The 72,089-nt window shown below is 34.2% G+C and overlaps 4 protein-coding genes across 4 annotated transcripts; 1 reads left to right on the forward strand and 3 right to left on the reverse strand.

The window, feature by feature from the left end:
* The first annotated feature begins 10,490 nt into the window (after positions 1-10,490).
* LOC109185018 lies at positions 10,491-12,487 on the forward strand. Its single transcript, XM_019335017.1, has one exon. It carries the CDS (start codon positions 10,732-10,734, stop codon positions 12,223-12,225), a length of 1,494 nt encoding a protein of 497 aa, XP_019190562.1. The 5' UTR covers positions 10,491-10,731; the 3' UTR covers positions 12,226-12,487.
* A 9,733-nt stretch (positions 12,488-22,220) lies between these two features.
* LOC109185029 (ran-binding protein 1 homolog c-like) lies at positions 22,221-24,634 on the reverse strand. Its single transcript, XM_019335029.1, has 4 exons — positions 24,348-24,634; positions 23,758-23,909; positions 23,526-23,651; positions 22,221-22,670 (listed from the first exon to the last, which is right to left on the reverse strand). Exons 1-4 carry the CDS (start codon positions 24,515-24,517, stop codon positions 22,450-22,452), a joined length of 669 nt encoding a protein of 222 aa, XP_019190574.1. The 5' UTR covers positions 24,518-24,634; the 3' UTR covers positions 22,221-22,449.
* Positions 24,635-35,299: 10,665 nt separating this feature from the next.
* Positions 35,300-41,983, reverse strand: LOC109185019 (aminopeptidase M1). Its single transcript, XM_019335018.1, has 19 exons — positions 41,621-41,983; positions 41,322-41,470; positions 40,763-40,865; positions 40,013-40,199; positions 39,825-39,918; positions 39,097-39,250; positions 38,844-38,948; positions 38,633-38,749; positions 38,430-38,543; positions 37,833-38,015; positions 37,430-37,709; positions 37,229-37,350; positions 37,045-37,142; positions 36,551-36,728; positions 36,346-36,460; positions 36,189-36,256; positions 35,999-36,073; positions 35,847-35,924; positions 35,300-35,648 (listed from the first exon to the last, which is right to left on the reverse strand). The coding sequence occupies exons 1-19, from the start codon at positions 41,849-41,851 to the stop codon at positions 35,463-35,465; spliced, it is 2,637 nt and encodes an 878-aa protein (XP_019190563.1). The 5' UTR covers positions 41,852-41,983; the 3' UTR covers positions 35,300-35,462.
* A 26,758-nt stretch (positions 41,984-68,741) lies between these two features.
* LOC109185007 lies at positions 68,742-70,179 on the reverse strand. Its single transcript, XM_019335004.1, has 4 exons — positions 70,143-70,179; positions 69,978-70,065; positions 69,471-69,899; positions 68,742-69,374 (listed from the first exon to the last, which is right to left on the reverse strand). The coding sequence occupies exons 3-4, from the start codon at positions 69,552-69,554 to the stop codon at positions 68,793-68,795; spliced, it is 666 nt and encodes a 221-aa protein (XP_019190549.1). The 5' UTR covers positions 69,555-69,899; positions 69,978-70,065; positions 70,143-70,179; the 3' UTR covers positions 68,742-68,792.
* Positions 70,180-72,089: the final 1,910 nt, after the last annotated feature.

Here is a 72,089-nt window from a genome sequence, read left to right on the forward strand (position 1 = left end):
AGTGGATTACAAGTCGTCTATATTAATATATTGGATAAAAATTTGTGTGAAATCGCGTGAGACGGGTTTGGTCAAGATGAAAATGTAATACTTATAAAAAATAAAGTGTTTGTTACTTATAAGGGAATGTGTAATACTTTTGAGTGAAAATGTAATACTTTTACATTTTGATTTAAAAATATTACATTTTTTCCTCAAAAGTATTATATTTTCTCTTATAAATAACAAACACTTATTAGTATTACATTTTTCAATATAAGTATCACATTTTTATATTGTTCCGACTCGTCTCAGATATAAGAATATGTGAGTCGGTTATACAAAAGAGTAACTTTTTTTTTTTGAAAACTACAAAAGAGTAACTTAATATATAGAGTTAAATCTAATTTTGTATCTCGACTATAGTGTTCTTATTTTTCTTCTTAAATTTTTAATAATTGAGAAATCGAATCTAATTAATTATATGTAAGTATTTTCCCTAAATACAATATATTATAATATATTGTATTATTGGGTGGTTGTGGTGCAAGTAGGAGATTGAATCAATTAGTGACTTAATCTGTTATGCAACTCAGGATATTCAGTTAAGCTTTAACTGAATATCTGCCTATGTTGATGGCATGTAGGCTTCTAAGCAAAATAGTCCTCCCACAGCTCCCGGGTTCAGGACACGTACCATCACGTATTTGGGAGAGAAGTGGTAGACAAAACGACACTAACCTTTATTCTGCAGGTTTACCATCTCGTGGCAATACCAACGACTATGGCTGGGGATATTTGGGCAATCCTAAAGCTTCCGCTGTAACGAGGCAGGTTACTCGTTTACTACAGTTTGTGTTAGTCTTAACATTATTATCTAACATTTGGTATCAAAGCCTTAATAATCCCTGTCTGGTTATTTGTACTGCGCTGAAAAATTATTAATTCTTCGTAGTATGTATTCTTGGTTTTTGGCATTAAGCACAATTTAATTCCTGTTTTGTTTTTGGAATTATTTGTTGTGTTTTTCTGAGTACTGGAATACGAGTGATGGCGTTGAACATTAATTTGTTGATTTCGGCCGTTGCGGAGGGTGGCTACAACCAACACCATTGGGCAACGACAACAAGGTATCCGAGGTACTGGTTCTCGGAGCTGCTTCTGGTTTTTTTTTGTTGCTGTCTTTTCCGGCGACGCTCGGCGGCCGACGGCGGCGGTGGCGGCCTTGCTCTTGTCTTGCAAGTTGAAGAAGGCGTCGCGAGTATTGCAGGCGGCGGTTGTCGGCGGGTCGCGGGCTGCAACGGCAGGCGGTGTCTCTTTTCTCCCGTCGGCCCCGCATCAGAGGGACAACAGATTCTCTCCAGTCGCCGGTTGCCATGCACAACGACGGTGAGCTCTACGTGGGCGACGGCGTGACGTCGGCGGTGGCCTGCTGTTTCCCTTCACGCGATGAAACGACAGCGGCCTGCTTCTCTGTCGGTAGTGGCGCTGGTTTTCCGGCTACATTGGTATGTTGGATGGTGCGCTGTTGGAAGAAGACGGACGGCCGATTGCGGCTCGTCACTGCTCCTCAAATTTCGGACGGCGTCTTCATCCATGGAAATCGACGGTTTCCTCTTCCTGGTAGGCCTTTATTTAAGGAGCAATTGCTTTTATTTACCATATATTAATATTTGGGGAAAATGACACTTTTTCCCCCTGAGTTATATACCTATAGCATTTTTTCCCCCTAAATTATTGAAGTGGCTGTTTTTCCCCCTAAAATGTTAAATGGACATATTTACCCTTAAACTAAATATTTAATTTATTTTTTTTCTCCAACAAATTATGACCATGGTTCAAACCAAACAAACACCATAGCAACCAAACTAAAATATTCCAATTACAATTTAGAATCGAAATTCGATATTTAGAGTTTATTAAAATCGTGAACCGGAACGGACGGTTCATGTTTCGAATTGAAAAAATAAAATACATTTATTGTTGAATTTAGACTTTTTTAAAATGAAAAATAAAATTTTAAAATAAAGACGGTTCAAAATCGCGAATCGGATCCGGAACCGCCGGTTCACGGTTCAAGATTCAATTTTTTTGATACATAATTTTAATAAATTGACATTTAAATATTGGATTCTAGATCTGAATTATAACCGGAAACTATTAATTCGATTGCTTTAGTATCCGGTTCAATTCAAACCGAACCGTGGTCATCCCTATGTATACGCAATAATTTGTTGGAGTAGTAAAATAAATAAAATGTTTACTTTAAGGGTATAAATGTCAATTTAATATATCATGGGGAAAAAGCACCACTTTTAGAATAATTGAGGGGACTAATGTGCTTACCTAAATAATTGGGGGGGAAAAAGTGCTATAAGTATATAACTCAGGGGTAAAAAGTGCCATTTTCCCTAATATTTGCTTTATCTTTAATAATTATGTTTATATATATTAATTTTGGTAAATGGTGATTATTAGGATTTATATTACCATATTAATATTATCTTAATTAATATTGTGAATTATATTGTTTAAGCAAATGGTAAATATTAGTAATTGTTTAATTTTGAAATAATAATGTCCTTTAGTTATTCTTTAATTTTGGCATTAAAAATTTCAAATTGAGTTCAAATTGTGACATTATTTGCGATTGAATTATTGCCATTATAGAAATTCTTGTCACAATTAAATTATTATTCATTTGAGCAAAACATTAAGTTTTGACTTGCTATTTGAATTCTAATTTAATATTGAGAGTTGTATTAATGCCTTTTAGTTTTCTCTCAATTTTGGCATTATATTCACAATTAAATTATTATTCAATTTTGAGCAAATATTAAGTATTAAATTTGCTACTTGAATCTTAATTTAATATTGATGTGCATATTAAATTGCTTGAATTATTGCAATTTATTTAGTATTTATGAGTTAATAATATATTAATTTGCAAAAATCCAATCATGCTTTGTATATTCATAAATTATTTCATTATAATTGTACATTTAGAAAAGCATATATTAAGATTGGATATAGCATATTATTAATTCGTAGTCGTTATATTAAATGTCATTCAATTTTTGGATCCTTAGGTTAATTTTGGACAATATAGCCTATTAAGACAGCTTGTTCGTTTCTCATTTAATTTGAGCATATTTTAGTCCTATTTTTCACTTGGGACTTTTAAAACCTATTTTGAACAAGCTATTTAGGACCTATATGGGTCGTTTAAGTATGGATTCCACCTCTTTGATTGATATGTTAATAATAATTGTAGCACATTTTTATTTTTTATTTTTCTTATAACATGTTTATTAAGTTTTAATTATTACTAACTACCGTATTTTGTTAACGGTATTTATCGTTGGTGATAATATAATGTTTGGATCTATTTCCATATTAGAGCATTTATCATTCATGTTATAATTAACTTGGGACATTAAGGTTCATGGGCCTGACTTAAGCAATTTTGTGCTATAATTATTATCATTGCGTGATTTTGAGTCATTAAGGGTTTAAGGATTACAATTACCATTTGAAGCTATTAAGAATTATAATTATTGTCTTGGCCATTAAGAATTATAACTGTTATTTAAGCTGATTATGTTTGAATCTATTAATAGTTTTAAGGGCCTTAACAATAATATTCTGTTTTCTTAATGGTAAGCAATGTACATAGTTATGTTGCCTTTACATTTTTTTGGGTAATTTGGTTATACCTTAATTTTAATCTCCGACTCATTACTGTATTGATTAATTATTATGTGGTAAATTGAGATTAGTATTTAGCATCCCTTAATTACAGTTTTACATTTATTGTGGTTATTGTTAATTTACATTAATGATTACTGTTATATTAAGTTGAGGGGCTAATCTCATTTATTACCTTTCATAATAATTATTAATTCATGGTAATCTACTATATTTGGTACATTGGTAAGATTACCCATGTCACTTCATTTTTCCATTATTATTAATAATGGTAATTAAGTGTTACCATTAAACTGTTGCGTACCATTGGGCGATTCAACTAAACTCTCCGTGAATATGGGAGATTTTGGTGGTTTTTCTTCGCTATCGCTGTTAGTGCTATTGATAGATGCAGTTTGCATCATTAAGGTACGCAAATCATTAATTATAGTTTATTATTATTGGTAACTACTGTTATAGCTGTTAACCATTTTGAACTAGTCACATTTTATCCTTAAGAATATGAAAACATTAAGATATGTATTACCATGTTTGTCATTATTAAAATGTTCATAGTGATTATAATGCTCCTTATTACTATTAATATTTTAATTAATGATAACATTATTTTTATGGTATTAAGTCATGAATTGTTTCCAAATTGATTTATGTGACATTTATTTTCGGACTTAAGTTTTATTACATTTTAAAGTTATATCCAAAAATGTTTTAAAGTTTAACAGTTTTAACTATTGTTTTTTCATATTTAGCCTCCAAATTAACATAATACTATTATTATGGCTATTTATTCCTTTTTTGGTTTATTTACGATTTTTTGCCATTAATAATATTATTAATTGAGTTTTGGAGAGTGATTTTTTTTTAATCAATTCAGATTTTGGAAAAACATGTTTTCTTGGCAATTTATTTAGTATTTGAATTATGATTTTAGATGCCATTGCCCACATTTAGTTAAGTATGAATAATTGAATACACATTTAGTGTTTTTCATACTCTTTAAATTGTTTTATGCTTTTAATCACATTAAGTGCATAATATTAAGTTTAATTATGCAGTTGAGATTTGTGAGATTTTTTTATTTACGAATAAAACATATACTATGGCTTGATATTTGTGAATTTAGCCTATTTCTCACAAATTTGATTTTATGCAATTAAAACTTTTTCACGTGGGCTTATAGTTTTTAACCTTTCAAAGTATACATCTATTATATTATTATTCAAATTTTGAATTTCTTTTGGTTAGAAATCATACTAGTTTTGAATATTAATTGTATACTTTGAGGTTATTGCTCATATTTAAAATTGTTTTGGTTTATGCAATTTATTTAGAATATATGAGTTTAATGTTTGATTTTATGCATACTTGTCCACTGCATAATATTCTGTTTTTTTTAAATTATGCAATTTTATTATGCCTTTAGAAATGCATACTTTAGGATGGAATTATATTAGTTCCTTATTAAGTTGGACCTATGCATAAAACTTTAGTTGCGGTAGTGCCTGAATTTATGCACGTTTAGTCTGTCAATTAGTTCATCAATTTAAAGCCTTATCCATAGGTGAATCTACCATCTTATAGATCTCCCAAACGCTTTTACTTCAAACATGAGAACACATGACTTAGGGAAGTTTCTTGGGGAGGAATACTAGTTCTATGGCCCTGGCTTAAAAGCCTTGTTGCTACTAGTCCCCTTGCGACGCTACTCTGTCTAAGGAGTTGGTATTTAACCGAGCTTCGTCTCGACCAACTTTCCTGGGAGTATACCTAATAATTGTATATCATGTGTTGGTTTAATTTGTTTGTTAGGCTTTAAATTCCCCTTTTTCCAAGTGATTACAATTTCTAGATTAATTAAAGAGTAGTCACAGCATCTTTAATTTACTAAGAATTGTCTAAAGTTCAAATCACATAAAGATGGCAATGATAAATGCCTAGTGATCCTATAATTTTAATTAGTTAGGGAGTAGCCACAGCATCCTTAATCAGTTAAAATTATATATTGAGTTGTTGGGTCACATAAAATTTGATGAATGTCTAGTGATCTTATAATTCTAATTAGTTGGGGAGTAGCCACAGCATCCTTAATCAGTTAAAATTATATATTGAGTTGTTAGGGTCACATAAAGTTTTAGACATATCAATTGTGATTAATTTTATGTAATATGATGGAATTTAGCCCACAGGCAATTTCGTTATATTTGTATGATTAATTAGGATGAAATACTGAACTATGATCATAATTTAGCCCACAGGCAATTATGTATCGGAATGTAGTTTAGTAGTTTTATCAGTAATGATAGGAATAAAGAATTTTACTTACTTTATGAGTAATTTTCACCTCTGTCATGAAGCTTAATTTTATGATGTAAACTTTAGGTCATATATCTTAATTTGCCCACAGGGATTAAGATAAGGAGCATGATCTCTTAAGTGTTTTCTTGGTCATAATGGTTGTAATGAATTTAATTGAATTAAAACTTTAGCCCACATGCAAGTTTTATGTCACTTGATTCTTCAACCCATTTGATAATTGTATAGTTGTAATGAATCTAATTGAATTAAAACTTTAGCCCACAGGCAAGTTTTATGTCACTTGATTCTTCAACTCATTTGCTAATTGTTTCATCATAAAATTTCAGTTGGATCTTATTGAGTAAAACTTTAGCCCACAGGCAAGTTTTATGTCACTAGATTCTTCTGGCCATTTAGTAATTGAGATAAAATACTATCATAAGTGTTTAATTGAATTTAATAGAATTAAAACTTTAGCTCACAGGCAAGTTTTATGTCAAATAAATTCATCAACCCATTAGATAATAACTTTATCCCAATTTCTTAGAATTTATAAATTTAGTTCAATTATAATTCTAAGTTTCATGGTTTGCATTGGCAAAACATGTATTTAGTCACTTCCCAAAATTTAGATACACCTTTTATTAATTATTTTTCACGAAGCTTACTTGGTTATTTGGACTAACTATAGTAAGTTACGTGGTATGATATACTTCTTTTGGATTCCAATAATAAAATATATCTTCTGAGCCGAATTCCAACTTGGTTTTGGAAGGCGTATTTTATTATTTTAGTATGTCCAACTATGGTGGAGAATCATGTCCTCATTAATCATTCATTTAGTTGGACTATAATTGGAACCAAATATTGATTATTTAGTGTGCCCAACTAATGGTGGAGAATTATATCTTCATTATTTAGTTGGTCAAATCAATTATGAGTGTTATATCATTAATTTGGCTAAAGAATATCTTAATCAGTGGGAGTGATCATTTAGAAAAAGATCATTAAAATACTCCATTAAAGCTGATGGATTTAGTTGTTTTCATACATTACAAATTGGATTGTGCGTCTAGCAATAAGTCCAAAAGTTTCCACAAGTATTAATTTAGTCTTTTGTTCTTATAATTCATAAGTTCATTTCATTGAACGTTTGGTTGTACAACATATTTATGAAAATGTTGTAACAATATTAATGAATTTATTAGAACGAAAACATTTAACTTGTGGTGCACTGCCAATTAATAAATTCTTTAGCAATTAACAGAGTCTTTAGTTTCTTCAAAATTGATCCTGGGCCATTTTTTGTTTTGTAAGGCTCAAAACAATTTTATAAGACATAATAAGACTCGTAATGTTCAATTAATTTCGAGGTGAACCTTGAGATTATTTGGGAAGTTGGTGTCTGTTTAAGATTCCAAATTATTGACTTAGACCTTATGGTTTATGTTATTGGAATGTTTCTGTGACTTGACTATCTTTTGGCTATCTTAATGAGTGGGAGTGACAGACGTGTCAACTCCAAGCTCTTAGCCGTTAGAGGTAGTGTTTATGTTAACTTATAAACAAGTCATAGAATATAGTTAGCATTATGCTAACATTAAGAGATCTCTACTTAAGGCATGCTTCTAAGATTTTGGAGATCATACAGTGAATTTGGATGGTTTCTTCCTTCAGTTGTGCACATAATATATTTTGAGAAACATCCATTAAGGGACTAAGAATAAACGTAGTTTGTTCATAAAGAACCTAAGTTAGAGAATTTAAATGCATGTGATCATAGTAGTTACTACTCACTTGATTAGTAGATGACGTATTACTATGGTTCTTGTATTTTGTTCTTTAATGAAGGTTGTGCCAGTACTTGCACCAAGTGGGAGAATGTAAGTATTTTCCCTAAATACAATATATTATAATATATTGTATTATTGGGTGGTTGTGGTGCAAGTAGGAGGTTGAGTCAATTAGTGACTTAATCTGTTATGCAACTCAGGATATTCAGTTAAGCTTTAACTGAATATCTGCCTATGTTGATGGCATGTAGGCTTCTAAGCAAAATAGTCCTCCCACAGCTCCCGGGTTCAGGACACGTACCATCACGTATTCGGGAGAGAAGTGGTAGACAAAACGACACTAACCTTTATTCTGTAGGTTTACCATCTCGTGGCAATACCAACGACTATGGCTGGGGATATTTGGGCGATCCTAAAGCTTCCGCTGTAACGAGGCAGGTTACTTGTTTACTACAGTTTGTGTTAGTCTTAACATTATTATCTAACATTATAAACTTGATGGCCAAAAATTATTAACAAAAAAAAAAAAAAAAACACACACACACAATAGCCGACGGACTGATACTAGTATAGAATTAACCCCCAACACTTGCTGCAATTCACATAACAAAGTCTAGTAAAATAAGATGGAGGGTTTTCAAAAAAATAAATAAATCAATGAAATGGAGGGAATAGTAGAATCATTTATCTAAAAACATAATAAATGTGAATGAAGGTTATACCCTTCATTTATGTTCATTTTTTCCGTTAAGTTTTTTGATATATTATGCTATAAAAGTTGTACTATACAATATTTTGGACAAACATACCCCTACCGTTATAACTTCCGTTATCTTTTCCACTATTGTTTCTATGCACATACATCCACCATATATTTTCTAATATGTTTCAATAATAATAATAATAATAATAATAATAATAATAATAATAATAATAATAATAATAATAATAATAATAATAATAATAATAATAATAATATACACTTTATAATAATAATAATATATACACATTATATATTGAGGTTATATGTTAGTTATTTCTTAAAATATAAATATCAAATTTATAAAAATGTTTTACATTATTATTATTATTATTATTATTATTATTATTATTATTATTATTATTATTATTATTATTATTATTATTATTATTTACAATAATTTAAATATCTAAAATCTAAATAAATTTAAAATTTTACTATAAAGTACTAATGTTGGACACCTATTTCTTGCGCATCGCGCATAAAAATACTAATTAATTTATACAAGTCAATATCAATTAATGGGGATCACATAATTTGATACTGGTTCAGGTTCCCGTTTTGACAGTACTTTTTATGTGGCTGTGCTGTCACTTACCTATAGGTAAATGCATCACAAAATGTTCAAAAATGTATCATTAGATGTGGTGCGATATGATGTGTATTTTGTGATGTATTGATGCATTTTATTGTGATGTATTTCTGAACACTATATGATACATTTTTACATATGGTGAATCCGCACCAACTATACAGAAAACATTGTACGTATTTGAACCAATATCATTTGGTACTAATACACTATTTCTCGTCCATAATTTTGATATTGGTAAGAAAAGAAATGATATGGAGTATATTCTTCTATTTTGTCTTTATTTCTGCATTGCATTTAACAATATCAAATTATCAATCAATCCACTCATTTTGGTAGGCGTATGATGCAAACTTCCACTCCTAAAAATCCCATTTGCCCCACTTTCAACACATTCAAACCTATTCCAATTCAGGATATGTAATATTCATCAAATTTAGTCAAATCAATGTTTTTAATTATATTTTTGTTTTTAATTATATTTTTCCTTAATTTACTGAAAAGAAAAAATATAATACTTTTAATAAAAAAATAAATATTTTATACTAAAATGTAAAAGTATCACATTTTTCCTTATAAACAACAAATATTTTATTCATACTTAATATTACATTTCCTAATATAAGCATTACATTTGCATATGACATGATTCGACCTATCTCACGAATAAAGAACTTTGAGACAGTCTCAGACAAGTATGACTCTAAATATTTAGATTATCCTCAAAAATAATTTAATTTTTATATTTTTTTTTTAAATACATTTAATTTTTATATTTAGTTATTACATAAACATTTTAGATTTTAGATAAATCTCATCATTTGATCAACGCGTAATTTGAGAAGTGCTACCAAACCAGCCCTTAGGTTTGGATTCTACATTTCTATTTTCTACCTACTCACGAATATTTTATTAGTTAAAATTTTAAATTATTTTTATATATTCACTCTATCTTATTTTATGTGTCTGGCTCGATTAACGAGACTTGTTAAAATTATTTTAAATCTAATTTTTCATAATATTAAGTTTAGTATTAATATACAAAAGAGTATACAAAATTTATATATTTAAAAACTACACTAAAAAGTATTATTAAACACAAAAAATTAAATTTAAAAATAAGTAAAAAATACTAAAAAAATAAAGAAAGAAATAAAGAGTTTGTTTGACTTATGAATAATAAGTTGGACAGATAAAATGAGACAAAGCGAGTATTTATTATTATTAAATTAAAATAAAATTTAATCGGCATCACCGCCCCTCGAAACTTCCTGAAATGCAAAGCCGCGTTCACACCACTCACACGTTTTCTCGAAACCACATTGCAAAACCCCAAACCAGAATTCAAACATTCAATCCCCTTTTGCCTCTGTTCTGTCTGTTGATTGCAAAAAGTCAAAGCTTTTTCTTGATTTTCTGGTGGTCCCAAAAGTCTTAATTCCCAAATGCTTTCACATTTCCATTCACACATAACTTCGAACACCTTCCCTGCAATGCTTTCTGCCTTTTCCTATATATGAACTTTCCTCTTCTCCAGGAAAAATCCGGTTTTTCTTCTGCTACTTATATATATTCGTGGAATAATCGGCGAAAGGATTAATCAAATGAGCGCTAGTAACGTACCGAATAAGCGGAGACGGAGGAAGGTCGACGGCGTTTCCGGCGACGGTGAGGGGAGCAACGAGCGCGGGGTCGTGAAGACCCGGGAGGTGAAAGAGATCCTAACCTCGCTGTTGTTGCTTGAGGAGCAAGATAAGCAGGAGGAGGAAGAATTGGATAGGGAAGAGCTCGAGAGCAGAGCCCTTCTCGAAGCGAATCACAGGAAGACGAATCGCGCGATGTGGGATTATTTGTCCTACGTCCAGAAGCACGATAGCGCCGTGGAGCAAATCGATGGGAAGAGGAAAAGGAAAGGGAAGGGCAACTCTTCTGCCGCCGCCGCCGCCGCAATCGCGGCGGCGGCGGCCACCGAAGCGGCGGAGGAGCAAGAGATAGACCCCCCGGGTAGCGACAAACCCGGGTCCGCGCCGCCGCAGAGGCGGTTGTGGGTGAAGAACCGGTCGCAGGACTGGTGGGATCAATGCAACAGTGCGGATTTCCCAGAGGAGGAATTCAAGAAGGCGTTTCGAATGGGGAAAGACACATTCGAGTTGATCTGCAATGAGCTGAGCTCCGTGGTTGCAAAGGAGAACACCATGTTGAGAGATGCTGTCCCTGTGAGGCAAAGAGTGGCAGTTTGTATATGGAGATTAGCCACAGGTGAGCCTCTCAGGCTAGTTTCCAAGAAATTCGGCTTAGGCATTTCTACTTGTCATAAACTTGTTCTTGAGGTTTGTACTGCCATTAAAACTGTTTTGATGCCTAAATACCTCCAATGGCCTGATGAGGAGAAAATGAGAAGCATAAAGGATGAATACGAGGCGAATTCCGGGATTAAAAACGTAGTTGGATCAATGTACACTACCCATATCCCCATCATTGCTCCCAAGATTAGTGTGGCAGCTTATTTTAACAAGAGGCATACCGAGAGGAACCAGAAAACGTCCTACTCGATTACTGTCCAAGGTGTGGTTGATCCCAAAGGAGTGTTTACTGATGTGTGTATTGGCTGGCCTGGATCAATGCCCGACGATCAGGTCCTCGAGAAATCCGCCCTGTACCAGAGGGCTAATGGCGGCCTGTTGAATGGCGTTTGGATAGTTGGGAGCTCGGGTTACCCTCTCATGGATTGGGTTCTTGTTCCTTATGCACAGCAGAATTTGACATGGACACAGCACGCTTTCAATGAGAAGATCGGGGAGATCCAGCGTGTTTCTAAAGACGCCTTTGCTAGGCTGAAAGGGAGGTGGGCTTGTCTGCAGAAGAGAACCGAAGTTAAGCTCCAGGATTTGCCCGTTGTGCTCGGGGCGTGCTGCGTGTTGCATAATATATGCGAAATGAGGAACGAGGAGATGGACCCCGAGCTCAACTTCGAGCTCATTGACGACGAGATGGTGCCCGAGGTTCAGTTGAGGTCAACTTCTGCAAGAATGGCTAGAGATACTATTGCTCATAACCTTCTGCACCATAACCATGCTGGTACATCTTTCCTATCATGATTGAATTAATTGACTCCATTCTTGAATTATGATTCTTTCATGCTTATAGTAATTTATTACAGTTTATGTTATAGAAGATGATCCCTTGTCTTAGGGCTCTGTATTGTAACATTATTCCCCTCTTTTTTTCCAGATTAATGACTGTTTCTCTCATAGGCCATAGGGATTGAACAGAAATTGTGAACACATATTGTAATTCAGTTTCTATACTTTGATATAGCAATCATTAGATGAATTTTAGTAGAAGATGATTCTTTGATTACTAATGGAGTTTACTAATCTTCCCTTTTGTTTTTGGTGCATCTACTCAAATGGCTTCATGGTTTTACTAGATTCTTTCAAGTGGTTTTGGTTACAATCCCACTTACTTTTCTAAGGATTCTTTTGATCCAAAAACCATAATACAAAGTAAATTTATGTAATTGACTGCAAGATTTTTTGAACTTTTTCTTTTAAAAAAAAAATAGGATTCAATATTCCTCTAAATACGCATCATATTTAATAACCTCGTCACTAAGGGGGTGTTTGGTTGGCATGAATTGCGTTGGAGTTGAATTGTAATTCAATGAAATGATAAACTACATTGTTTGGTTGGAGGGAATTGCAATTCCCTCAATTCATTGAATTGCAATTCATAGGTCCCCTATGAATTGCAATTCATAGGTCTCCCTATGAATTGCAATTCAATGAATTCATGCAAAAGGAAAGGGGAGGAAAAGACATATTTGTCCTTGAATGTTATTATTAATATTATTACACAAAGGGTATTTTAGTCTTTATATCACTTCTCCCATTTTTATTATTCCTCCCTACCAAACAATGTAATTGTAATTCCTACCTTTATTCTCACCTTATTCTTCCTTCCAACCAAACGCCCCGTAAATGTACATCATATGTATTTTCATTCACTTTATAGTAGATGCATCCTGTTCATTTTATATGTTCATAAAAAATTGTTTAATGTACATAAATATTACTCTATCTGTTTCATTTTACCTGTCTTGTTTACTATTTATTAGTCAAATCAACTATTTTTTTTTTTGTCTATTTTCTTTATTATTCTTTAATTATTTTAAAATTTAATTTTTTAGTGTTTTATAATACGTTTAATGCAACTTCTAAATATATAAATTTTATATACTAATATTAAACTTAATAGTATGAAAATTTAAATTCAAAATAATTTCAGTCAAGCTTCATTAACCTAATCAGACCGTCAAATGAGACGGATGTGGTATATTAATGTAATGACTTTATGTACCTATATATTTATTTTTAGAAATATATCAATATGAGTGTCATTTAAAAGATTTCAATTAGAGGCTTTTAATGATATACTTTTTATACATTAAGTTTATTTGTACAAAAGAAAAAAGGTAAAAATGAATTTAAATTGAAAAAATGTTGAGTGGTCCACGATATAATTATTGCTTGAAATTTATGTAAAATATTTTATGGAGCTAAAGTTGGATTGATTGATCACCTTAATTTGTGACATGAAATGATTCTCTCAAATGAGAGGTCATAAGTTTGAGTTGCAGTGGATAATATTAACTCTTTGTGCTTGAATAGATTAAAAAAAAATAGTTATAAACAGATAATACATTGTAACAGAGCCAGTAGTTATGAACAAAATTATCAAGAAGGAAGAATGACAGAAATTCTTGTTTAGTATTGGTGGAATAGTTTTGTTGTTGAATAATTTGTAAAATATATACTTGCCAGGTGCCAGTCAGTTTCACGGTTTCACCTAATTTCTTGTGAATACCTCAACTAACCCACCTATCTGATCATAAGACAGAACAATTCCCATAAACTGAGTAATACTATAATAGAATATCATTTCTCTTTATTCTTATCGAGTATGAACACTAAAATATTAGTATTTAAAGAATTTATAAACTATGTTAAGAAACATCTTATACTTAATTTAATCATCTCTTTCGAATCTTCAAATCAGAAATGGTGGGAGACTTTGAAAAGACCCATTCCACCCTGCAACCCAATAATGAAGTCAATTTGGGAATGTTTGGTAAATAATTGTTAGATGATTGTGTTAGTAAATTTGACTAGTTGATAACATTAATTGATTGTAAAAAGATATTTAGTAAATAAATTGTTAGCTGATAACTATTATATGCAAACTGATATTTTCAAAAAACTTATCGAAAAAATTACTTTTGATAAGCTTTTTTAATTTTTGCATTTTAAAGTAATAAATTGTTACAAAAATCTTATTAGTCAAATATTTATATTGATTATTGAGTTATTACCCAAAATCGTCTTCGACTATAGTGGTTTTTCTCAATTTTGTCCTAAACGACTTTGGTGACTTAATGTAGTCCCAGAGTTTTGTGTTTTTACTCAATTTCGTTCCAGACTTTTGTGTTTTTGCTCAATTTAGTCCCCCATTTGTTATTACGTCCATTTGTTGTTAAATAAATAGACAATTCAGTAATTTTAATATTGGCATCTCTCTATTCATAGACATGTGAAGGGCGAAATCCCTTTTTTTTTACGAATTACTCCCAGAATCACTTCTAAAGCTGCGAATATAAAATTTGATTCGTAGGTCTGAGAGTAACTCTGGGTGTAATTCGTGTAAGAAAGAGAGATTTCTCACTTCGCAGGTTGAAAGTAAAGAGAGATCAATATTGATATTATTGAATTGTCCCTTTATTTAACACCAATTTGACGGAATAACAAACGAAGGACTAAATAGAGCTAAACACAAAAGTCTGGGACTATATTAGGTCACCAAAGTCGTTTATGACGAAATTGAGAAAAACCACTATAGTCGAGGACAATTTTAAGTATTAACTCATTGATTATTTAACTAAGTTAAATAACTAATAATAGCCAAATAAATTAAAATTGACTGATAAGTTAATTATGTTACCAACCACATCATTAACATCACAATTAGCGCCATTTTACCGTCGTGACAAACACCAACCCCAGGCAGTTGCAGTTGTGCCCAATTTCTGTACTGACAATATTATTCACATTGGTGGAATGGGGACAGGTGCAATTGGTCAGACAAATCACTTTTAATAATAAACCCTAAAATAAGGATTTCATCAACTGATATTTATTAGTTTCATAGTCAATCTTGTTTGACATTTAGCATTAACCGATAGATATATTAATTGATTTTAATCAATTAATAATATTTTTTTGGTACCTATCAATTAATAATATTAGTTGTTTGTATAAATACTTTTATTAAAACAGTTAATTTTATGTGAGATAATCTCAAATGAGATGGATTCTACTTTTTTTTTTTAGTGAAATATAATATTTTCACAATAAGTATTAAATTTCATTTTCAAAAAAGTATTAATTTTTATTAATATTTTTAAGTAACAAATTAAATCATAACTTTCAATAAGAAGGTAATACTTAATCATTTATAGAAAATTATTATATTTTTGTTAAACATATTATATTATACTTAAGGTGTCTAGTTTTATACCTTAGGGGTCGTTTGGTTCACGGAATGTCAGATTACCTTAGGGAATGTTAAATTGCTCGGAATGTTAGATTACTGGAAATGTTAGATTCCTGTGTTTGGTTAAAATTGAGGTATGTAATATAATCATGTTTGGTTTAGGGTTATCTTTTATCCACACACTATAATATCATTAACATATTTTCATATATTTTATATGCTAAACAAAATTATTTTATATGCTAACCTAACATAATAAAAATAAAAATATATAATTACAAAAATAGTTTTGTGTGTGTGTGTGATAAACTAACATAACCAAGGTTATCTTACATAACCTTAGAAATTGAAGGGAATCACATTCCCTTCAAAATCCTATGTGGAGTGAATGTGACATTCCTTGGGAATGTAAGATTCCCTGAGATAATATGAACCAAACATAGGAATGTGAGCTTGGAATGTCACATTCCCTTGGTTAAGTTATATAACCTGAACCAAACGCCCCCTTAAGGTGTGTATGTTTAAAGTTTAAGTGTGTCACCTTTCTATTTGAAGGTGCATCAGTTTACACTTAAGGTGCGTTGTTTTATAACTTAAGGTGCATAATTTTATAACTTAAGGTGCATCAGTTTGAGACAATTGATCATTTGCATGCATGTTGGCAAGAAGCGCGTTTTTTAAAAATATTTTTTCTTGATTTGAGCCGTTGATCTAGATTAGATTAACGACTCAGATCTCACCCCATCTTTCACATGGGAGACTCTTTGCACGTGAACTTATCCATATATATAGTCGCGCTCCCATGAGAACCACCATTAATGTGAGAACGTGATGACAAATCTAGACAATTTAATCAGAATGATGCATGACTAAGATTAAAAGGAACAAATCACATGGATTAATGAAATAAATCTCTTTAAAATATTAAAAAGAAAAATATACGATTAGGGGTAAAATAGTGGTATTAGAAGTCGTGCATTCCTGTACAGAATGTCGTGCATTCCTATATCGTATGTCGTATATCAATAACTTTCTGGTTGTGCATTCAAACACTGTCAAAAAATCCTACAATGGATATCCTAATATCCTATGATGCACCGCACTATGTGCACTAATACACATCTCACCAGCCTATGATTCACAACTCACAACACTAGGTTGCACAACCAGCACACTTGAATGCACAACCGTAATGCTTAGACATATGTACATATATACATCAACATCCAAATATAGGTAATATTATACTCAAAAGAACGAGCGAAAAAAATAATAAAAAATACTGATAATCAAATCTTAGAGTTGTACAACAAAAAATGCATGCAAAAAGAAGTAAGGGTTGTTTCAAATTTTTGAGTTGTACTAACTATTATTAAGTGCAATCCTATTAGTATTTCCTATTTTAGCAGTAGATTAATAATAAGAGTTAATTTTATTTGTAGTCCTAAATTTATACATGGCAGAACCTGGCAGTTCACTTTTAATTTTTTTTTTTTTATCCAAACATCCTCTTTTACATCTAGTATTATTATGGCATGATTATTTTTTGTCATTTGTCAATAAAATCGTTTAAATGCCGTTAAATATAATGACATTTCAATCTTTTTTTTTTTAATACAAAGTAGATTGACCCGTTATAATTTTTTTTTTTTTATTGAAAAATCTATAATTGAAGAGAGAAATGACCTAGCTTGTATTTAATGGCATTTAAATTGTTTTGTTGGTAAGGCCGTAAAGGGACAAAAATGGTCATCACAAAAATGGTCATACTACAATAATACTATGATTAAAGAGGCATGTTCTGAAAATAAATAATGACTAAAAGTGAATTGACACCTATAAATTTAGGATAAAAATGGAATAACTATTAATAATAATAATATATTAAGACAGTTTGTCATTTATCAAACATATATTTTAACAGTTAAATCATACAAAATAGTGAATTTCATCATTTTTTGTGTGGGCAAGAAAATAGTATTTTTCTTTCTTAGAATTATGAGATGACATTGAAGGGTCAAATTCAACTATTATAGGTCATTGCATAACAAGCGGGGAATGGAGGAAAATGACTCCGTCGTTTCATTTTTATTTTATAGAGAAACTCAATACTTTCAACCTTGACTATTGGAGTCTTGTGACTATTGGAGTCTTGTTAATTTCAATCAATAACTTTCAAAACGATGAGAGATGTGAGGATCTCAAATGTTGTATATTAAACATTAATATTTGTCCACATGTATTTAGTCTATTGATTGGGTCTAAGTGGTTATATTGGTTATATTTTATCTCCTGGAGAAGTGGTCTAGAAGAGTTGCTAGTATTTCTTGTATTTATACCTTGCATGTACAGTGTTATTGTAACATTGGAAATACATTCATTCTGCTCATTCTCACATGGTATCAAGAGCTTAACTCTCACGAGATTCATTATCATTTTTTTTCTCCCTTTTCTTTCCCGATTCAATCTTATGGCAGTTACCTCTACTACTGCTGTTATCCAACTCTCTGCCCCGACCAATTTCCCGATCCGCCTCACTGATGTTAATTTCCCAGTCTGGCGTCGACAGGTTCACTCAACTCTCATAGGTCTTGGCCTGTTGGGATACATTGATGGCACAGTCAAGGAGCCTGCTGAATTCCTTGATACTGATTCAACAACCACGAACCCAGCTCATACAAGTTGGGTACGGCAGGACCAGATAATTCTGGCTGCTCTTCTTGGTAGCTGCACAGACACCATTCAACCTGTTATATCCTCTGCAACAACAGCTGCGGACGCATGGTCTCGCCTTACATCCAGCTATGCTAGCTCGTCCAAAGGACGAGTCATATCTCTCAAAGCAAAGTTGGTTAGAAACCCAAGAGGATCCCGAACAATTTCTGAATTTCTTCAAAACATGAAGTCCATTGCTGACGACCTGGCGTTAGCCCAACATCCTATATCGGATGAGGACCTCGTTGTTCATGCGGTCACTCAGTTAGGTGACGAGTTTCATCCAATCATGGCAGCGATTAGTGTGCGTGAAACAGCGGTTACATTTGCTGAGCTTGGCACTATTCTAACCGAGTACGAACGCACAATGAAGTCGTACGCAGACCACACTTCGTTTATACCCACGGCGAATGTCACCCAACGCCAGGCACTTAAAGACTCGGCTAAATTGGGTTCAGGATCATCACGTGATCAGTCTACCACCTCCAATGCCCGTAGAGGTTGTGGTCGTGGCCGTGGTCATAACTCTGGCAACCGCCAAGGGAGGTATTGTAACTACTGTGAATTCCCGGGCCATGATACTAAGTTTTGCAGGAAACTAGCTCAATTTCTGCGGGACAACAACTATCAATTCAGTGACACTCAAAATTCCCGGAGTTATCAACCAGTTGCCAATTCAGTCACTTCGCCACCAGCCGCCTCGCCTCAATGGATGTTTGATAGTGGGGCTTCCCATCATGCGACGTCGAGTCCATCAACTTTGCATGGTTTCTCAGATTACGGAGGGCCCGATGAAATAAGCCTGGGAGATGGTAAGACTTTAAGTATAAGTCATACTGGGCTCCTGGAGAAGTGGTCTAGAAGAGTTGCTAGTATCTCTTGTATTTATACCTTGCATGTACAGTGTTATTGTAACATTGGAAATACATTCATTCTGCTCATTCTCACATTGTATTCACATAAAGATTGTTCAAACAGTACAGTAGAATATAATACATGGATACATATAAACACTAGATATAGAAGTAGACTCATACAAGGACACAACTACGAGTGTGTTTGGTTGGTGGGTTTTACCCGTAGAAATGGGTATGAAAGTGATTGTTGTCGTTTGGTTGATAGGTTTTTAGAACACTACTATGGGTTTCGAATACCCCATCAATTGAAAAACTCATACCCAAATAAAATAAGGGTTTCATTCTCAAGCACTACTATTACTAACCATTCTCATTTCATCCTACTACCAAACATGTTAAATACTTTCACCAAAACTCATTACATTACCAAGTATTTGATACCCATTCCGATTCCGATTCCTATGTGCGAACCAAACACACCCTACATAGTCCTAATAAAAACTATCAAATTAGTACCTTGACTATTCAATTTTTATCAATTTTGGTCACTCCAGTCAAATTGTCGGCTAAATGTCATCGGAAAATGTTAATTGACCTACTTTTGTTTAATCATAAGGGCAATATGGTCATTCTACATTCAACAGACAATATATTCGGAGCCACCATTACTATGGTGTGCTCGTAATCTTCTTCCCATGCGTAACTTGGGATCACGCCGACTATAGGGACTTTTCCGGGGAAGTCCCGACCGGTGAGCCTCCTTTCAGGAGGTCCAGAGGGTTCATTCCAATTTGGATGTCAAAAAAGATGGCATAGTTCTTGGTGATGGTGACATCATCTTCTTCCCAAGCGTTTATGGTGTGGACGATATTGAACCCTGGCACCTCGAACCACGTATCGCATTTCTAACTAGTCTTTGGCGTAACTTGGGATCACGCCTACTCTAGGGACTTTCCCGGGGGAAGTCCCAACCGGCGAGCCTCCGTTCAGGAGGTCCAGAGGGTTCATTCTGATTTGGATGTCGGAAAAGATGGCGTAGTTCTTGGTGATGGCAAAGTCGCGCATAAATGACGGTTGTTTGTCGCGACCATATTGCCTTTATTATTAAACAAAAGCAAGTCAATTAACATTTCCCAATGACATTTAACCGACAATTTGACCGGAGTGACCAGAAAATGTTAATTGACTTGGTTTTGTTTAAAAGAAAAAAAAAAAAAAAATCTCTTCATAATATTCATTAGCTCGTATGAATTTGCGAAACCCATCACAACTGAAGAAAAAAAAAATACTTAGTACTGTTTGAGGGAAATATTTGAAGGTAAATTTAATAGGGAAAAGGAAAAATCCTTAAAAGTTAAATATTGTATTGGATCATATAGGAGAAAACATATATTCCTATTATAGTTCAGCACATCTACTATACTATATACTAATAATCTAATAAGAGCCAATAAAGTTAGGCTTATAACGGAACTAAAAAATATTTGTTTAATTATTTATTGAAATAAATTGTTTATATTAATTTGATTTTATTAAAAAAATTTACTATCTTTTTCTAGTTTACCCTTTATTATATCATTTATTTTTTCTAAGGAATAAGGGTCTAATAGGTCATCGACCTGCACACGATAATGCAATTATGCCACTAAACTTAGGGTGTGTTTGGTTCGCACATGGGAATCAGAATCGGAATGGGTATCAAATGCTTGGTAATGGTAATGGGTTTTGGTGAAAGTATTTAGCATGTTTAGTAATAGGGTGGAATGAGAATGCTTACTAATAGTAGTGCTTGAGAATGAATAAGGGAATGAAACCCTTATTTTATTTGGGTATGGATTTTTCAATTGATAGGGTATTCGAAACTCATAGTAGTATTCTAAAAACTTATCAACCAAACAATAACAATCACTTTCATACCCATTCCTATGGGCAAAACCCATCAACCAAACACACCCTTAAAAAAACTATAATTGGATCTCTAAACCAACCAATTTCATGCAATTAGTCCAATTTGCAGGTTTTTCATGTTTCTAACAGGTCACCATAAAAGTACATTATTCGTGTACTGAATGTACATTATACAAAATAAAATATTTTTAGTTTAAAAAAAACTACAATCGGATCTCTAAACTAACCAATTTCATGCAATTAGTCCAATTTGCAGGTTTTTCATGTTTCTAACAGGTCACCATAAAAGTACATTATTCGTGTACTGAATGTATATTATACAAAATAAAATATTTTCAGTACTCAAATAATATATTTTCTCTGAATACAATGTACATTTTTAATATATTAAAAGTACATTATTTATGTATTAAATGTACATTATTGATAGTATGATCCACAGAATAATGATTCTCCAAATAGTTGAGAATGGTAGACGACTCCTATACCTGCCTCTTGTTACACATCCTGATCCTTGTACTGCTTTTATAGGTTTAAACCCTAAAATGAGAGCTCCTCACTTCATGCCCTAAGAATTATAAGAGGAGGTAAATTGCAAGATGTGTTATGAGAGGAAGTAAATTGCAACATGTGTTATGAGATAAGACAAATTGCAAGATGTATTTCAGTGAGAAAATATCTGAGTGCTTGTTTTTTTTTCCCTAAAACACAAGTTGTATCTTAATGAGAAAAGATTCGAGTGCTTGTTTTTTAACCTAGGACCCGAGTAATTGCTAAATACTACACCCACACTCAAGCTTTTGACCACTAAGCTAAGAGAAGAGCTTTGCTGTGACAAGTTCAACTACAAATAAATATACATGATATATATTAATAAAGCAGTATAAGTTGCACATTCAGTTCTATATCATACTTGTAGTAATTGCTTTTGGTCGTGAACTTGGAAGGAAAACTTGTTTACATTCCTTGTTAAAATGTCTAACAAACAAAATATGACATTTTGATGATTCATAGCAAGAGAATATGCAATGCAGCTTGTTATAATTTGTAAGCTCAAACAAGTATATAATCAAACTGAAAATACCAAATAAAATAAGAATAATATTGCACTCAAATCCCCAAAAAAACAATCCAAATAATAACACCCTCAAAACCAACACACAATCACACAACCACAACACAGACTATATATCGTATGTATGGGCATAGACACTTCTCTTACTCTGAAACCCATGCTATAAACCCTTTCTCAAGACAAGTCCCCCAAAAAAATTAAATATTTGATGTAATGCCTTAATTTTTATCATCATCCTTTTCCTTCTTCTCAGCCTCATCTTTTTTCTCCTCAGCAGGTGCAGGCGCCTCTTCGCCTTTGGGCTTGTCTTCTTGATCATTGCTTTCAACACTCAATTTCTCGATAAGTTTAGCAGCACTACTAGCCTCTTCAGACTCTCCATCGTTCTTCTGTTGAGATTCAGCTATTTCTTCAACCTTGTCCTTGAAAGTTTTGCAATCTGGAAACAAATTGAAATACAAGGTTGAGGGTCGCTATTACTTTCACAAAATAGTGTCCCAAGTAGCATACATTCTCTCAAGGCATACCAAATTGACAAACCCCATTCCACACATCTTCTCAATGGCTAATAATTACAATTGGGAACTATAATGTGACATACACAGCTATACCGCCTATATGGACAATAAAACAGCTCTATTCTTTTAAAATTTGTTTGACAAAAAGCATCGCATCCAAACTCAAAAAGCCAGTTATGTTTATGGACTATGGTACTTGAATTTAGTTCTGTAAAGTGAAGTGTTCTCAATTTCATTTGGTTGCAGTGGGGACGCCACACCCTTTTCTGTCCCTATTTTTTCTTTTCTTATTTTAACACTTGATCCAGCACTACATTGTTCAATTCATAAAGTGAGAAAAAATATACTTCAAATCATGCTAAGATTCTTGATTTCTATAAAACAATAGTAGCATCACTTTACCCTTAGGCGGACATTAGTCGGCCGACTAGGCAGCCTAGGAGCCCGGGTCAGCCAACTCGGCCGAATGTTATATTTTTTTTGGTGTGCAATGTTTACACCTTCGGTGTTTTTCTTATTATTATTACTCTCCCGCCTAGGCGCTAGGCGCCAATCGCCTTCTACAATATTATTATATAGCAATGAAACATAAATGTTCAAGCAATAGTTTAAAGTATCCATACGTAACTACACATACAAGAAAGTGGCACTTATACTCTCAACAAAAGCAATATGTAGCAACGAAACATAAATGTTCAAGCAGTAGTTTGAATATCAAAAAACAAGAGTTTGAAGTATCCATATGTGACCACACAAGCAAGAAAAGTGGGACTTACTCTCAATAGAAGCAAATCTAATGCAAAATGTCTCCTCCTTTAGCTCCCCATCAGCAAAATCAGCAGCATGCCAAACACAAGATTTTTCATTCCCCGCATGTTCTTGCATTGATATTGTAGGAAGAACTACAACAAAGTTATACATCAAATCAAAAACACCAGTATACTAGCTAAGACAGACACATAATGAAAGACACTAAAGATGATAGAAACAGGGGAAGAAAAAACTCACCCAAGTGATTGGCACAGATTTTGAGTGTCTTTGACTGCCTCATCACAAGCCTAACTTTTCCAGTTTCTTTATGCTTCAAAAGCTTCACAGTCCCAGCTCCTCTCTCTTTCCACTGATTTCCTTCCTTAACAAATCTATACAGCTTCGCTTTCCTATACAAAAAAGAGCAAAAATTTTAAACCAATTTTATCCACAAGAAACGAAGATATGATTTTCCTTGTAACATAAAACAACAAGAATACAATTTAAAAAAAATATAAAAATTACGTTTACACCAATTTTATCCACAAGAATGAAGAAACGAAGATTCAATTTTCCTTGTCAACATAAAACAAAAGAATACAATTAATTATTTACAAAATGATTAAAATTACGTTGCTACAAACAAGTAAAAGTTCATCTAGGCTACCTTCTCTCTATAATAATACACTCAAGATAATTGCTATTCTAGAACGAAATCTTTCTTTCAGTAAGAAATTAATTCAAGCCTAGACAACTAAAAAATGCACATGAAATTAATGCCCTAGTTTACTAAAAGCACGAGTAAAAGGGGAATCGGAATTGAGGTTATTCGAAGAGAACACACTCACAGATCTAGAAGGACGTCCTCGTTCTCTTCGCCAGTGCTGACGGCGACTTCCTGAAGTCTGACGATGGGAGCAACCTGAGCTCCGGTATCCTCGTCTTCCGCGGGCTGGTTCTCAGAAGATTCCTCCTCTTCTTCCCTCTTCTGCAATGTAGGCTCTGCGCTGCTCGCCATGACTCCTAGAATTGCTGCTTCTTCCGAAGAGAGAGAATTCTGTGTGTTTCGGCAGTAGAGACTAGGGTCTAGAGAGTGATGGTGGAGAAGTAGGGTTTTAGGCTGCGAGAAGATGAAATAAAGGTTTTGTAGGAAAAATCTTGGGAAGCCCATTACACTATACCTAAGCCCAACATGAGTCCTGAGAGTTGTTGGTGGACCCTGGTCTTAAACGATGTTTAAATTGTGTAATTTTGGTGTTAAAATTGTGAATATTTACTATCTATTTTCTATTTTCTACTATACTAATAAGAGTCAGAGAAAGTTAGGCCTATAATGGATAGAAAAAATGATTGTCAAATTATTAAATCAAATGAATGGGTAGAAAAAATGGTCGTCAAATTATTAAATCAAATGAATGATTTAAATTGTTCAGATTTTAATTTTTCTTTAAGATTTTCTAATTTATCTTTAATTATATGATTATGTGTTAATTTTTTCGTTAAATATTATCTTCTCCGTTAATTTATTCATTAACTTTTCCGTTAAATATTATCTTCTCCGTTATTTTTCGTTAATTCACCATTAACATTGCCTAGAAATCCTTATAGAATTATGATATTAAAGTCTTAACAGAACTCTAACACACAAGTCCTTATAGAATTATAACTACACCATTAGTCTAACTCTAAGTCTCTAAAGTCTAATATAGAATTATAAATACACCATTAGTATAATTATAATATTAAAGTCTTAATAGAACTCTAAACCCACAAATCCTTATATAATTATAACTACACCATTAGCCTATATATTAAGTCATTGTCCATGGGTTAGAAGTACAAACCTAAATTAGTAAACATCTCTTATCATTCTTCCAAAGGCCGAACCCCAACCCTAAGGGCAACATCTCCTATCATGTTTCTATAATATTATTTCTATAAACAAATTGACGCTGCAATACGCTGGTTTGCCGGCACCCCTTCGAACTCAATATATTCAATCCCATCATACTGTATTAGTATATATTTAATATTTTATGCTGTAATCTTTATTTGCGCCCTCTAGGCGGCTGGGGACCACCTAGAGCGCCTAGGCAGGCGCCTAGAGCGATTAATCGGCGCCGACCGCCTAGCGCCTAGGCCAGATTTTTGCAACACTAGTTTCAACCATACCCATACAATTATTTTATTAACCATTATAATCAATCTTGGCTATATTTTATTTCATTTGTAAATTTAGAATTGCCTATTTAAATACGCAAATTCAACATTCAATTATCTATGCATGAACAACTCCAATATAATCTTGTCTTGATATACTTTAAAGCACTTATTTAAAAAATAAACATTGAGCATTATCATGAAAAAAAAAAAACTATTTTAGAATATAAATTGTATTTGTAAATCAAAACATATAACAGCTGTAAAAGGAAATTTGTGAATACAATACAAGGTCATCAAATCCTAATTTGTTAATATAGTGTGATTGTAGTATTTGAAACGAACTTGTGAATACAAAACAAGGTAATCAATTAGAGTAAATTTCAATTTTGGTCATGTGACTATAGGGGTCCTATTAATTGCAGTCCACAACTTTCAAAAGTATTAATTTAGTATATTGACTATTCAATTTTTATCACTTTTGGTGACTCCAGTCAACTTACCTGTCAAATCTCACCGAAAAATATTAATAAGTAAAATAATAAGGGTATTTTAATCATTTTACTCTTTTCTTTCTTATCCGACGAGTCATCTCAGTTTTCCAGCGATCGTTTTTCATTTCTGCACATTCCCGCTTCAATTATTGATTATTAAAAAATTAACATTTTATTCACCACCGTTGAAATATTGAATATCGCACTAGAGCTGCATTCTTCCAGTTTTAATTTCTGACTATTTTATTCCCAAATTTGAGTTACAAAAGCCGATTTCTACAAGTTTCAACTTCACTTCCGGCGGCAAGTTTCCTCGTTTTCCAGCATCAACTGCCTCATCTCCAGCGTTGACTGTGGCGGAGTCTTCGGTGATTTCGTCTCCACCAGGAAGTTTAGATTCAGCTGCGAATTTGTTGTCATCGCATTCGCCAGTATGCTGAAGAGAATTGAACCGTTGGACACTTCGGTTATCTCTAAGGGCGTTTCAGATCCCGCCAAGGACTCTATGAAGCAGACTATTTCTACGATGCCAGGTTTGCTGCCGTCCGATCAGTTTTCCGTTACAATTAAGGTTTCCTCCATAATTTCATTATGGGCAGCAGAAACGATCGCCGGAAATATGGGATGGACTTGTCGGAGAAGAAGAAAAGAGGAGTGAAATGACTAAAAAAATTCTCATTATTTTACTTATTAATATTTTTCAATTATTTCGGTGAGATTTGATCGGAGTGACCAAAATTGATAAAATTTACATAGTCAAGGTACTAAATTAACATTTTTGAAAATAATGGAGTACAATTAACAAGATCCTTATAGTCATAGGACCAAAATTGAAATTTACTCTAATCAATTAAATATATGTTAACATTGTGTGCTCGTAGTATACAAATTGCAAATTTTTAAAAGGTAAATTGTAAACATTTAGTATGTAAATTGTAAACATTTAGACTCAGGTCCAACAGAATAATTTGTGAATTCGTGATTGTGAGTATTAAATAAATTAGTAGCGGTGGGCGTTTCGGGCTTCGGTTCAATTTTTTTTTCGGTTTCGGTTTCAATTTTTCGATTTAAAAAAAAAATTAAATCATTCGTTTTAAAATTAGAGTTCAGTTCGGTTTCGATTCAAATTGAAACGGTTCGATTTCGATTTGGTATTCTGTTCGGTTTAATATCCTCAAATTTCAACTTTTCCTAATCTTTCGAACATACTATCAAACAATACATATTTACATAATCATATAATCAAAATTCAAAGTCTAAACATTATATAACAAAATAGCAATACAAAGTTCAAACACATTACTAAGTATTAATTACCAAAAATCAGTTGATTTTTTTGCACAACCGACTCTTCAGTTGGCTCACTTGGAATATTTTATTGACAAGATGATTAATCATTTATCTGTATAGTTAATATTTGAAGAACAAGTGTCAAGTACTATATAGTTACTTTTTGGACACAATCTGTCATTGCTAGTGCACTGAAATATTATTTTCCAGTGCACTGAAAATCAAAATTAGAATGATGTTAAAGCACATTAAATTCATAGAAACATGCAACTAAGGAAAATACTGAATATTGTAAGAATAACTGCGGAGAACAAGCCATAAAGAAATCAAATAAAAAATTTAAAAAAGATACCAGTGAGAATAGGAACTGAACGGTGGAGCAGACTTAAATCTTTATTATTATTATTATTATTATTATTATTATTATTATTATTATTATTATTATTATTATTGAATTGAACAATCAAATGGTATTCGGTTCGGTTAACCATTCGAATTTAGTTCAGTTTGGTAAGGCTCGGGTCGGTTTGATTCAGAAAAATCGAACCGGATTGTCCACCCCTATAAACTAGCCCATTCAGAAAAATCAATGAACATGAGTTTTTTTTTTTTTTTTTTTTTTGAATACTATTAACTCTATTACAATGTAGTATCTGTTCATAACTACTTATTATTTATTTATTTATTTATTTATTTATTTATTTATTTTATTATTATTATTATTATTATTATTATTATTATTATTATTATTATTATTATTATTATTATTATTATTATTATTATTATTATTATTATTATTATTGAATTGAACAATCAAATGGTATTCGGTTCGGTTAACCGTTCGATTTTAGTTCAGTTTGGTAAGGCTCGATTTGGTATCCGAGTAATATCTTTTATTTTTGCTAAGTTATGCAATTCAACTTCATAATGTACAGAAGTCATACAAAGAATACACATAAACTATTAAGTATTAACAAAATACACATAAACTCTCAACATAATACACATAAAACATAGGCCTAATGATATCATTTCTGTGTACTGATGAATGGAATCTAAATTAAAAAGAGTTAATACCCAAAATCGTCCTCGACTATAGTGGTTTTTCTCAATCTCGTCCTAAACGACTTTGGTGACCTAATATCGTCCCAGACTTTTGTGTTTCTCAATTTAGTCCCAGACTTTTGTGTTTTTGCTCAATTTAGTCCCTCATTTGTTATTCTGTCCATTTAGTGTTAAATGAATAGACAATTCAGTAATTTTAATATTGGCATCTCTTTGCTCATAGACATGTGAACTGCGAAATCCCTTTTTTTTTTTACGAAGTACTCCCAGAATTACTCCTAAAACTGCGAATATAAAATTTGATTTGCAGGTCCGAGAGTAATTCTGGGCGTAATTCGTACAAGAAAGAGGAATTTCGCACTTCACAAGTTGAAAGTAAAGATAGATCAATATTGACGTTACTGAATTGTCCCTTTATTAACACCAATTTGACGGAATAACAAATGGAGGACTAAATTGAGCGAAACACAAAAGTCTGGGACGATATTAGGTCACCAAAGTCGTTTAGGACGAAATTGAGAAAAACCACTATAGTCGAGGACGATTTTGGGTATTAACTCAAATTAAAAATGTACATAATTGTATAGTATAATACACATACACTATGAACAGAATACACATAAACAATGCACAGAATACACATAAACATAAGTCCAGCAATATCATTTCTGTATACTGATGAATAGAATCTTAAGTAAAAATGTACATAATTGTATATCGTAATACACAAAATACACATAAACTCTTAAAATAATACACATAATCATAAAAGTCTGAGTAATATCTTTTATTTCTGCTGAGTTGTTCAATTGAACTTCATAATGTACGCAATTCATACAAAAAATACACATAAACTCTTAACAAAATACACATAACTCTGAGTAGGGGTGGCAATTTCAATCCGACCCGTGGATATCCACCTCAATCTACCCCGCATGGATCGGATTTTTTTGGGTGATGGTGGGTGGTGGGTCGGGGGTGGTCTTAAAAAAGTAAATCCGCGGTGGGTCGGGTTGGAATCGAGTTCTATGTACATGACCCGCCTAGAACCCCACCCGACCCACCATATGTGTGTGTGTGTCTATATATATATATATATATATATATATATATATATATATATATATATATATATATATATATATATATATAATAGTAAAATAAGTACTATTATGTAGTTATTTATAAAAGTTTATATAACTTCGTGTATCTTTTTACGATTTTTTATATCAAAACTACTAAGTTTATTTTTAAAAATTAACAATTTAGTTATTATATTTAAATATTTTCATTATTTATGTTTTAGTATCACTAATGGATTTTTTTTTTTAATTATGTGTAAATAATTTAAATATTATTTTTTGAAAAACATAATAAGATGATAAGTGGTGGGTACCCGTAGTGGGCACCTGCACCCGGTGAGGGTGGGGGTGGGTTCTGAAAAAGTCCACCCAATGCGGGTTGGAGGTGGGGGTGGGTAGAGAAAATATAAGGTGGGTCGGGTGAAGGATGTAGCCCTCCCCGACCCACACCCGACCCATTGTCATCCCTAACTCTGAGGATTATACTAAGACACACTTTAATTATCCTCTACATTTGTCATTGGCATAAAATACCAAAAAATTATAACCTTCAAAACTTGGATGCACAAGATAACCATCTCCAGCAATATTAGAAATATCATCTTCAACTTTAGACTGAATATCTAATTTTATTTTGGATGAAACCATATGTGCAAGATGCTTTCGTCCCCTTGCTTTGTTGTATTTCTTTAAAATAACACTACTCACCCTTCTATTTCGCAACACTTTCAATCGTCTGCTTGATGGATCCTATACCACAATCTTCAAATAAAATAGGACCACAATCAGCTTCAACTATTCTCTTGTCATCTGCAACCGCTTGTTCACAGATTTTTCGTATTTCGTTGTTTTCATGACAAGAAACAACCAACCTTTGAAATTTCCTAGTGATTTTTAAGATCAAATAGAAGATGCAACATTGCCACTATGAGATCTGTGCATGATATCAAAATTGTCATCTTCAAAAACTTTTTTAGTCCATCTCTTCAAAATATATTTCTCAGGAACTTTGACACACATTACACATTTAAAATGCGTAAACAATGACAACATAGAATCCACATTTCAGTGAACAACTTGCAACTACAACCAATATCTAGTTGTCTAGTGTTTAAGTTCACTTCATGCCTAATAATATCAACATCAGGCCTTCAAACATGATACTTATACACACCATCTTCCAATATCACACACTCTTGATAGCATGATGCACCTTTCATAAATTGTTCTTCAAACAAGTAATATATCTCAATTGTATAAATTTCTCTAGCATGCGAAAGAATCTTAACATTATCCATAGCCATTGTAGGTACGCCTTGCGAACATCGAATATCTTCCACATTCTCTCTACTTCTCCACTCCGATATAACACCAAAAAAAAAAAAAAACTTTGAAAATGGGTGTGCTACAAGTTGGTACCAGAGCTTAGGTTGTGAGATCTTTGTTCTAGGAAATATAATTAGTTAGGCTTTGTTACAAGTTGGTATCAGAGCTTAGGTTGAGAGATCTTTGTTTTGGGCAATAGAATTAGTTAGGCTCTGATACCATAAAAAATCTTTGAAAATGGGGGGTGTTACAAGTTCTGGGTAATAGAATTAGTTAGGCTCTGTTACAAGTTGGTATCAGAGCTTAGGTTGTGAATCTTTGTTTTGGACAATAGAATTAGTTAAGCTCTGATACCAAAAAAAAAACTTTGAAAATGGGGGTGTTACGGATTCTGTAGTTATAAAATATGATTCTGTAACCTTTGATTAGTGTGGAAAACACAAAGATTACAAAATCCCGTTTGAACATATCCCCATGATCACCCTTCTCAACAATCTCGTTCAGCATTTGGGAGGTTGATGGTGTGCATTTCTCTATCCCCATCAAGGTTTAAAAAGGCGCGTCTCGGTACGCCTCAAGGCGAGGCAAAAGGTTTGAGCATTGAGGCTTCCGCCTCTCAGGCAAATTGAGAGGCGGACGCCTCATCCCTTCGAGGCGTACGCCTCAGGCACGCCTTAGGGCGTGTCTGATGCGGTAATTGAGGCTATTTAGGCCCTTTTATATTTCAGAGTCCAAATGTTATTTTTTAAGCCCAATACAAAAAAAACCCAACCCAAATCAACCCTACTTTGACTAAAGATAGGAATTAGAAGTTTGAAATGTGTAAGAAGGAATTCAAAGAAACCAGCAACGGGAAGTGCGAACTGCGAAGTCTGGTGCGACTGTGCGAGAGTGCGAACTGTGCGATGCGATCTCCATCTCTGGCAAGATCTCCCTCCGGCGACTTCTCCTCTTCCAGCGACTCCAGCTTCTGGTGATGCGTCATGCGTCATTTTTGTTTTTCATTTTTTTTTTTGGGTTAATCTACTGAGCTGAGTAGCTGACTTTTAGAATATTATATATATGTATATAACTAATATCTTAAGAGTGACACTTGGCAGTAGTATATATATTGTGTTAGTGACTCATTCACTCATTTCACTATGGCAGTAGGCACTGCCGCAGTGGCAGTAGTGGTACTGTGGACTGTGATAGGATTAATTTACAGGATTACAGCTTACTAATATATTCTGAGGCTAAAATTTGAGGCTTGCGCCTCAATACGACTCGAGGCTTACGCCTCGCCTCAAAATACAAAACACCTCAAGGCACGCCTCTGCCTTTTAAAACCTTGATCCCCACCGCTCCCTCCAGGCAGCAACCAAGTTATTGAACTCATCCGTTTCATTGGCACACCCTCTACAACAGGAATTTGTCTTCTAGGGACACCAAGTGTTGAATGCACATCCTCATCTTCTAAGAAAATCTCATCTTCTTTTAGATGGAATGAGCATTTAGCAATATTCATCCTCTCTAGAAGGTATTTAGGAAGGGTGCCATCACAGGATGAGAGCGTTATCCCTAGAAGTGATACAAAGCCAATGTCTCTAACAGTTTGGAGCTGTTCTGGGGTTAAACTACTGACGGGAGAATAGAGCTGCTTTGGCGTCGTTCTTACAGTCAAGTACTTCTTGTGGTGGGGTTTCTTATCCTATTGTACTTGTCCTCCTTTTGGCTCTTTTGGGTTGAGCAGCGCATGGAGTGTGGCTAGTTTTTTATCTTTTGGCAGCGCGCTGCCTATCATCATTTCTATTTTTCGTTCTAACTTCAACGTTTTCATGTTCAGACTCTTCAGGCACAAGGGCTGAAGTAGATGCAGTATTTCTTGCTCTTTTAGCCATCCAGGCCATTTCTAGTATTGTAGGATCACTGGTGCTGGGGCTTGACATTGTTGCAATAACATTAGGTACAAACAATTAGACCACTAAGGTACATGATTGGAATTGATAATGTACAGAGATGTAAATGCATAATGTATAGAATTTTATAATAGAATACACATAAACTATACTCAGAATACACATAATCTTAAGTATAAGAAACATATGTTATGTCTGCTGAGGTATGAAATTTAAATTCTTAATGTATAGAATCTTATAATAGAATACACATAAACTATACTCAGAATACACATAATCACAAGTCTAAATAATATTTGGTTTGTTTTTTTTTTTTTTTAAAAAATAATATTTAGTTTGACTGATGAGGCATGTGATTGAAATTTATAATGCATAGAAATATATAACAGAATATACATAAACTCATATCATAATACACATAATCATAAGCCTAGGTAATGTTATGTAACCTAGATTAACCACTCAGACACAGAATTGGAATTGATAATGTACAGAGATTTAAAAGCATATTGTACAGAATTTTATAATAAAATACACATAATTTATACTCAGAATTCACACATAATCATGTTTGTAATGTTATGTAACCCTAGATTAACTGAAAAATGTTTATTAATGTTGATTGTTTAGGCAAATCTGGACAAATTTCATGACATATATACAGTCCATACACATAAACGCTATAGAGGAATACACATAAAGTTCTAACATTATATACATAATTTAGTAATATCATTTATGTGCAGAGTTCATGTTCGTAATGTTATGCAACCCTAGTTTAACTGAAAATGTTTATTAATGTTGAGTTTTTCATGCAAATGTGGATAGATTTCATGACATATATTGTGAAGTTATGTGTTATTTTTCAAAATTTCATAATATTTCTATCTATAAACAAAAAAATGTTTGAAGATTCACCTTTGCATGTAGGTGTATTGCTTTGAACGAGGACCTGATGAATGTTTATGCTTGTTTTCTGCTTTGCGTTCGTGCTTTTGCTCTTTTCGACGGGAGATGTTTGCTGTGTTTTTTGCTTTTTTGAATGCTTAAAATGGAGTGTGTTGAAGAAGAAGAGTTTGCTATATATTCAATTTAAAAAAAAAAAAAAAAACTGTAATAGGGATTGGACGGACGGAGCGACGTCCGTCCTGTCAACACCCATTAACAATAAGTGAAACGGCGATGTTCTATGTCAGGGCGCACATTGCTATGTGCGCCCTGGTGCACGATATAATGATTGTCTATTCTCCAATTCTTCAATTTTCTAAAATTGGAGAAAATGTCCTGTTAGTAAACGAACCCTAGGGATTTCAAAATTAGGGATTTTGTTATTTTAAGCAAAATGCTTAAATGTATCCCATGTCATATTTATAATACCTATTTTAACACTTCAATAAAAAAGCAGCTCAACACCATCATATTATTACATGTAACTTGAAGGAAACCTGTAAAAAAATTTAGCCGAAAAAAATTTATTGTTTGTGAATCGAAACATAAGTTATGAAAGGTTAGGGTGTGGCATGAACAATCCGATATAGTTCATGGTGCGAGATCACTTTAGCCAAACTTTTATAATTAACTACTTACTACATACTAGTACTTATCTTACTATAACACAGATCAAGTGAGAACTAATTGCCCATGAGAGAACTGAGAACAAATCGCAACTGTCCACGTGTCCAGATTTATCAGTTCAAAAATGTTATTTAAGAAAAATACAATGACATTTCGTAAATAATTAAACTTTGAAGTGCAAGAAAATTGTGTTAAAAGTGCAAGTAACATTTTCATATAGTGCACCTAAGTGTAAGTAAAATGTATTAAAAGTGCAACTAATAATATACACTGAGCATCAATATTAAGTGTACCAAATGTTATCATTAAGCGCACCAAGATGGAAGACGTTTATCATTAAGTGCACCAAGATGGAAGACATTTATCATTAAGTGCATTAATGTTAAAAAAAAAAAAAAAGTAAATTACTTCCACTATTAAATGAAAAATGATTGTACTTTTAAGTGATTTTAATTGCACTTTAAAGATTAAACACATGTTACTTGCATCAAAGTTTGAATTAATTACGAAAATACAACTACGTCTTAAAAAAAAATTACATCTAATAATCTATTAGACACATTGACAATTACAATTAATTTTTAGTTCTCCGAGCGAATTAAAATTGTCATCCCTACTCTTGTCCCTCCCTCGCCATCCTCCTCAAAACCAATGTACATGGTTCATAAGTACTTTTTTTTCTCTTAAAAGATTGAATCTCCAACCACAACTCAATAGCTCAATATACAAAGCCAAATTTCAATGCGCATAATCCTCACACTACTATTGTTGAGTTTCAGACCTTGATCTCTTTTCTCAAATATTGCCTACTGAACAAATGAGTTAAAAGCTCGAATGGACAATTTTATTTTATTTTTTTTGAACAGACTTGATGCAAGTGCAATAGTGCAAACACCAAAAATGGTAACACTGAGCCAAGGAAAACGCTTTTTATTAAACCAAACACAAGCAGATCTTCACATCATTCAGGGGATCCAACTTTTATTTAACTCAAGAAGGGACTTTCAGGGGAACTCAAATTCAAAGGAGCATTATGAAGATGAACAGGTTAAAAGCGCAAAAGTATAAAAACACTAGTATTTCCTATGAGCTAGCTCCCTTACTGCGTCGGCCAGGTGTTTCTCGTTCTGAATGCTCTTAACCCACTTGGCGTTTATGTCGACTCTCTCAAGGCTTTGCTTCAAACTCCTGGCAATGAAAGGCTTGGTGCGAGTTGCAAAGAACTCCTCCACCTCTTTCACCTTCTCGTATGATGAGAACTGCAGTAAGAGGATGAAAAAAGAAGTCGATTAGAAACACATAATTTCATGAATCCCCCCAGCATATGATCAAGTATATGAATTACCAATCATATCTTTCAAGTAAATATTCATTGCAGTTCACCTAGCTTCGTGACAGTGCACCAATTGGAACTAATACGTAAATACAAAGACTGAAATGAGGAAGATGTAACTAACCGGAGACACAACTGCAGTGACAAAGCGGGTTACTAGAAATCCCGGACCATAAATTTTGCATAGGTTATCCCAGTTAACCTGCATCAAAATCATTCAGTAATCCCTTTCAAAGCAATGTCGCCTATTACAGGAAGAAACTAAAATGCACTCACCTTAAACCAGTTCCAAGCAACTTCTCGTCCTTCAAAACTAACAGCAAGCCCAAAAACAGCATCTTGACTCCGGACCTAAATTTCATAAGAATGGAAAAACATGAGAAATTTTTAATGCCAAGAAACCATTCAAAAAAACATATTGAGCTTTTATATTAATAGAGTAACTTTCAAGAATTGACAAGATTACCTCCGATGACAGCATGAAGTTCAGAACTTCAAGAATGATTTCAGGGTCCCGAGAAGATGCTAATGAACCTAAAGAACAAGGACATTACTTTATCCAAGGCATTACCAAAATCTAATTAATTCCCACACTTGTTTAACGAAGTAATAATAATGTTTACCTAAGATGCGAGTCTTCTCTTGGCTAAGGTCACTTTCTTTGTAAACTCTCAAGAGTGCTTCAAACCCTGATCTATTAGATTTGTTGACATTCTGCATTACCGCCACATTTACTGCCTGCGGAATAATAAAAGGAGAGGGGGGATGCATCTGTGAGCTTTACTATCACTATATTCAGGAACGCATTTTAAGTGTAGAAATCATAACCTTTCTCAAGTCTGGAGGAAGAACAGGTGTATTTCTATCATCGAGGAATATATGGAAACGCCTGTTTGCTTCATTTATTGTTGCATCATGTCCAAATTCTGCCAATGCAGTAAGAAGTTCTCCCCTCAACATGGCATCTAAATGGCCTTCCCCTTGTTTGGGATCCCAGCCAAGCCTCCTGTTGAAGAAAATACACATGAAAACACAAAAAGGCTGACTATACATGATTAGGGATGAAGTTATATAGTTAATTTAACATATGAAGTTATCACCTCAAGTATAGTCCTAAATTTCAAATACACAATATAAGTATGGTTTCAAACATGTTAAGTTCTTTAAATCTCTGCAACCCCAATAAGCATATTTAAAGGACAATTTCATTCTCGCTAATATCTTTTCACTTTTCAGTTTTACTTTCTCCTCATGGACATCATCTAAATTTAGTGCCATTTTTCTCTGGATGAGAAAATGTACATATAAGTTGAGGAACATACTCTGCAGAATACTGGAAAAGGTTAATGAAAAACAGCTTGATGTCATTAAGTAATTCAGGAGCAGCATCGGCCACAATCCTTGCAACTTTATAACTTATCTGCATAATGAAGAGAAAAAGACTGAAATTGCAGATCGCCCTTAAATTAAGAAACACAAGCAGTCATTAGAAAGTTGAGAAATTACACTTATCAAGTTAGATAGAACAGTATAGTTAAGCTCCTCCCTATAAGCTGCCATCAATGCAAGTAAAGATGACAAAGGCAGATGGCATGCCATGGATAAGGCAAATGAATCATCCAAAATGCCTGTTCAAACAGTAAGTATACATTAAGTATTCCACAGTTATAATCATACGAAAAAAGACACAAACATTGTAGTAATTACCATATCTATCATTTGTTGACAAGAACTTGTTCTCTATTGCATGTCTAAGTCTTACTGAAAGGTTTTCATCATATTTCACCCGATAAAATCCTGTCTGCTCCACATTAACTTTTATCCAGGAATCACTTTTTGACTGTGAGCTAAATAATTCATTTATATCAACAACTTCTGACTTCGTCTGCAGCAGGAAATTCTTTTGAGCATCATATGAGCTACAGCAGAGTGTTACTGGAACTATCCACTGCCCATCTCTATGGGTACCACTCAACAGAAATTGTGACTGCCATAAAATGAAATAGATACTCCATTAAAGTTCCAAAAAATTCACACATAAAACAAGACAAGAAATAATATGTAGTATGAAGATCTCAATAAAAATTGTATATTCTAGTAAGAGAAAAACCTGCTCAAATTCCAACTTATGGTCATTTATCTTGACAGAGACTACTGGATAACCCATTTGCTTTGTCCAGGAATTCATTAGGCTGTTCACTGGTTCACCAGACACTTCCTGGAGGACAGACCATAAATCTTCTGTCTTTGCATTTGAGCAGGCATATTTTTTAATGTATGAAGCAAGTCCGCGCTAGATTTGAGAAAGAAAAAGTAAAATCCATAAGTTGTCACATGGCAATTAACAAAGGCTGCACAACTACAAGAATAGGAAGATAAAGGAAATCACATTCATATGTTACGATGTGTTGGCATTTCCATCATCAAAAGAGATGTACTGGTGGAAGGGGAAAGAGGGTGGGAAGATTTTTGAAGTTCCTATTAACTCATATCATGTAGAATTCTTCCCCAAAGAATTTAAAATTATATATTTCAACTCTTCTTCAGTAAAGAAGGTATAATATATATTTCAACCACTTAATAGTTGATTTTCTTAATTACAGGTTGAAAGTAGAGAATCCATTTATTATACCATAACAAATATAGAAAATGTGAAGTATATTTCTCAAGAAATATATTGAAGAAGCACATTGAAACAATGGCAAACCTGAAAACGTTCAGCACCAAGATAACTTTGTAACATCCGAATCAAAGATGCACCCTTTCTATAGCTGATTGCATCAAAAATTTCATCAATTTCACTAGCATGGTTGATGTCAACCTGAAAAGAAAATAATTTATGATACTTAACACATTGATATGCTCACATAAATGTAGAAATTAGGAACAAACATTAATAACCCTTTTTACCTCAATGGGGTGTGATTCTGCAAGCCCATCAAGTCGAAGCCCCACTGTGCTTTCATCGAGAAATTGAGTCCAAATAGACCATTCTGGGAACAAGCTATCAGCAGCCAAGTAGCTCACCTGATACAAACAGACAGAATAACCACCAAGGCACCAATAGTAGACAAACTACAGTCCACAAATCAAAGCATGCACATTGAATCAAACAGCATACCCATGTTGCAAACCCCTCATTCAGCCATAGATGGGTCCACCATTCCATTGTCACAAGATTGCCAAACCATTGGTGTGCAAGTTCATGAGCTACTACAGTTGCAACCTAAAGCCATAAAAACAAACATTATTATTCATCTATAATAGATGCTGCAATGATGAGATAGACTGATAATCTTCTTAGATGGGTCCACTATACTACAGCTCCCATCAACAGAATAATAGCAAGGCAAATGCCAGGAGATCAACATTACTCTTTGCTTGTTTGCGGCAGCAGAGTGCTTATCATCATAAAGCAAAGCTGTTTCTCTATACGTAACAAGACCATAATTCTCCATGGCCCCGGCAGCAAAGTCAGGAATTGCTATCATGTCTAATTTAGGTAGGGAATATGGCACTTCAAAATACCTGCAAGATTTTTAAAGGCAATTAGAAACACACTTCCAATATTCCATGCCATTTTATGTGTCCAATTCAATTAAAGAGGGTGGTCTGTTGACTCAACTTGTTTACAAATTTTTTATATTAATTAATTTAGTGTCAATGCATAAATGTTTAGAAACAACATTAAAAGTTTTATCAAACACAAAATGTTGAATTTTAAAATTGTAAGAAAGAGAAAATAAGTAAATAAAAAACAATTGATTTGACCTTCAAATAGTAAACATGACTCAAAATGAAACATAGAGAGCATTTGTTGAGAAATGCAATACTTCCAGCTAACGGAAAGTATTATTGCATGGAACGCATGCACAACCACAAATGTTCTCAATTCTTCACACCAAATATTGAAAGCTTTCCTTGGTTGAACCATCATGTTACAAATACAAAGAAGATCCCCGACTATCCATTTCAGAAATTTTGTAAGTGGGGACGTGATACATGCTGGGGCCATGATTATTTAGGAAGTCTTATTTTATTACTATTGCATTAAATTGAAGTTCAACAAAAAAATTAAACAGCCAATTGAAGTTCAACTTACTCTTTATAAATTCCCAGTGTTTTTACAGCAACATCTAAAGCAAACTTTCCTTGATTTGCTTTGCCAACTTGGCAGTATACCCTAACAGTAATCCCTGCAGAAAGTTAAAACATTTTTGTAAGGGTACTACAGATTTGTTTATGGAACAGAAAGATTAGGCAAAAGATCAGTTATGATTACAAATATACCATCAGGTGTATGATCTTCAACATAATCAAATAAGCCAACAACAATTGCCACCAAGTATGTGGACATGATTGGAGATTCTTGATAACAAACTATTTTCGTATCCCCATTCGATTTGTCTTCAATAACTGGCATGTTAGAAAGAGCTACTAGTTCAGATGGTACTTCTAATGTCATCTTGAACGTGGCCTGACAAGATATCAACACCAAAGGCAGAAAAGAGTCAAAATTCTTTCTTTGATATATTATTAAGCAACATAATACATAGGTAACTTAAAATAGTATTCAGAGCAAAAAATAGAGTACCTAGTGAAGGCAGGTGCACAAAAAGTTTTAATAAAGACAAGTAGATCATTGCTTAAAACAAATTGACCTCACACTCACTAAATAAATGAAGAAGGAAAACCTCTTGATGATGCAAATATAAAACGTAAACATATAAATAGCTAGCAAAACAGTCTACTTGTCAATAGAAGAAAGAGTTCTATTGAATGAATTAAATGCAGAATCCTGTTGCAGACTAGCAAGTTTTAGGTTTCAGTAATTTTCAAACAACTTATCCTTAAACTTACTAGATAAGTGCAAAAAGGCAAGCTCTTGATGGTGCATAGGCTGAACGTAACCTATAAAATAGCTAGAAATACCGCATACTTGCTAAAAGGAGAGTTCTATAAAATCAATCAAACACTGAACCCACTCGGCAGAATAGCAGTTTGACTGTTCAGTAATTTTCAATAGATTACATAAAATACCTTAAAAGAAGGTTCATCCCAACATGGAAAGCATCGCCTTGCATCAGCTGGCTCAAATTGTGTAACAGCCATATTCTTCTTCTCCCCATTGTGCAGATAGGTACTGCATAGACTCAACCGAAGTTATAAATAATCCATACAAACTATTATATGCTAGAGCACTCAATATCAACAAAAGCAGACTAGTCCCATATACAAAGAAAATAATGCAGAAGTTTAGCCTTAACCTTCTTCTAAGTTTAAGAGAGCACTAAGCAACAAACCACAGTATTATGGGATATTATATATTGTCATCTCATTCCTCAATTTGGAAAAAAAAAAAAAAAAAATGAATGGCTGCATAGCATAAAAAATTGTGTTCTTCTACAGTACAGAGACTGATTATTTGACAAATTACCCTAAGAGGCTAGAATAAAATATAAATAGACCCACAAATGCTATGGAAATACCAACCAAAATAAGAAGATAATAAACAAAGATAAATGACCTATCACAATGCCCAATCATGCATTAATTTATCGCATAATTACTTAAAAATTTGAAGAACTTAAGCCGGTACCTTCTGTAAAACCCTTTCATCCTGTCATTTAGGGTTCCTTCAAAGGCTGCAATACTCAAAACTCCCAAACCAGTAGGCAAAGCCTCCCCGAACTCTGCCACCATTATCTCATCCTCCGCCAGCAACTCCACCTCCACTGCCTCCAATACCTATTCACACACAGACAACAAGATCCACAAAATCAACAAATTTCAATAAGTATTCACTCAATTTTACTGGATAAAAAAAAAAAAAAAAGTAAATTAAGTAAAACCAATGATCTTTTAATTTATTCAAGATGTCAAAGCCTATATGTGGACCTTGTTGTTGGCTTTGAAGACGACGGACTTGGAATCGACAGTAAGCTCCGCGGCATTGAGTACTAGGAACTTGGTGTCGGAGACGACGTCCACGGAGATGTCAACGGAGCCGGCGAATTTGCAGGCGACTAGGTCCGGCTTCAGCCGAATGTCGTAGCGCTTTGGCACCGCGAATTGCGGGAGGCGAGGCTGGCCCTTGAATTGCTCGTACTTGGATTGCTTCTGCTCCATATTCAGATTCTCTCTCTCTCTCTCTCTCTCTCTCTCTCTCTCTCACTCTGTCTCTATCGGTATATGAACTGAAAGATTGGGTTTATCGATGAATGTGTGCGGGCATATATAGATAATCGGCGAGTAGAGATTAAAAAGGAATGTATTCAATCAAGAGTTTTATCAACTTTTTTTTTGAAGAAGGAGTTTTATCAACTTTAAAATACTTTAAACCACTTTAAAAGTTGGTAGTATTCGATATCTCAATTTTTAAAGATTTTTTAAAATTTTAGTCAGTATTCAATTCAAACTTTTAAAAAATATATTAGTATTCGATTCAAACTTTTAGAAAGTCAAAGTCTACTAATATTCAAAAAACTTATTTTTATTGTTGAAAACAGTATTCAAAAACTTATTACCGAGTAATTTTTATAGATTTATATATCATACTAGTATTTTCACCCGTGCGATGCACGGAATGAAATTGTTGTAATATATTAAGAATATTTAAATCGATAAAAAATTCATTTCACCTAAGGTCGCTTATCTTTCCTGACAATTCCAAATTTAATCTTAGACTATAGTTATTAATTATTACGATTTATTCTATGTTATAATTCTTACGTTAATATTCTTACTATTATTATTAACACTTAATTACTTTTAAATATTATTTTTACCACTTATATTATTATTATTATTATTAGTTTCATTTCAAGTTTTGTTAGTATATAATGGCCGTGAGACACACAATAATAATATAACCATAATTAAATATTCTTTTATATATATATTTATATATATATATATATATATATATATATATATATATATATATATATATATATATATATATATATATATATATATATTAGAAACTGTGAGTGAAAATTATTATCATTATTATTATTGCAATTATTATTATTATTATTGTTATTGTTATTATAATTAACAATATTATTATGGTCTTGTGAAAATTAAATGTTGATTATCACCATTTAATTTTCACAAGACCATATGACTTTATTATATATAGGATAGGATAGGATAGGATAAGATTTTTATAAGTTTTTTCTTCACAAATATAAATAGTTAAAATCCTACCTTCCAACCCCAAATTTTTCAATTCATAACTTTCGTATATATTCATATACTTTTTATTTTTCTTTTTATTTTTACACATTTATTTACAAATTTATATTTGAAACTTTTGTTGTGAATAACAAAATTTTGTTGCGGTTCGCAGCAAAATTTGCTGTTGTGAACAACAAAAAGAAAAACAAAAAAAAAATGTTACGAACAATAACATGTTGTTGCTGTTCAAAGTAATTTTTTTTGTTGCGAACAGCCGTAAGAATTTTGTTGTTGTTCCCAACAAAAAATTATGTTATTGCTAATCGCAACAAACTCTAATTATTGTTTGCAACAATAATAAAATTTTAAATATAATTAAGTATTTTATTTTATGTAATCATATATCATATATTTATTATTAATTGCTATTCGCAGCACTATTGTAATTATTTTTTATTTTATATAATCATATGTCCTTTATTAACTACTGACTCTATTACAATGTAGTATTTGTTTATAATTACTTTTTCAGCCAAAATAGTTTTAAATTTGGGTGTAAGAGTGTATTCATCAAATCCTATAGAAGTTATGTAATGTTTGGATTTATTCAATTTAAAATTTTATATATTTTCGTTGACTTTTTAATATGAAAATGTTGTTAAAAATTTATAAGTGTTTGTCATTCAGAATTTTATGGAGTCGTACAAAGTTTATGAAAGTTTAAAAGATTATGTAAATGTTTGGAAAGAGTCTACGAAAGTCATTTAAAATCCAGTACTTTAAAAGTATATAAAAATATTGATTGAATACATTCCAGGAAGCGAGCTCCTGAATGATTATATAGGGGAATTGTCTTATGAGTTAGGAGGAGTGTATTGGACTAGGAATTCCGAGGACATACAATTTAAATTTTTATAAAATCTCGTGATATTTAGGGATGGAAATAGGTCGAGTCGAGCCAAGTTTTAGAAAATTAGACATGAACCTGTTACGAAAATTTAAAGTCTGGGCTTAAGTCGGTAGATTTTTTGTTAGGCTCAAGCTTAAGTCTACAATTGGTCTGGCCTCCTTTTTAAAGGCATGTTTAGCCAATAATTTGCCCATATTTTAGTATGTAGGCCATTAAAAGGACTTCAAAGTAAATCTTGCTTTGAGCCTATTTTAAAGCATACATGTTAAGTCTTTTTAAAAACTTTAATAAGCATTTATAAATAATTTAAGAAAAAATAAGTGCAAATATCAATTTTAGTCTCATGAGTATTAGTAGAATGACGGTTTTAGTCCACATGTTTAATTCCTACCAATTTTCATCTACAACTATTGTTTTTGTACCAATTTTAATCCACGACTATTATTTTAGTACCAAAATTCATCACATCGGTCACCCATTTATTTAAAATATCCCGAAATCTAAAAATTTTAAGGGCATTTTTGTCCTTTTCAACTTAATATTCCAATTTTAGCATAAATAAATGAATTTAAGCCCAAAGATTGATCCCAATTTGCAGTTCTCCTCCTCATCCTACATTAATTTGAGGAGGAAAACTGCGAATTGGGATAGATCTTAGGGCTTAAATCCCTTTATTCATGCTCAAATATGAATCCTAATTTGAAAAGCACGAAACTACCCCTAATAATTTCATATTCCGGCATGTCTTAAACGAAGGGGTGACCGGCGTGATGAATTTTGACACTAAAATAATAGTTGTGGATGAAAATTGGTACTAAAACAATAGTCGTGGATGAAAATTGGTAGGAATTAAACATGTGGACCAAAACTGTCATTTTGCTAATACTCGTGGAACCAAAATTGGTATTTGCTCATTAAAAAATAATTTAAGAAATATACCTAATACACCAAGATTATGTGGTTCAATGGTACTCGAATTGGACTTTTATTTGGAAGGTTGTGAGTTCAAGTTTTAGTGGAGGCATTATTGGTGGTTCTTTGTGTTTCAGTAGGTTGAGAAAGTAATTCTTTTTTTTTGAGAACATCAATATTTATAGTTGAATATGATATATTTGGGTTATATTGTAAATATAAAAATATATTAGGTATAAAATAGAATATATACTAACTTAATATTAAAAATTATCTCTCTCTCTCTCTCTCTCTCTCTCTATATATATATATATATATATATATATATATATATATATATATATATATATATATATATATATATATATATATATATATATATATATATAGGGTTACATTCACATGCAAACCCTCTTAAAATACAAACCTGTGGACAAATAAGGACCATAAGATTATATTAGATTAATGGCTTGGATTAAATGAGAAAAAAATACACGGCTGGAACGTTATATATGATAATAAGGGCATTTAAGAGAATTGCAGGTTTCCTAATTATGGTATGAAGGAAATTCTAATTTTTTTATACCTAAATTAAAGGGGAGTGATTACACTAGGATTACACAAGATCAACAACACGCAAACCCTCAGACACCCACGACATTCTACCCCTACGGCAACCAGACAAGATACACAACTTTTCGGCGAAGCAACAACGCAAAAACACATTGACGCCAGCATGGAGAATTCATCGCGATTAATACCAGGTAATCATCCCATTTCATTATGATAATGTACGGACAACATGTGATGAATCATAGTAATGTATGTGCATCTGTATACATATGAGTGTGGGTTATTATTGGGTGAATTGGGGAATAATGAATTACTAGACATGTATGCGTTGAAGATCACTTGAAAACCCTAATACCCAGAAAAGGGATGAACACTGTGTTGTGAGACGGAAAACACACCAGCGCCCAGGCGCGCACACCAGTAGACACCATGACGCACACACTTCAGACCGCAATCAAACCGAAATAAACGGCCAAACAGATTACAGTACCGAAAAACCATATTAAATGGAAAACCAATGCCAGCTTTGTTTTGTTAAGCGACCATGCATCTTTGTTTTGTTAAAGAACCATGCAAACAGATTAGGGCAAACAATTTGTTGTATGAACGAAGAAATAAAGTGATGCACACACACGATGATACCCATGCACGCAGTATAACTCTAGCGTACTCACATTAGAAACACCCAATAAAAGTGATAAACAACACAGCCACGTAGGGCAGTGGATTGTCGTAGAATAATTTAATTAGCACCCCGTGCACAGAGTACCAGTCCAGCACGCACACATTTATATGTCACCATACGGGTGCAAAACAACAAACGACCACACTAAAAAAATCATGTTACTGCACAGCATTTAGGATTGGATCACACCTCTAACATGTATTCTTTATGTGTTAAATAGGTGAAGAACACTGTGACGACAATGTAACACAATGTGAAATAGAAATAGGAGACGATGGTGCGAAATCCTGGAGTCGCAAAAAATAAAGGAAGTGAGAAGAGACTCAAAAGCAATAAAGAGAAAGCCACCACAAAGAAACAACAGAAAAAAAAGGACATGCAATATATGCGACCTCCCAGGCCACAACAGTCGCACCTGTCCAGACAAACTTGCATCAAACGAAGTTTAGAATAAGTTTATTCCAAAATTAGTGAACAATGTCATTTAGATTTCAATTATGACCGTATTTGATTATTTTATATCAAGTAAACTCTTTATTAATAACACTACGTCTAATAAAAAAAATTAGACCATACCACACACACACAGTACCATATATACATGCACACAGAGTCACCTAGCAGAGCCGACACTACTGACACATGGTTTAAAAAAATAAACAGCGACTAACCCACGCACAAAGGAAAACACGTATGCGCACGCATCGTGGAGTATAAAAACCCAGTTCAACACCTGCGCACAAATAGAACACAGACGTGCACACACGCTGGACACTAACACCACAGCAATGAACGTGAACATGTGCCCCAAATTCATGAAAAAGCGTAACAACACACCGCATTAGACGAACTTCAAAGTAAGTTCATTCTCCAAACAGTGAACAATTCCATTTAGCTTAATTTTAGCCACCATTTAGGTTAATTTTAGCCACAGTAATTGATTACCAATATGAAGCAACCGTTTTTGTAATAACAATAGGTGAACCGAATATAATGAGTACATACAACGCGCACACTGAACAATATATACGGGCACACATAGCCACACCCTCAACATTGAAACCTGGTGTGTTAAAATCGTACACCAACTAACCAAAGACACAGCGAAACACGTGTGCGCATCCACTACGGAGGACAAAATCGTAGTGTAAAATCAGTGCACACAATAGAACACAGTGGTGTACACAAGCTCGACCCTAACACAACAACAATGGCCATGAGGATGGGTCCGAAATTCCTGACCACGAGTAACTAAATATATATTCGCACCGACGCACGCAACAACACACATCGATGCACACAGCAACAAAATATATATTCCCACAAATATAGACTTTACAAACTACCACAACACTCACAACAACCATACCGAATCTACAAATAAGAGTTAGCATAAATTAAAGGCAGCGTTGGCACCGCTATAAAATCATAAAAAAATAATATGGCCATAACATGATGCAAGCATAACTAAACGCAAGGGATGCCACATGTTTATACATGCCAAAAACTAAAAGTGACCACAATTTGCATTTCTTGTGTGCAACTCACACAAAAATTAAAAAAAAAACAACAAACTAAATAACAAATATGACTACACGGCCGAAGGAGGGACCGATATCGATTGATACGCACGAGAAAAGTTAGCCGAACGATGCACATTATGCTCTCAAAGGACGAGCACACCGCACCGCCTGGAGCTTCTTACCTGGAAAATAGAACAACAACACCACCCACTTATATTAACTCATAACCAGACACACACAAACATGAGACCACAACGCACCCACTCAACCATTACTGCGCACACAGTCCAAAATACACAAGACCAGACAATTATAATTTTAATAAAAAATAATGAAACATGCCTACTAGATTTGCAAAATTAAACTAATAATTAAAACTAACTACTTAAATATTAAACAAAATAAATTAAAATAAACTACAAAATATAAACTACAGCAACCCCACCACCCCACAGTCCCCCACCACAGCAAACCCACCCACCCCCACAACCCCAATGCATTTCAACAACCCATGTGAAAACAAAGCAGAGAAAGACAAAGAACACATGTTTAATATAACAGTACTGCGCAAATACCCTAGAAATCATCAACTATGGAGGTATTGTGGATGATTCATCGCACAATGTGAGCATCAAAAATATCAAAAAAATTGATGAAAACAACATTATCTATGCATCACAACACAACTCTATTGGCAATTACTACATCTAATAGAGGCACAAAAAACTCCAAATAAAAAGCCTTAACTTCGCCAAACCGGCAATCAGACTGCCACCACCCCACAACCCCATATGATGCTACCAAACACGCAACCCAACACCAAACAACACAAAAAACGCCCAAAACACCACAACCGACCAAAAAAAAAAAATGAGAACGTACCTCCACCGACAGCTTCGACCGGTGGTCCCCTCCTCTTCAGTGAAGCGCAATCCCCACCCACTACTATGGCTACGTGAAACTGAAAACTAATTGACGAAGGAGCGAAGAAGACGCGACTCACGGAAGATTCCACCGCACGGAGAGAGAGAGCGACACGGACAGACGAGAAGACAGAACCGTGCGCGTGAATGTGGACACAACTGAAGATAACGTAATGTAGTTTGACTAGGTTACAACAATAAGCAAAATACCAAAAAGACCCCCCTTATCATAAAAACAACTAAAGTTAACGTAAAAACTCATGAGCCACACGCTAGCATCAAAACCGTCCGATCAAACCATCCAACGGCCCAAACATGTCCACAGGTTTTTATTTTAAGAAGCGTTTTTACTTGAATGTAATTCTATATATATATATATATATATATATATATATATATATATATATATATATATATATATATATATATATATATATATATATATATATATATATATGTATGTATATATATATATATAGTAATGTATGTATTACAATTGCTCGCCTTATCTCAAAGGCTCTCGGCGCAATTCTCTTTCCAAATCTTTCTTCTAAATCAACCTAAATGTCCCTGGCAGTATTAGCGTATCTCACGCTATTCATTGTGTCCCTGTCTATAGCATTTTTTAACCAACCTTTCACCATAGCATTACAACGCATCCATTGTTGTAAAAATGATGAATCGGGTGTCGGCATAGGTATGGATCCATCAACGAATCTCATCTTGTTTTTAGCGAACAACGTATCACGCATATCGTTTACCCACTCCTCGTAGTTGCCATCACGGAGGAGTTCGATGACATGGATGTGTCCGGGAGCATCTGAAGTGTGTAAAAAATAAGGCAACATCACATCTATGCAACTGGCCAAAACTTCTTATGCATTTGATGTTGCCTTACCATGTTGGACCTTTTCTATTTCTTCGCCACCTTCATTGGATGTCTTTGGTGTAACCTCTTTCGCCTTGTCGTCACCTAGCCCTGATGCCATGATGAAAATGGCGTAATTGTTTGAAAACTGCAAGCGGTAAGGTGAGAAGAGAAGGAAGGGAAAATGTTACCGTTCATTACTGACAATAGCAAAATAAATACAAGAAGAAATATTTAAGGTAAGCTACATAAAAGGTAAACCACAAACTATATACAAGGAAAAAAGAATATTAACCACTGATGTGACCTCCAAGATATGATACGTGATATTTTCTTCCATATTCATTAGGACCTGTACACACTATCAGACCCCTAATCAATATCAGCATCGTGACTAGCTGGTGACTCCTTTATTGCCTTTAAACTCTCCAACTTGGTTGTTGGCTGCTATTGTAATTTCTTTGTTACTTTGCGATGAAAATTTTTGTAGACATTTCTTATATTTTTTTTATTAGATATTATATGCAAACATATATATTATAATGTGTTCTCAATATTTTGGTTAACGTGAGTGGTCGTGCAGGCATTCTTGTCCCTTAAGATAGGTCGAAAATTCAAACCTCTCTCGTATGGAAAACATATATATATATATATATATATATATATATATATATATATATATATATATATATATATATATATATATATTATCCAGTAGATACTTTATTTTATTTTGTAAGAGCAACGACCCCTTTCTTCCCAATAATTTTAAGTTTCTTTTTCATTTTTATGGACCCACCAATTTACACAAACTATATTTTAATTATTTCTTTATTTATTATCATTCTAAATATCATAATTGTAATTATAATTATTATTTATATATTTAAATTAAACATGTCAAATTTTAATTTAATTAATAATTATAAATTTAATAACAATATTAAATTTTAATTTTTTTTTTAAAATAGCAGCAGTTTTTTTTTTTTTTTTATAATTATGTTATAAAAATTAAATTAAAAATGTTTAAAAAAAAACAAGAAGCTGATAGTTGCTATGCAACAACCAATTTTCTTTTAAGATTTATTAATTTAGAGTGATTACTAACTAGCAGTCACTCTAAAGCGTCTATCGAGTGCATTAACTAAACACGTCCGCTGGGTGTAAGCGTGAACTCACACTTGTTTTTTTTTTTCCTTAAAAAACCACCTCTTGCAAGAGACAAAAAACAAGCAAAAAGCCACACCCCCCCCCCCTCCCCCCCCCCCCAACTGTCTAAAAACCCTAACCCAGTTTTTACATCTGAAAAAACTCCCAAAATCACTGATGTTGTTGCTCTAATTAAGTACATATTATTCAATTTGTTAGGTTTGAAAAACATACATGTCTTTTTATAACAGATGCATAAAGTCACTATTTTACGTGTCTCTAACATATACATTTATTTTATAAGAGACATACATTATTGTCCGTTACAATATGTGAATGTCTTATTTCATATTATAGTGTTTTTTTCGTTAAGAGTAATAAACTAACCATGGTGGATGTTTCCTTTGTGGGACACTAAGGAAGTAGTTGTCATGGCTGCTCCTCTCTAGAAATGGAGAGAGCCCTTTAAAAGGAAGGGGTGGTAGCCATAGTCATTGCTTTCCCCTTCCCCTTCCTTTTCTTCACTATGGAGGCAACGATGGTTGCTTCCTCCTTAATGTAATTGTATAATAAAGGAGGCATAATTAGAATTGGTTCTTTTAAAAAAAATTCTATATATATATTTTTTTTGTTTATGTCATCTTGAAAAATAATTCATATTTTTACGTAAGCAACAATTAAGCAATCAATATTTGAAACGTTATGGCAATCTATAAAAAATACGAATTGCACATTTTTTTTTTTTTGCTTGTTCAGTGGAATAATTGCATATACTTTTAATTTAATGATTTAATTATACAAACTCAACAAATTTAGTGATTTATTTGATTATTATTTTTAATCTAAAGATTATTTATGCTATAACTTAAAAAAGACAAACTCTTAAACAAATAGTTTGAAGGTGGGTGGCATCTCACTTTTAGCTGGTTGATTGATTGGCACTGTCAGACAAATCACATTCAATTCGGAAAATCTAAGGAATAAACAAAAGTATGGAACATAAAATAAAGGTACTTAATAAATACCTCTAAGGGGTGTTTGGTTGGATGAAAAATATTTTCTTAAAAGTGAAGTAAAATGATGTTTTATTTTGTTTGGTTGGATGGAAAACATTTTCTATTGAAAAAAGTTTTCCTTGAGAATGAGAAAAACAAATTCCTAGCTGCTCATCTTAGGTATTTTGTTTTCCATGGAAAAGGTTTTTCACGGAAAATTAATATGACAATTTTACCCTTATCATTCTTTATTAATTACTTTTATTATTATATTATTATTATTGTATAGCGTTATATTTGTCATTATACACATTATTCCTTACAATTCCAAACTCAACCAAACAATGAAATTCATATTCTCATTAATTTCTTTTTCACCAACCAAACAATGGAATCTATTTTCTTGAAATTTATTTTCTATGGAATTTCAATTGTACTTTCCTTCAAATATTTTTCAACGAACCAAACCAGCTGTTAGAATCTTGGCTTAAGGAACAATCTTATATGTTCTCTTAGAAATAAAAAGAAGTTTAATATATTCGAAGCGCATGCAGCAAATTATAAATATGATTAGAGCTAACGATACAACAAATTATATTTGTCCAAATATTTTAGTGCTACATGTTTTCAAGTATTATTAGACTATTATTATGCTTGTGCTTGTAATATGATTTGTGATTATTTATTTTAGACTATCAAATAAATTCATAAACTTTACACGAAATTGTAATTAAGTCTCTGAACTTTAAAAGGGTGTTATTAAACACTTCAACTTGTCAAAATGAATCAAATAATGTCTATTTACCGTTAACTAACAAGTTATTGGACCAATGATGACCACTATTGATCACCGTTGTCCACCGTATACCACCCCCAACCGCCGAAATTTGACAGAAAAATAAAAACGCACATCATGACGAATCGGTCATCTTCTCCACTGGAAAAGGTAATTGGGAGCCATCTCCAGTTGGAGGAGGCGACCGTCTAGTCGCCTGCCTTCTCCACTGGAGAAGGCGTCATTCCGGTCGCCTTCTCCAATCGTATTGGCGATTGCAACTGTTTGCCGTTCACCATAACCCTAATGACCAGTTATCCTAGGTGGATAACCGGCTATTGGGTTTAAATGCACCAAAATGATAAGTTTGAGTGTTTAATTAATTCAACTTTTTTTTTAAGTTTAAGGACTTAATTACACTTTCGTGTAAAGTTCAAAAGTGTATTTGACCTTTTTTCTCTTTATATGGTTTATTGAGTTCGTAATTGTAAATTTGTAACATAAAAATATTTTATTATTAAAGTTGGTCTTTTGACTTAAAAAAAATATTTTATTTTAGTAAAAAGTTAAGTAGATAAAAATATATCATTTAAAATATTTTAAATTTAGGATATATAATATCATCATACAAACTTCTGTCACAATAGGTAAATTGAACCTCATTTAGTTACGTGTACCATAATATGTCACTTTCAAAACTGTTGGACTAGTTAATAAAATACTCCGTAATTCTTATACTATAATATGTTGGCAAGACTTAAAGTGAAAGATAGACAAAAAGAAAATTCTTTATGTAGCACCTGTACGGAGAAATATTCCATCAAATATATTATTAACATTATTTAATAGCACAAGAGTTGTTAAAGAAATAAAATCATAAATAAATAGCAAAAGTTGAAGGAATTTTAGGGGATGTTTGGTACATGGAAAATGTTTTTCAAAGGAAAACATTTTCTTTAAAGTGAAGGAAAATGTTATTTTCTAGTGTTTGGTTCATGGAATTCATTTTCTATTGGAAAATGAATTCCTTAAATTTGAGGAAAATAAAATCCTTGGTTAGACCAAGGATTTTGTTTTTCATGGAAGATGGGAAGAAAAAGTGAATAGATTGCCTATTTTACCCTTTTTTTTAATTATATTACTTTTATTAATTTGTAGGGGCATATAGGTCTTTATACTCATTATTCCTTACAATTCCAAATCCAACCAAACAATAGAATTAGTATTCCCAGTAATTCTTTTTCCACCAACCAAACAATGAAATTCATCTTCCTAGTAATTGTTTTTCCATGAAATTCCAATTCCATTTCCCTTAAAATATTTTCCGCGAACCAAACGAGCCCTTAGGATGTGTTTGGTTGGAACTTTTGCACTTTATTATGAGTTTTGATACTCAATATCATGTTCATTTGTCTATTTTTTTGGTATCCTATTATTATTAGAAATAAAATCTTCTAATAGTTACAAAACCCATTACTCTTTTGCTCCCCCGCTTTTAAATAATGGAATTAAAAATAAGGAAAAAAATAAAAAAAATTAAAAAAGTCATTGTCCATGCATTAAATATGAAATTTTAATATATATATATATATATATATATATATATATATATATATATATATATATATATATATATATATATATATATATATATATATATATATAGTTGAATTCACATGATGGCAATAATATATAGAGTACTATATGATGACAAATCATATCCATCCAATCCATGACAAATCATATCCATCCAATCCTAGAGATTTAATGGCTGAGATATTGTTTAAAAAAAATGCTTGGAATCACGCCTGAAGATAATAAGGGAGGGCAAATTAGACATTTGAGACATATTATAATTATGGAAGGATTCTAATTAACAAACATAGAATTGAAGAAGGAGTATAATTATGGTAGGAAATCCTATCCAAACAAGGATGAGGTGAGAAAATATTATGAAGAAAGTTTGCGAACAACATCATAGAATTGCAGGTGATTGCTGTAATTTGGGGCAAACAAATAATACCCGGAGTATTCGGGTTGTCGAACCACAGAGAGGTGGGCTACTAATCATTAGCTACTAGGTTACTCATATGAAACTAGTCCGAACAAAACTTGAAGGTTGATTGATTGCATAAAATAACAAGCAGAATAAAATAAGTAGCAAGGTTTTGTAGACAATAGAGCAAAATAGGATTCTTGGGATCACAATGTTTAATCACCTAGTGCCAATTAACGTTTGTAATATTTGGTTTGGAATTAAGATTTGTGTGGGAATGCAAAGTGGAATCGAATTACTCCCGTAATCTCTATTCCTAGTGAATTTCCACTCCCATGGCTTAAACACCCAATAAGATCAAAGATCAGCATTCAATTATTCCTAATTACTACCATCTCCCGATGAGCAATAATCTAGAATAAACTTCCCCTAATAAGTTCCCATTTCCCAAGGACCAACCATTAGGTGCAATCGTGTGTGCCCTAATTTATGCCCCAACTCCCATTGGTGACACAAACATGACTGTGAAGCTAGTAATTTAGGCCTTTAACTACCAACAACAACAGATTAAAACAAGATTGCAACACAAATCATAAAACCAAACATAAATATATTAAGAAATTAACGAACTAGGCACATAGGTTTATAAACAAATTCACCCAAAAATCCTTAAGGAATTTAGCCGAGCATGGCTAAATTATACATAGCAAATATGAATAAAGGATTACAAATCATCAGAAGAGTTCAAGAATTAACCAAGCGATTCTCCCAAATCTCCCTGGCTTCCTCCTTGCTTCCAAAGACGACTTGAGCCTCTTGATTTCTCTCTTTCTTGTCTACAAAGAACTCTAAAAAATCTCTCGGTCCGTTTAGGGTTGAGGAAGGGGGGATTTTATAGTGGGTACAAAGTTGAGATGAAATAGGAATCTTGTACAAAATTGGACTCAAATTATAATTCCTATATTTAAATAAAGAATTTGCCTTATTTAATTTAAAATTGAAGTTGAATTGGGATTTGGAAACTTGAAGTTGAATTGGACTTTGGAAACTTGAAGTTGAATTGGGCTTTGGAATATGAATTGTAGTGCTGAAGCCAACGCCCTTACTGTATTAAGCTTTCACGCCTCGCTCGACGCGTCGAGACCTGATGGTCTCGATTTCTGATGCTACTGGAAATTTTCGACGCGTCGAGCCTTTGGCTCGACGCGTCAAGTCCACTGGGCTCCAAACTCGTCCAAAATTGCTCCAAACTCATCCTTGAACTTCCCTTGCTCATAGAATTGACCTACAATGGTTCAAAAACACTAACAAACACCGTAAAGCATTCAAAACAAGTGTGAACCATAATTAAATGATAATAGCAAGGAAAATATGTATTAAATAAGCAAAATTAAAGAACTTAAATGCTGAGATGATTCAAAATAACCATAAAAACAAGCACAGATGTGATAACATCAGCAGGCATTGGAGTGATGCAAAACCCTCACGTAACTCAGAACACAAAAACACAAAAAAATATTATATAGGCTATTGGGTTTACGAAATCGTAAGCCATGCCTTTAAATCACGTGTGCCAAGTTTGAGGATATGTTGTGCATTTTGATAATATGTCGTGTGCCACAATAGAAATCCAGTAAGCACATAACTTTACACACACACTAGTACGTAATTTTGTAAAGAAATATATCAATGTTAATTATTAGTACTTAAACCAAGCACATAAAACAACATAGGTGCATGTACATGTCTTAAATTAATGAACATATACTTCACTGATAATCTTTTATTGAGTCATATTTATGCTGGCAGTGTTACTGTAACACCCCGAAATTTTGAAACTTTTAAGACTTATAAAATAAAGGTAAATTCTCATTAAATCCCAAAACATAATATAATAGAGTACGGGGTGCTATGCCACACCTGAGCTAGAGAGCTCAGGTGCACAGGCTAACTAACTAATATCCTCAATAATGTAAATACATGAGCATGGCACGCAGGCCGAAAGGGAAACTATCTACTCTACGCTCCAAATCTCTAGTGCGCTCTAGTGTCTACTTCTCTGTGCCTGAAAGCCAAATATATCTGTTCAGCGAGAGATGCTGGTAACTCACTCCAACGCGTTGAAATACAATATAGGTATATATATAGATATAGATATAGGAAAACCATTTTGAAGCAGGAAGATATATGCTTAGGAGACTCTAGCTTTAAAACCGGGAATAGACTCAGCAAATAGGGACAAGCACATTAATCAATGATAAACGGTTAAGTAGAGATAACATCATAAGGAATACGCATCTAAGGTCACAGATCACTTTTCAATTCAAACACATCATCATTCAATCATCATTTATATCACATAATCATCGATGGCGCCACGGGACCAATCGCATGCCCCGAACATGAGGGTTAATGCCTATAGCATTAACACGGCCCCGCAGCACCCTACCTCAGTACCGCAGTACGAGGGGAGTTGATCACAACCTACCCTGGAGAACCGCTGACGAACTCAACGTCGGACCACGATCCGACACACCGCTGACGCGCCCAGTCGGTGGACCGTGATCCCCTTTACAAGGGGGGACTTACGACCCTACACACCGTTGGTGCGCACAATCGGCGGGCCGTAGCGGATCAAGCCCGACACACCGCTGAGCTAAACTCAGTCGGTGGGCAAAGATCCTCGGAGACTACGGTCCTGCATACCGATGTCCCACCACTCGGTGGATCGCAGCCAGTCGTAGCCCTACACACCGCCTGATTACTCAGGTCGGTGGACTACAACCTTCCTCGGCTTGTTGGCCCCATACCGCCTGGCGCATCCCGGTCGGTGGGTCATATCACCGAGGCCCATGTGGACCTTCAGTCCTATACATCATCTTTATATACCTGACCGGTCTCTACCAGCCTGGTTAACAGTTGGGATGGTTCTCAACCCATTCAACTGCCCGTATAGTGGATCTTAGTCCTATATAATATTTATATACCTGACCGGTCTCTACCAGCCTGGTTAACAGCCGGTATGGTTCTCAGCCCACCCGACTGCCCGTATAGCCCGATTGATCTCAACCAAGTCGGGGTAACATGCACACATAACACACAGCAAGCACATGCAACCCACATTAACACATTGGGGAGGGGGAGAAAACGTATAACAAAACCTATGCGTGATCCTTCACATACTAAGAATATTCCTAAGGGGTTCATACTTCTTTCACCTAGGTCAACGGGATACCAATTAAACTAGCATGCAATATATAAGACTCATACGACCTACGAACGGTACCCGAAAATCAAACTAGACATAGGCACGATAGACGGAGTCCGTTGGGACACCACGGGGGTCGGGGGAACATCAAACGGGGAAGCCGAAATCCCAAATTGGGGTCCAAACCAGCGGGTAGCCGGTGGGTGAGGGATCACCCGCCGGCGGTAGCAACTTCGGGCAGCGGGTGCCCGGCGGGCAGCTGCCGGCGTTGCCCAAGAAGGCCGCGGGTAGGTGGCGGGTCCCCTACCCCCCACTGACTCTTTCATCACAAAAGCGCCCCGGGAAACTTTGTGGAACCCGAAACCATGCTTAGACACTTTCAAACGCAATTGACAACACACGTAGGCAATTAACGGATCAAAGATCGAGAAACATATGGCACATAACCTATCATGCTTTTCTAAACATAATAAACACCCAATCATGCGAATTCCCACCCAATATACCAAGAAATATTCCATACGATACAACCTAGGGTTCTAATCACCTTTAAATCAACAAGGGCACAATTCATCTTCTAATATCAAGATTCGGTAAGAATATCACATAAACATCAAGAACATCCTACAATCACCAAGAACATCATATAATCATCAAGAACGTCATATAATCATCAAGAACACCATAATTATCAAGAACCTTCCATCATCAAGATCACCCATGGAATCACCCCGCCAATCATCAATAATAATATCACAAATCATCAATACACAATAATATGGGGAAATCCTAAGAGGGGAATCATAGCTATGAAAATAGGTTTTGTTGAGACATGGGTTACCTCTTAGCCTTAATTAATTTCCTTGGCTATGAAGGGTCTTTCTTTAAGATTTCTCCTTTCTTGATTTCTACTACGGGAGTTCTTGGAACTTTCTTGTGTGGTGAGGGATTATTTGTGGTGTGTGTTCTAGGTGCCTTCTATGTCCCTATTTATATAATTAAGAGTCCTAATTATGGTCTAAGTGGCATGGGTTTACTAATTCTATTCCTTATAGAACTAAGGGGTTGGCTTTAGGGATAAGGGCCCATGGACCATGGTAGACCATATTAATTAATTAAAGAGAATCCTAACCATAATCTGAATAGTAAAGTGATACTGCTAATTATGTGTAAGCAATATAAAATAACACGAGACCAATTAAGGCAAGTGAAATCTTTATTGATCACGGTAAAGGCCCTAAGTACAATCTACTTGGCTGCTCTGAGTACCGACTGAGTGCGGTCGGGATTCTCTAATAACAACCTATCGATCGTCCAAAAGTCCCTTCCACTGTAGCTACTGTGGGTATTTATAGCTGCTATGCCGGGGACAAGATTCCAGCCGTTCGGCATGTTCTCCACGTAGCCACCACGTGTCATCCTCCCGGGTGCCCTGCCTGTCGATGTAAAGAGCCGCCACGTGTCCTTTGTCAGCTCTTTCGCCAAAGGGCTACCGCTCGGTGGTCGACACCGCCGCTCGGGCAACTCCGGTCGGTCTACGACCGGGTTCTTCTCGTGGAGCCCGACCTGTTACCTGCAAAGACAAGGAGAAAGAGACAAAGGCTCCTCGGTCGTGGTGAAGCTATGTCGGTCGGGATATTCCCTACCATAAAGGTATACTTTCTTTATTCCTAATAGGCTTATGACTCTAGTTTAGGCAAGGGTCCATGATCCGTGGTGGACCACGTTTAATTAATTAAAGGGATTTCTAATCAAATTAAATCCTTTTTAATTATTATTAATGGAATTAATTAAATAATTAATTCGGGATTAAGGGCCGTAACACGGGGTGTTACAGTTACAATATTGTGTGCATCATAATATTATGTCGTGTGCCACAATAGTAAACTCGAACCACACAACTTACACACACGGTAGTGCGTAATTTTTTTTTAATGTAATATATAGATGTTATTTATTACTAGTAATACCAAACAAATAAAACAAAATAGGTGCCAGTGTACATGTCTTTTGGAAAGTAATATATGATTCACTGCTAAGTTATTACAAAGAAAGATCAGTATGTGGAGCATCACACAAAGGTTCTTGCCGCATACGAAATCCCGCGGAGGGTCAACAAAATCCCCATCATCATTATGCAATTCGGATGAACAACCCTTCGGAGGTGCATCCCTTGCCTTTTAACTGCCAACCACCAACATGAACAAACACAACCACTAAAACAAACTAAATGTAACCCAAGACACACATCATTCCTTACCTGTGCACACAGACAAACATAACAGTTCACACAACCTAAAATCACATGACAACACACCTTGAATGTGAAAAGTGCACACAACACAAAAGAGACAGGCACACATTATCATGTTACTATGCACACGGAAAACCAAAACAGTGCAGAACACTAAATTACTCTAGCCAACAGTTTTGGTTCTTTTGAATGAGAAGTCTAACACATTTTTAACACAACAGTAATTAAGAAGGTCTTGATTTTTTTTAATTTAAATTACAACTAATTACTCTAGCCAACAGTTTTGGTTCACATAGACAAACATAACTGATTGTGTAGCATAAATAAGATGTGAGCTCGGGTGTGTTATGTCGTCCTCAAGGGATTGGGAGATATGGCACGCAATATGCAATCACAAGAAACTAGGCACTAGCATAAGGAAATCAACAAGAAGCTAAACAAATCATAACGAGATTGAGGCTACGCTAACTAAACAAAGTAAGACAAACACATATTAACAAGATGTAAACACGAAATAAAGGAATAGGACTCAAGCTAGGGAGCATTATCATCTAGATGCTTTAACAACCTAAGGGATTAGGGAGAACAAGTAACCAAGGAATCAAGAGGGAAAGCACGTAAGCATCCTAGTCTACGAATCATTCTCGTGATTAATAAACAAGGATTAGAACAAGGAATTGCCCCACTTTCGTGGTGAATCAATTCCAAGTCCATCAAGTACACTAAGCATCTAAAACCCCAAATTTCTCCTATTTTCGTAGAAAGAAATCGGGTCTACGCAAGGGGTGGCTTGGATTCATCACCCAACTCTCGTTGAGGTAAGGAATCCTCCAAAACAAGCTAATGAATGTGTACATCAAACATTAACAAGATATAAATACAAAACCTTCACAAACACATGAACCCTAGGTTGGAGTTCTTCCCCTTTTTTGCAATAATCACAAATCAAGCATCAAGATAGATAACACAACCCTAACTCAAGTCCAAAACTAACTACTCATGATTAAATAGCATAAAGAACACAAAAGCATAAGTAACAAACATAAATCTTGCAAAAAAAAAGATAAAAGGAAGGAAAACTTCTCTATTGAAAATGGATGGTGGAATCTTGAAATGTTGGAATCCAAGCTTCAAATCCAAGATTACAAGCTTCGAAAGTGTTAAGAAACATAAATCTAAGTCTATTCTAACCTAAAAATATGAAGGAGAATAAAAGAGAGTGTCTAGGGTTCTAACAAGAGTCAAAACCAAGTAAAAATGATAAAAAACGGAGTTTATAAAAAGTTGCAGCAGAGGTGACACGGCCAGGGACATGGCCATGTCCCTGGCCGTGTCCAAAAACAGCAGTGAACACTGGAATTGCACAGAAAATACACGGCCATAGACACGACCGTGTACTTGTCCGTATCTTTTGGCCTTCAAAACATCAGAATTTGGAACTATGGTCTTCATGAAAGTTGTATCCCTTCGAGTCTTCTTTCCCATGGCATAAGAATCACTTCATTTGGACATTCTTATGCCGAGATATGGTCCAAAAACCAAACAGTGGTCAGTTTTGAATTGTAAGTTTGGAACTTCAACTTCAAGGACAATTTTGACCCCTGTGGCTTCCTTTTTAGGCTTTAATGTCTGAATATGAATTGTAGCCCTTTGAATCTTCTTTCCAATGGAACAAGAATCACTTAAATTGGATACTTCTAGACCGAGATATGGCCCGAAAACAGAACAGTGACCAATCCATGCGAGAATTTCAGCTTGTTGACACTTGTTCCACTTTTGCCTTGGTTTAATTTGTCCATATGATCAACACCATTGAAAACAGCACTCTTTGGCTCCTTTGGAAGTGTTGCATCCATCTCCTTAACTTCACATTGGATCCCCTTGACTCCAAATGCATCCAACATGATCTAAAATCCTTCATTTCTACTCAAAGATAATGAATTGTGCATAATGGATCAAATGAGCAAAATAAAGACCATTTTGAACAACATTGTGACACTTCATAAGCAAAACAAGGCTAAATATGAGATAGACATGAGATATAAATATGAACAATTATGCACTTATCAATAACAATTCACACAACCTAAAATCACATGACAACACATCTTGACTGTGACAAGTGCACACAACACAAAAGGAGGCATGCACACATTATCATGTTACTATGCACACGGAAAATCAAAACAGTGCAAAACACTAAATTACTCTAGCCAACAATTTTGGTTCTTTTGAATGTGAAGTCTAACACATTTTCAACACAACAATAATCAACAAGGGCTTCCTTTTGTTTTATTTTTTAAAAATTTAAATTACAACTTAATTACTCTAGCCAACAGTTTTGGTTCATTGTATATCATATAGAAACTCCAACACAGCAAACATATTCAGTTTTGCTTTATGATTTTGATTTTATCACACAAATGAATTGAATGAGATTTGGATTGCAAAAATAAGAAAGCTAGGCAAATAGAAAACCTAGGTTTTAATAAACCTACCTAGCCTACTTGCCGCCGGAGATCGCGCCTTCCGCTTCGATCGTGGAGAACCACCAACTGCCGCTGTCCGCTCCGACCGTTGACAACCACCAACTTCGGCCATTATTATGACCGTTGACTGCAACGAGAGGAGGGAAACACACCGTTCTCTGAAAAGCCAAAACAAGCAGGAAATGTTCAAATTGGTGAGAGAGTCAGTGCCCGTAGGATATAAACTCTGACCGATAAAAAAAGGGTGCAACAATAAAATCAATTACTGAATTACCAAACTACCCCCAATTTAAAAATAAAAAACGATTCACATTAAAACACCTCATTTAATCAAATAATATCCATTAATCTACACCATCCATTATTACATTCCAATGCACCATATTTTTCCTCACGGTCCTCTATAATATCGTTGTCCTCATTTGAATACATATATATATATATATATATATATATATATATATATATATATATATATATATATATATATATATATATATATATATATAATTATATTCAGGTAAAAACATATCTTAAAATATAAACATGAGGACTATTGGGGGGCGTTGGATGATGCGGATGGACGGCTGTGATTTGGGCGGGTAGTTTCCCTTTGTTTATTGAGTTTTTATGTTAAGAGGGGTAGATGTGGTATTTTCGGTTTATATATAACACAATTTTTTTAAACAGAGAAAATTTCACTTTTAATCCCAAAACTATTGTGGTATTGTCACATCTAATTCACAACTTTTAATTTGACTATATTTAGTTATATAACTTTACTAATATTATCACATTTGGTCATTTAATTTATTAAATTTGTAGTTGTTTGATTGGTTAAACAACTAAAGTTGATTAAAAAAAAAAAAAAAAAACTAGACTTTGTGAGTGTTTGATAAACGGCTTATCAGCCAAAGTCTAGCTTGTTTGACCAACTTTAGCTTATTTAACTGGTCAAACAACTAATATGAGTGTTTGATAAACAACTTTTTGGCTTAGCTTATTGATGTCAATAAGTTGAAAATGAAAAGCTACTTTGAGTAGTATATTGATATCAACTTATTGCATTTTCGTTTTAAAAGTCTAATTTATTCTTAATAATTGTTGGTTATTGTGGTATTTATATTTATTCAATGTTTATTCAAATTTACATTTTTAATATCATCATAATCGCCTAGAACTCGACATCTGAATTGACTCTTTGTCTAACACACACACATAATTGTGTTAACCGTTGTGTTAAATTATTATTAACAACTTATTTTTATTTAAAATTATATTTTTAATATTGAATTATTATTAACTATGGAGTACTTCTTTATAATTACAACAATAGTTATAAATAATTAATAATTACACGATCAGGGCCGGCCCTGGGGCATGGGCAGGCTGGGCCCCTGCCCAGGGCCCATAAACTAAGATATTATAATATATTGTATATTGTCTATATTATTTAGTATATATTAGAAAAAATTATTTAATTATTTTTGACTTAATGAATTCTTATGGAAGTCGAATAGATGGAAAATCCAGGAAGAATCGAAGAAAAAAGGCATCAGCGCATCGCAAGTCGCAACCATTCAATACCTCTCCACCACAGCAACCGTTCAATTCCTCTCAAGCTAAATAAGAATGGGCAATTGAGGGGTGTAGGGGGGCCGGCCTTAGGATTGGGGATTCAACCTTTTGGGAGGAGAAGAATGGGCAATTGAGTGAATCGACAATCTACTTTCATAATCCACAAATAACAAATCTTCTCTGCGGTCAGCCGGTCCTGACTCTGTTCGCCGCCTTCACCACTCCGGTCTACAATTGTAATTTGCAAAGGTATTTTAATTTTTATGATTTGATATTTTTTTTTGAAAGCTATGATTTAGGAATTATGCCGTATTGTTAATTGTATTGTTGAAAAGTCTATGATTTGGCCATTTAAGAATTGGGATTTGCAGAATTGTAGAATGTACTGCATTAGAAATTTGTAGAATTCTGATTTCTGAAAGCTCTATAATTTATTTAAGAATGATAATTTTTAATTGGGATTCTTAGTTTGCAGATTAAATAATTATCCATTTATCCAGAATTCTAAATTCTTAATTGTTAATTGAAATATTGAAAGTTGTATTGTTAATTGGATAAGCTGTATTGTTGTATCTATTCCTTCAAGTAAAATGGCATTTGTCAAATGCCAAAGTAATTTTTTGGTTTAATTTACTAATTACTTTGCTTTAGTGATTCATATTGCCTCTTTTTAAGCTTCTGTTGAATGTTGATGTCCAAATATTAATGGGGATTTATTCGGAATTAATTGGGCTATATGTTACTTTCAAAAAAAAAAAAAAATTGGGCTATATGTTATAATTTCATTTATTATGCAAAATATTAATCTTTATTTTTGCAGGGATTGAATGACATGAATATTTTTGTATTTAAAAAAATTGTTAAAAATTTTCTAATCTTATTTCATATTATTTGACATCATGATTTTATTAGTATTATTAAATTTTAATTTTAATTTTTCAAATAAAGGCCCTTTTTTTCAATTCCGCCCCGGGCCTATAAAATGTTTGGACCGGCCCTGTACACGATAACAATAAATTAAAAAAATACTTTAAGAGTTAAATAAATATTTTATATGTAATCAGCTAAGAGTAAAACATATAATTTACCAATCACCCTTATATAACCATCTAATACTGTCAACTGATTAAACCAGCTAACATAATCAACTATCAGCTATCAACTAACAACCAATTGCCAAACATGACTTATAAACCATTTTCTAAACACTCCCTATATCATAATCATAATTACATATCAAATAATCAATTTATAAATATTTAATTTTAAATTTAGAGAAAAGTTCACTTTTGGTTCTCTAAATATTGTACTTAAATCATATTTGGTCATTGACTATTAACATTTTCTAGTTAGGTGCATGACTATGTAATTTTTTCACATTTAATCTTGTCGAGCAATTTTCTAACTAACTATCATCAGAATGTCAAGGCTAGATATCATCTGATATAATTAAAAGGACATTTAGTCTTTCTAAGTCTAATTTTAAGTCTCTATTATTTGCTTTGCTTCGCTCTATCCCATTTCTTTCTTCCTCTCCAACGTGCTTTTTTTTTTTTTTTTTTTTTCATTAAGGTCATTCTCCTTCTCTTTCTCATCCCCTTCTTCCTCCTCCCCCCTCTTCCTTGCTCACTAATTTCATAATCATAAACAGGAAAGTTCATAATAGGTTCGCTGGTTACGAGAATTGCGTAAATGAATATTTGGACCCCAGAGAAGGAAAACCAACGTAGTGTAGTCCGAGTTTGTGATTAAAGAAAATCGATGTTCTAGACTTCGACTTTTTTTTAATTGTTTTTTAAATACATTCGGACCCTTTTGGTTCGAATGTATTCATAAAATTAATTATGTTTTTTTTAAAAAAATTTTTTAAGGAATGCAACGAATGTATTCATAATATTTTTTTGCCGAAGAAGGTTCATGCTCAGTATGTGTCTATACTTCATATTATAATTCGAAGAAGGTTCATGCTCAGTATGTGTCTATACTTGATATTATAATTTGAATTTAGATGAAAAAATTGGATAATTAAAAATATAAACAAAGCATTATTTATTGATGATTCAAAGTAGGACAGTTGGGGGAAGAATGAGTTGTCCTCCAACAATACCTACATCTTCTACTTCGATTTGAACCTACGCGTGCGGCGCTGTCCTCGTTGATTTGGTTGCCTAGCAGAAATTGGTGGAAGGCAAGTAACTGGACCAGTACACTGAATTCTTTCGTCTACGGGGTAAAAATTACCGGCATAACAGTTCCTGTAATTTTCAACCAAGTAAACATCTGGCACTAATGGGCCGAATCCTTGCCCTCGGTAATTGCATGCTGCAATCACATGTGCACAAGGTAAGCCGTTGACGTTCCACAAGCCGCAGTTACACGTACGTTCCGTTAGATTCACTTGAAAGTGATATTGTTGACTTTGGGAAACGTAACCAGTATTTAGGGCAACACCATAGATTCCGAGGGCGTCATTGTAACGTTGAACGCTTGCATCGCTTGCCTCATTGTTTCGAGCTGACAAATCATCGGTAATGTTTGTCGTGAATCGCAGGCCGTGTTGCTGCATCCCCTCTCCCGCAGTACGCCTGTCGGCAAACATAGTCCGTAACTTGTGAAAAGTCATTCGGACTATTGCCGTGACCGGTAACATCCGACAACACTTTAGTGAATTATTTAGTGACTCAGACGGATTGGTCGTCATGATGCCGTACCGGTGACCATCGTCGTGAGATAATGTCCACTTATCGACATCAATGTCGGCAAGATAGGCGTATGCAGCGGGCCATTTGATTTGGATTGCATGCATGTGTTGAAGGAATTGATCCCTTGTCACAGCAGTACCAGCTTCCCACACAAGTTTTCGTAACCGCCTATTTCTGGTCACCCTTGACATGACATTGCTGCGAATGTGTCTTAGGCAAAACCGGTGTTTGACACGGCCCCCCTTCAATTGTTCGATGGAATTAATCACTGCATCGATTCCAGCGTGTCTATCCGAGACGATGCACGTGGAATTGTGATGTGGAAAGACATTTTCGGCCAGAAGTCGAAGAAACCAAGTCCAATTGGCATTATTTTCGGAGTCCACGATCGAATATGCCAATGGATAGATTTCCTTGTTGGCGGTATATCCGCAGGCTAGCAGGAGATGGCCTTTGTACCGGTTGTACAAGTGGGTACCGTCAACACAAATAACCGGGATGCAGTAGCGGAAACCATCTATTGCGGGCTTGAACGCCCAAAATGCGTACAAGAAATTTGCGTACCCTGTACCCCTTTCTGCGTTATGTGTGGTCATGATTTCCACAATGGTACCTGGGTTGGACAGTTGCAACTGCCGGCAGAATTGTGGTAGCTCATTGTACGACTGCCGGTAATTCCCGTACTGCATTTCAATGCATTTGTGTCTGGCATACCAAGCTTTCCGGTACGAAATGTCGACACCATATCGTTGTCTCACATCCACTTGGATGTGTTTTATTTTGTACTGTGGATCCGCAGTGATCTTTTGAAAGATCAGATCACATATTAATGAGCTGGTGCATAGTTTGTCCGCGGGCCGCTGGTTGAATAGAACAGTGCACTCGTGGGGCTGAGTGTACTTCGTGACCTGCCATTCAGTAGATGCCCCATGCAACTTCTTTGCGGATAATGTCCACGGGCAAGATGGTGTTGAGATGTAATGTGTACAGGAGACCTTCTAATTTGCCATTTTTTTTGTGGTTGGTGACGTAGTCCCGGCCGTGCAGCATATTGTATGTTCCTACTGCTTTTTTTAGCGTCGGAAAATCCGGGAATACCATTCCTTTTGCAATAACATTTGTGGAGGGGTCATATGATAGTGTTTCATCATCGTCCCTCTCAGTAAAGCCGTATGTGAATGCAGTTGTTGGAGGTGGTATCGGTGAGTGGTAAGACGGCACCGCATAATCTGGCAATCGATGACCCTGACCTCGATTCATTTGAGTAGTTACATTCATTGAATCGAAGTTGAATGGAACTGACTCCTGTATGTCTTCGTCGTCTGTACTTCCTGAATTCTCGGACGGTATGGACTCATCAGGTTGATACGTGGCATCACTTTCTGATGAACTTTCCACCATTGTTGACTCAGATGGAAGTTCCTTTGGTGGATCGACATCGTTAACTCCGAATCCGCCACCATAAATATCTTTTGTCTGAACGTACACATGTAACTCTCCGTTTGGCATTGTTTGTCGTATGAAGTATTCCCAGTCTCTTTCTCGCGCAATGTGTAGTAGATAGTGTGTGCTTCCCATTGTAGCATCCACTATCACTCTTCCAATCAGCTCAACATTGTCCTCAATGTTGATTCCCATTGCTTGTCTGATCATTAACTCCATAGGAATGAGTCCAATATTTGATGGTATTGGAATAACTACTCGAGGCTGGAGTGAATAATTTATCTGTGGCGGTGCCCCATTGGTTTGTATTTCCCCACCCCAAAAAACGAAAACATATGTAGATATAGCTGCCATTTTAAAAGAATTGCAGTTCGAGAAAATTGAATTTGGCTCTTTGTAAATATGAGATTCGCAAATGTTGTGGTGCAGTTGTGGGGCAGTTGTGGGGCTTGGTTGATTTGTTCGTATAGTAGTGTGGTATTTATAGTAGTGTACTAGAGTCCGAAATAATTATATTTAAATGTCCCTAACAGCTTTAGTTGTTTGTATAGTAGTGTTCTATTTATAGTAGTGTACCAAAGTGTAGTCCCTATCAGCTTTATGAAAGTCTAGTCTCTATCACAAAGCACTTTTTTTATAAAATCACTTATCAGTAAAATAAATTTGGTGAGACTCCAACTATTGTCAAGTTGTGCCAATTACTTTTTTTTTTTATTTTTTTTTTTATTTTTTTTTTTATTTTGATAGTGTTGCCACTATCAAAAATTACATTTTATAAAATTAATTGGAGTATGGAAGGAAAATATGATAGGGTTGGTTTATGCGTACAAAACATAAAACTTAAACACATGCCAAACAACAATGGAGTAAACTCATGCAAATATTTATTCAAACATTATGTTAACTTATTTGGAAAGTAGATGTTTAAATTCTTCAACGATTGCATCCAGTTTCATCGCGTGCTCGTGATTCTCACGTGCGAGTTCATCTTGCATACGAGCTAAGATTTCCTCATTTGAAAATGTGTTTGTATTCGGTACGGTGGAGCTGGAACTTGAAGCGGAATTAGAACTGCATGCTTGGGAATCATGTCGTTGACTACTTATGAATCTGTTGAAAGCTTGAATGGCTTCATCCCTCGAGTTGTATGATTTATACAAGTTGTCGCTATAGCGATGCACTTGAGTTTTTGCATCCTCCCAATTGTCATATATTTCCGGTTGGCGACCAACAAACACAACATACGTTTTACCACGCATGTTGGGCCTGTCTCGACGACCATCTGCACGCCGAGGGCCAAATGGTTCATCCGGCATCGGAGCCCCAAAGTATTGCTGCGGTGCCACGTGCAATAGGAACTCGTACTCAGTATTGATCATCATATCAGTACTCCGCTGCTCAACATCCCTAATGAATGCATCGCGATCGGCGTCAGGATTGTCGAGGACCTGATGGGAATCTAACCTCAACCGGTTGAAGGCATGCATCTAATTTAAACAAAATGCGTTAGGAATTATTACGAATAAAATAATAACAAATCTAAATTTATTCCAATTATTGCAAAACATTTGTAATATACTAACCGCATCATTCAGTGATGCTGCACACTGCACGAATCCCTGGTTACTATAATGCGAAGGGTTACCAATAAGCCGTTGACCGTGCATGTAGTACCATGTGTGGTACCTATCCACAACCTGCGGTCGATCAGTTCATTGCATGTGGATAACCAAATCATACCGAGCATTCTAACGGGCCACGTGCTCTGCGTGTTTTAGTGACCAATTAGTCCGAGACCTACCCCGTTGGTCCATATCGTGCAACCGTTGGTCGTACACCACATCTGCTGGCACAACCTGCAAACCATTGAATTGCCTGCAGAACCGGTCAGGGTGGTGATATTCCACCACGTGGTAAAAAATAAGCGGAACACGAGCAGTCCACAAAATCCTCCCCGCTGTGCAATATGGGGGCAAGGCATCGAGATAGTCATCGTAAGGGGTGAAATTAAACTGCATAGAAAATATAAATTATGAACTGACTAAAATAATATTCCATGTAAAGGTATTCATATTCATAAAATTACTTACTCTATGTTCAGCTACGCGATCTAATTGATCGCGATAGGCTACGACAGTGTGCGTAGGCACTGATAACCAAGAATGCCGACAAACCCACCTACAACAATGTCAAAGTAAATAAATACTACTACTTCAATATTAAAACATTGATGCAGCCAATTTAGAGATCGTTACCTGTATGCAATAGGGTAGTCAGCGATTTGGTTGCGCGGCAATACACCTTGCGGCTGAAACATAGGCAGCCTCTCCCATGCCCAAATCTGGACTAGAAGAAGACACCCATACACTGTACGTTTGTCGGCTTCGGAAGCTCTACACAACGCCCTGTAAAGACATCCCAGAACAGCCGAACCCCAAGAATATTCACCACAAATATACAGATTACTAACGTACGGGAGCAAGTACAATTTATATTTCCCTTTGGTTGCGTTGGGAAATAAAAAACTGTTTAATAAATAATATATAAAACGTCGGGCTGCCAACAACACTTCTTCATCTGTGCTGTCCGCATGAAGAGCCTGAACGTCCAGGACAGCTGACCCGTGAATCATGGTGGTGGACAGGAACCTATCGGCAGGCTCAACTCCCAACAGCTCATTGCACATTAACTTTACTTCTGCCGGAGTGCCAATTGTATCCTCACCCGTCACCAAAAGTCCGTCGACCTTAAGGCCGAATAACACTTCAACATCTTGAAGAGTTATTCCAACCTCACCGAAGGGCATGTGAAAAGCGTGGACCTCCGGCCTCCATCGCTCTAAAAGGGCAGTAATAAGCCCATGATCCAACTGAATTTTGGGCAACTGAGAAACACCATACAAACCAGCGACTCGCAGCCACGCTTTGACTCTATCATCATTCACGGCTGCACACCTAGTCAACGTATCGTATTTAACGACTTTAAGTTGAAAGTCATACGTTGGATCCGTCCAAATTGCCCTACTACGATGACGGGTTTGAAATGGTAACGAACCCTCTTGTAGTGGCCCGGGATGCACTCGCCTGTTGTTAGCCATTCCTGTATCAAAACAATTCATAATACTTACAAATTAAAAACATTATAACAACTTCGAACAACAAGTTACGCAATTAACAACACGACAGTACATAAATAAAAAATTTCAAGTACATAAATAAAATATGTACGAGGCATAATCAGTACATAATAAAAAATATGCTCTTTTAAACGCAAAACTCGGAGCACTTTGGTCCGAATTTTTTTTAAATCGGACCAAAATGCTCCGAATTACAAATTTTAAAAAAATTTGTAAGACTCGGACCCTAATGGTCCGAGTTTTACAATTCCGGATTGGTGAAGCAGAAGCCGAATTTTTCTAAATCGGACCAAAAAGCTGAATTTTTTATTTTTGGTTCGGAATTCCTCAAGCAGTTCAAATAAGAATATTTTTTACTTAACAAATACATAAATAATTACTGCATTCAAACGTCAAATATATATATATATATAAACTGCTTTTAAAATATAAAAACTTATTTTAGTCACATCCCATTCAGTGAAACCATAATTTCTACTAAATCAGTGATTGGAACTCGTGGGACAGTCACATTCTATTTATTCATTTTATATATAGTTGGTTGGTTTATGATGATAAATACACAATACACCTATTATAACATTTGTTGTACCAATATAACATTTCTTTTTACATATTTCTATGACATTGAATATATATAATTATACACTCCTAATTTTTTTATTTTGTTTTTTTTTTTTGGTTCGGACTTCATCACTCCGGTTTAAATTATAATAATATACTCAAAGAAAAAATAAATTCTGACTTAACAAATAAAATAATAATAACTTCATTTAAACATAAAAAAATATATATAAACGGCATTTAAAATATATATATTTCACATTTAGTAAATTTCCCATTTTGTTCTGGTATCTACTGATAATGTATATTTAACGGTAATAAATGGAGTAATAAACTTCTCTGAATAATTTCACACAATTATTTTTTTTTTGGGTTAAATAAATGTTATAAACACTACAAACATCAAAGTCAAAACATGAAATAATATGCTACAATGCGATATAATCTACAATAAAACAACATAACAAAATAATAAATACTGCGGTGTATAAAATATGAACTG

This window comes from Ipomoea nil, unplaced genomic scaffold (genome assembly GCF_001879475.1).
Source record: "Ipomoea nil cultivar Tokyo-kokei standard unplaced genomic scaffold, Asagao_1.1 scaffold1303, whole genome shotgun sequence".
In the NCBI taxonomy this organism is placed as follows: domain Eukaryota; kingdom Viridiplantae; phylum Streptophyta; class Magnoliopsida; order Solanales; family Convolvulaceae; genus Ipomoea; species Ipomoea nil.

Coding starts and splice junctions, on each gene's coding strand:
- LOC109185018 (XM_019335017.1), top strand. CDS start 10,732: ATGAGCGCTAGTAACGTACCGAATAAGCGGAGACGGAGGAAGGTCGAC.
- LOC109185029 (XM_019335029.1), bottom strand. CDS start 24,517: ATGGCGAGCAGCGCAGAGCCTACATTGCAGAAGAGGGAAGAAGAGGAG. Junction 23,652..23,757: donor AATCTGTGCCAATCACTTGG/GTGAGTTTTTTC, acceptor ACTTTGTTGTAG/TTCTTCCTACAATATCAATG. Junction 22,671..23,525: donor TAGATTTGCTTCTATTGAGA/GTAAGTCCCACT, acceptor ATTTGTTTCCAG/ATTGCAAAACTTTCAAGGAC.
- LOC109185019 (XM_019335018.1), bottom strand. CDS start 41,851: ATGGAGCAGAAGCAATCCAAGTACGAGCAATTCAAGGGCCAGCCTCGC. Junction 40,200..40,762: donor GGGATGAACCTTCTTTTAAG/GTATTTTATGTA, acceptor ATATCTTGTCAG/GCCACGTTCAAGATGACATT. Junction 36,257..36,345: donor AGAGAAGACTCGCATCTTAG/GTAAACATTATT, acceptor CTTGTTCTTTAG/GTTCATTAGCATCTTCTCGG.
- LOC109185007 (XM_019335004.1), bottom strand. CDS start 69,554: ATGCACGGTCAACGGCTTATTGGTAACCCTTCGCATTATAGTAACCAG. Junction 69,375..69,470: donor CAGCATCACTGAATGATGCG/GTTAGTATATTA, acceptor TGTTTAAATTAG/ATGCATGCCTTCAACCGGTT.